At 38.7% G+C, this 68,745-nt stretch overlaps 2 protein-coding genes across 3 annotated transcripts in view; one reads left to right on the top strand and one right to left on the bottom strand.

Moving 5' to 3' along the window:
- The first annotated feature begins 13,242 nt into the window (after positions 1-13,242).
- On the top strand, positions 13,243-50,082 carry SLC44A5 (solute carrier family 44 member 5). Its single transcript, XM_062497364.1, has 22 exons — positions 13,243-13,279; positions 17,568-17,616; positions 19,014-19,087; positions 20,942-21,026; positions 24,964-25,048; positions 27,403-27,531; positions 28,295-28,355; positions 30,007-30,130; positions 31,027-31,110; positions 33,794-33,906; positions 34,341-34,472; positions 37,233-37,332; positions 39,091-39,183; positions 40,106-40,193; positions 41,419-41,681; positions 42,726-42,820; positions 43,197-43,300; positions 44,555-44,628; positions 46,237-46,307; positions 47,220-47,308; positions 47,954-48,038; positions 49,970-50,082. The coding sequence occupies exons 1-22, from the start codon at positions 13,243-13,245 to the stop codon at positions 50,080-50,082; spliced, it is 2,148 nt and encodes a 715-aa protein (XP_062353348.1).
- Positions 50,083-64,281: 14,199 nt separating this feature from the next.
- The window catches only part of LHX8 (LIM homeobox 8), a 10,140-nt gene continuing 5,676 nt past the window's right edge, over positions 64,282-68,745 (bottom strand). For both annotated transcript variants that reach the window (XM_062497443.1, XM_062497444.1), the window contains exons 6-8: positions 66,303-66,398; positions 65,080-65,263; positions 64,282-64,358 (exon numbers count right to left, since the gene is read on the bottom strand). In XM_062497443.1, coding sequence (XP_062353427.1) covers positions 64,282-64,358; positions 65,080-65,263; positions 66,303-66,398 — 357 coding nt within the window. The remainder of the gene's footprint in view (positions 64,359-65,079; positions 65,264-66,302; positions 66,399-68,745) is intronic.

Below are 68,745 nucleotides of genomic sequence, written 5' to 3'. Positions count from 1 at the left end.
TTGTTTGTGGTTTTTGTGGTTTTTTTGGGGTTTTTTTGGTTTTTTTTTTTGGTTTTTTTTTTTTTTTTTGGTTTTTGGTTTTTTTTCTGAGAGCTCTTTAACACAAAATCAGTACTCTGAGATTGGAAACTAAGCCTCTCCCACCAGGCAAGTGTATCTGTCAACCAGTCCTGTTTTCCTCTTGGCTTACTGTCAGTGATCTCAACTTTTAAATTACTGTCCGTGTGGTCTGCTTGTATCAGGATCCCTAAAGTCTGCTTATTTATATTGTTTTATGCCCCTAGTTGAGTTTATAGATCTGTCTCTTCATCTTAGGTGAGTCTAAACTGGGTTACTAGAATAGAGAAAACCTTCCAGAAAATAGTAAAAGGGCAGTCAAAAAACTTCTGATACTTATCTTTGGCATCAGTTTCTCTATCATAAGGTCTGCTGCTTAAAACATGAGAGAAATTCAAGATTTCTTGCTATTTTCAGTGCATATGTTTGCAGCTTTTCTTGGAATTTCTGTAGTAACTGCCACATAAATTTAGGTCGCTCTTTAAGATCTCCATCTGTCCCATAGAAAACAAATGAGAAGATACAATTTAGAAGCAGTTGAGAAAGATGAAGTTTCTGAACCACTATTTCAGACTAGTTCAAGTCTCATTCGACTTACAGGAAAGAATTAACCTGGGCCCTTTCCTGTGGAATCCATAGAGATACCTGTCGTTTTAATTGAGCAAGTTAAAAAAGATTTGCAAGATTTAGAATCTCAACTTCCAAATTCATAATGCTGAATTACACCGAGAAAAGGAATGTATATCAAAATGAATATTTTTCTTCTTATAAACAGTCCTTTTTATGATATTTCTTTTATTAATCTCTCTGTCAACACTGGGTTGTTTCTACATAACATCTCTCTTTTTTCAAATTAGTTTCTGGTTACCTGACATAATTTACAATATTGTTGGAATGTTGATTTCACTCTTTTCAGTTATTTTCTGTGATAGGCTTCCAAACAGATTGACTCTTGATGGGCGAAATGTTTTAGGGGACATGAAGAGCTAATTTTGTTTCAATGGGTGATGGTGCAGTGTAAATGACACTATTTCAGAGGAGACTAGAGAAATGCTACTGCTGACCGAGATATTTATTTAGTGCTATGCATTCCAAGGTATAGAAAGCAGATTTAATGTGCAGTTGTCCCTTTATGTAATTGGTCTTTATGTACCTTCTTAGGTAGCCTTTTGATTTTGGATGAGCTCTCCACATTAAAAATGTATAAAACATTTTTATCTCTAAGGGTGAACAGAATGGAAACCTGTCATTGAGGAGCACTCTCATTTCATACATGGCAGCAGAATGGTAATAAAAATGTGGTTAGGAAGAGAAGGGAGAACAATTTGGGATTCAGGATGGAGAATTACTTAAGAATGTGAATTAGGAAATGAGAGTTGAAGGACATTGACAGAACAGAAGGAAACATATTTCAGGACCTGGAACGTTGAAGGTCACAGATGATGGAAATAGCACTTATGAATCCTTGAACATGTTCTACTTATTTTTTAGCCAGAAGAATTCCATGAAGATCTCCCTATTACAAAAGGATTGCTCTCTTAGCAGAACTGTCTGCTCAATTGCAAAGGAAGTATATAGTGTGCTAGCTAAATAAAGGTGACAAAAAGTGTTATTATGCAGTAACATGTGGACACACATCACCCTGGAGTGTTAAAATCTTGCATTTTAGAATCACAATGAAGAAAATCCTTCCAATTAAAATTTAAAATACATGTGTATACTCACAGACCACACATGGCGAGAAACAGTAGGTAAAATACAATTGTTGCAAAAGTGCTAGTTAATAGTTTGGGATGTTTTAGCTTCTCCAAAGGTTTGGGATATTTAGTGAATGTTGATAATAAATTCACATATTTCACATTTATACATAATATAGTACAGATACAATGTCTTTCTTCTCACTTTCCACTCTTTAAAGAGATAAGTAGATTAACAGAATGTAGGAAAAAGTAGGGTACAAGCATGCACTGTGCAATCTTCGCTCTACACACTGACACTTCAGTTTTGCAATGCCTTCTGTTTGCATCAACCAGAGAATGAATACTATGTTGTGGTGGCTCACCGGAGAAGGTAAATTCAGACTGCACACGATAACATTTCTGTTGATGTGCAATTCTCTCAAGGTCTCGAGATGATGTTAGGTGTCCTGTGGTAATGCTTTCTGTAGGTTCAGTCATAGTTTAAGCACAGCATCTGAAGGCCATAAAATAGCGCTGGCTCCAAGTACATGTGTCCTGAGGGCATTTGCTTAGCATACCATTTGGAAAGACAGAGTAGAATTCTTCATGGTACCAGTAGCAGAGTTGCTAGCCACAGAAACCTTACTGCTATAAATTCCATGTAGCAAAGCATGTTAGCAGCACCTTCATAGCTGAATGTTAAGTTTATGTATTTTGAGTCCACCTCTGGTATCTGTGTACTAGCAACTGGTTCCATACATTGCAGAGAAAAGTGTCAGTAACTTGGATGTTAATGTGTAACACTAAAAAATGCAGTTTTTATGGGGACATGCAGCAACAATAACAGCAATAATAACAATGTATTAGTTGTTTATTAATAGTATAAGATTTCTTGACTGTTCAATGCCAGACAACTCTTAAGAAAAAAGCACTGGAGTTGATTCAGCAATAAAACAGTAATGCTAAAGGCTCAATTTTCAAAATTTATTTGCTTCCAGTTGCTAGGATTTCCCAGTTTTCACAGGATATTACAACCTTGTCACATATAGGAGCAGAAACTAATTTCCTGGTATAATTTATGTGAATATTAATATTTATCAAATATAAGATCAATTTCTAGGAGTGAGTTGGAGATTAAACAAGAGATGAACTTTTAGGCACCTATGCCTAATATTAAGCGCTTTTAGCTGAGAAAATAGTACCAGAACTTCCAGTCAGCAAATTCTTATATACATTATGATTTTATTGTTTACTGTTATTCTCAGAATATTAAGGTACATCTGCAGTGCATAAAGTTGACTGTAGGACTGTAAAATGCTTGGGTTTTGTGATTTTATATAAGGAGGTGAGACTTGGTTCTATTTCTGAGACTGGGAAGGAATTTTCTGATTTTTCATCAGAGTAAACCAAATTCTTATTCATACAGCTTCCATAGTCTCATATTTTTCACAGTTCTCTTATAAGCTTTCTCAGTGTTGCTAAGATTATTACCTATTCTGAGAAATCTCCCCAAATCATCTTTTGCCTTCTGTATTGGTCTGGTTTTGATTTGTCTTTGAGATATTTCTTCTACACAAGTTACTTGTCAGTCTGTTAAATATTCATGTTTTAAACATTCATATTAAATGTTCACATCTACAGTGGGCTGTGATTCTCTCCTTACTTCCTTCCTCTCCCTCCAGCAGCTGTAATACACTTTTCATGTTGTTTATGTATAAGGAGTGTGTTGTATTCTGGAGCTGCTGCAATGTCTGCAAGAATATCTCCTCCCTCTTAGAAAACAGTGAGGGTCTGATCCAGCATCTGTATTTAACCAAATGCCCAGCTTTTGGATCCTGAACACTTGTTAAGATGCTAGGAAGGCCCACGCCCCATTCCTATAATGAAGCAGATACTGGGCTGGGTTATCACTGGCTACCCTTTCTTTTGAACAACAAGAAACATTGTAGAAATATTCCCAGAGGATTTAATCTTTTGTTATCACGTTTTCATTAATTCCACATATAGTTGATACATACCTAATGATTCATATATATGTGTTTTAGTCCTATAATAATTTCAGTCTAGACTGAGCATTCAGGACTGTTATTTATGCCACCCTGTCTGTGGATTTACATCTAGGATTATACTTTTCAGTTGTTCTAAATTGATACACCAACAACAATAGAAGACAAGTTCCAAATTAGGGTTGGGTTCCTATCACAAACTGGAAAATCTTCAAACTAGTTATAATAAACCTAGTCTTATTCAATGAGCATATAGTGTATTTTTCTGTTGAAATTGAGGGGGAATCTGAGCCAGTTCTGTGCTTTAGACACTAACTTGACACCTGCTTCTGCAGAAACAGGTTGTTTCCTAGAAACAACCTTTTCTCATATTGCACAGCGCCTGGGATAGTAGCATTGCAAGTCACTCTGTGTACAGGTTTAGGAGTTGCTGTGTATCAGTTTTTACAGCTATATAGCTAACATTAAATTTTCCAAACTTAGTCTTCTTACATCCAAAATTATTCAAACGGTTTTCAGATCACCATTCAAATCATAATTTCTTTATTGTTACACCTAATAATGAAATGTATGGAGACATTGTTTTCTGCGTTAGTGTGTAGCAATCTCTGATTAATTGTGTGTCTTGGAAATGCCAACAAGTTCCTTTGAGGAATAAAAACCTGTAACTAATATTGGATTATTTATTTGCTAACAGTCCTAGGAATCGAACCTGGCTCAAAGGATACAGACCAGTTTAGCATATGTTGTTCCTTTAGAAGCCTATAGAAACAGAATACATCAGTAGTCACAGTCTTCTTTTGTCTAAGAACTAATTTGGCTTTGTGTAAAGCAAACTTTTGATTCCAGAGTATTTTTTTAATGAAGACAAAATAGAGAATACAGTGGAAGTCTGTCTTTTATTAATAAGTGAAATAACTTGGAATAAAGGGTGACTTCTGACCCTTTCTAAGCAACTGTAGTTGCTCAAACAAATTGTTAAATTACATCTGCCTGTATTATAATTTTGAGAATATATTCACTGTTCCAGACACAGAGCCATTGTTAACACTGCTAAGACTACAGTAAGTGGCAGAAATGAAGGCAAAATAAATGAAAATGTGCCTGCCTGTTAAAATACTGGATCTAACTGATATAGCCTTACAAACTCTTAATTGTCACTGCATGTCTAATGGTTCAGAAGCATCCAGGGAGAGCTGGTGCTTTGTTCATTATACCAGAAAGTATGCTGTACAAAGATTGTTCAGAAAGGCATTCATAATAATGTATCTTATGTATAATGTTAAATAAACATAAATTTTAATCTCTGTTAAAGCAGCAATAGTCATGACTCACCAAATCCCCATCTGAATGGTTTTATTTTTGTTTTCTAATATCGTACTGAATACAAGTAATCATGTGCAGAAATCGGTCACATATTTGGGCAGCAGGACTTTCAGTGAAACTCTGGGTACTTGGTTCAAACAACACCCTTTGTAAAGACAAAATAAGACATTTTCTAGCTTTGGAAATGCCTTGAACTGTCAACGTGTCATATGTTAAATTGTCCAGCTTTATGTAGTGTTATTCAGCAGACAGTGCTCTGCAGACATCATCTATTGGTGTTCAGCGATGTTTGGGTGAACCTACCCTTCAGCTCTTTTGGAGGGTATTCTTTTGAGAGAAAATGTTTTACTAATGTTAAATATGCTTGAACTTCTGTTACGTTGTTCTTTAAGGAAAATTAATTAGTCACTTTCCATGTAACTAACCACCCTGCTGCCAGAAGAAGGGTTCCCGTGGGAGCTGGGCCACGAGTGCCGGGATCGGGCTTGCCGGCAGGGCCTGTTGCACGGCGCTCCGCAAGGCCAGGAGGTCCGAGCGAGCCCGGGGATGGCAGAGCTGGCGCCGTGCCGGTGCTGCGGGCAGGGCAGAGCACCACAGGGCCCGCGTGGGCTCGGGCAGGAGCGCCGAGCGCCCCGGGCTGTGGCGGGCGAGGGCACGGCCGAGCTGCGGCTCAGGCGGGGCTCCCGAAGGGGTGCGGCCCTGCCTGAGGCCTCCTGGCGGCTACTCCGGAGCCTCTCCGGGGACGGCTGGCGGAGCCGGGCCCGGGCCTGCGGCGGAGCCGAGAGCTCGCAGGGTTTGGCACTAGCACTTCTTTCGCTCAGGTGTGCACCAAAAGGGGCTGCCTGAGCCGTAGACCTCGACTAGGGCAGAAAATATCTTGCTCTGCTTTCAGTATTTCATTCTCTCTAAGCAAAAGGATGGTTTTATTTCGGATATGAAGTGCAAGGAGAATGGTGACGACGCCCACAGAAAACATGTTGCAACAGCTTGTCATGCAATAAAGACATCCAAGGACTTTGCTAAAGAAACTGATTAAAATTTTACTAATTCTTCAAGCTATGCAGGGATATTTTCTGGATAGTTTTCTGTCTTCTCTAGTAATCAGCCATCGTAGCTCAGTGCAATTCCCTTTCTGGATTCTCGTAGAGGTAGGGCTAAGAGTTTCTGAAAGCTGTGCATTTAATTACTAGAGACAGTTTTTCCAGAGACTTTGTGCTACTTTGTAAGACCATACTTCACAGATTTGTGTCCCTTTTCCCCTCAGAATAAAGGACTGTGGGAGTGGATATTTCTATATTCTATTGAAAAACTAAAAGTGAGAGACAGGTGTTTGTCTTGAGTGAATCAGGATGTCTGGCTTACAATTAAAAAAAGAAAGTGTAATTTATTTTTTTTTAAGTGGTGCTTTATGTGTATACTTATTTTACAGAATACTCTCATGTAATTTCTCTGGTTTTAAACTGACCTATGCGACAAGGTTCTTATTCAAATGCTTCTACTTCAATAGAAGGAAAAACAAAATTTTTAATGCCACTTCCAGCATTCCGTTTGTATCTAAAATAAATTTTTAATTTCCTACGTAAGTTTTAAATGGAAGGTTCTAAATAGGTTGTAATAGTTGTTTTCTAGTGGGTACTTGTTGGTACAAAAATTAATAGGGAAAAAAGACAATTTAAAATTATTATTTATTTTTAGTTCTTAATGGAAAATTGTGACAAATCTATGAATTGTCTACATTTTGGATTAATTAATCATGTAGGGCCAAGAGTCCATCTTACAGAAAATTATAGTAATTATCAAAGGTCAGACTCCATGAGACATAAATATGTTGTGGAATTTGAACCTTGTGCTAAAGGTTCAGTGGTATAAATTTTGTTAGTCCCAAGACTTATTTGTGAAAGGCTATCACCAACCATATGAAGTTCGACAAGGGGAAGTGCCAGACTGTGCACCTGGGATGGGCAACCCTGGATGCATGGACAGACTGGGGAATGAGATGCTGGAAAGCAGTGCTGTGGAAAGTGTCCTGAGATCCTGGTTAACAGAAAGTTGAAGTATGAGGCAGCAGTGCCCTGGAGCTAGGGGGATCAACTGTGCCTGGGACCACAGCATCAGGCCCAGCATCACCAGCTGGGTAAGGGAAGGGATTGTACCACTCTGCTCTGAACCAGGTTGGCCTCACCTGACCACACCGAGTAAAGTGTGTTTGGTCACCACAATATGAGAAAGATACTAAGCTCTTAGAGAGCATCCAAAGAAGGTCATCAATGATGGTGAAGGGCCTTGAGGGGAAGCTGAGTGAAGGGTGACTGAGGTCGCTTGGTCTGGTCAGCCTGCAGAAGAGGAGACTTGAGGGGAGATTCCATTGCAGTTTTCAACTTCCTCATGAGGGCAAGAGGAGGGGCAGAAGCTGATCTTGTCTCTGGTGTCCAGTGACAGGACCCAGGGGAATGGTCTGAAGTTGTGTTAGGGGAGGTTTAGGGTGGGTATTAGGAAAAGGTGCTTCCCAGAGAGTGGTTGAGTGCTGGAGCAGCTTCCCCAAGGAAGTGGTCACAGCACTAAGCCAGAAAGAGTTGAAGAAACATTTGGACAATACTCTTGGGCATGTGATAGGACTCTTGGGGATGGTGCTATGCAAGGCTGAGTGTGGGACTTGATAATCCTTGAGGGTCCCTTCCAACTCATTACATTCTGTAATTGTGTAAAGACTGTGTTCAAATTACTGTGTTTACCTGCAGGAGCAAAGTTCCTCTTAAAAGTGGGGTCCTAACTGTAGTACAAGTGAACTTGCCAGTTTCTGAATGTGCTCATCAGGCACTTCCTGCTGAAGTGGAAGTGTTGTACATGTGTACTACCTCAGGAACAAGGTAGTGCACACCAGGCATAGAGTCTCCAAGACGTGAAGAGCCATAAGGGGAGATAAAACAGAGGTAATTAATTGTCTTTAAAATTTGGATGCCTGATTCATTGTCTTCAAGACACAAGCTGCATTTTTAAATGTTTAAGAAGGCTATGCAGGGAGAGAAAGGATAGAACCTTATCTTAGTATTCTGAGAATTGTGTAAGTAATACTGACTGAAAAATTTTAGAATTATGGAACAACTTGAGACATGTTACAGCTATGCTCATTTTATATTGGACATTGTACAAACGTGTTACGTTAGGATTTCTGATGTCTAGCTTTCAAAAAAAGAGCTTATTAAACAAATACAGGCAATTATTGGCCATTCTTGGTTTAATATGCAGCTATTAGAAAAAGCCTTGTAAGCAGAGAAAGACAGGTCTTCAGAATTATGCATTGCGGTCAAGGCTCTGATTACTGCAGTTTCAACTTGGCTTTTGTGAACTAGACACTAGTTTATTTATAAGGTTGTGAGTCTGACTGTTCTCTTGCTTCCAAAATAATTGAATGCATTTGTACAAATAAAATAGTGGCATATAGATGATGTACACAAAACCCAGTATAATCCAACTCTTGTTTCATCCACCTGGCATTTTTGTATCTAAAAAATGTGTACAATTGCAATTTTTTCCCCAGTAGCAACAGTGCTAAATTGTGATTATTAATGGTAGACGCTGAAGATAACCCTCCCTGTGAGATTATGAAAGTGCTATTTTAATGATTTATAGAAAGAGTCTTGGTATGGTATCTGCATGAAGCATTTTACTGCACAAGAATAACTAGAAAAGGTTGCAATGATATGTAATGGTATAAAGCATTTGGGGTTAGAGACTCTGCTATGGAAAAAAAATCAGTAGCTGCCATCTGTCATTCTAGATCAGCTGGAATAATGCAGCATAGAAACAGAAAACTGGCATTTTCTGATCTTGGATAGAGGAAGCATCTGATTATTTCAGAACATTTCCTTTTTCTGGGTAAAGCATCGTCAAAGTTAGATTTTAGATGCTGTGTTTTCTAAAGCATGAGAGTGTCTTCCAAGACCAAGAGCCCTTTCTAGTTGGATTAGTACATCAAAATGTTAGGAAGAAGAAATACTTAACAAAACAGTTACATCAGACATAACTAACAAACAAAACTTGCTTCGTTCTAGAGTTCACCTAGTCTCCTGGGCCCAGACTCACTTTGAAAAAAATGTCTTGCAGGATAGTTGAGTTTGCAGAGTACTCTTCACACACATATCATTTCAGAAGTATCTTGGTAGCTGTGTCTTTGCTTGGATATCTCATGAAATTTGTTGCTGCATTAGTCCCAGAACAAGAATAAGATATGGAGGCTGGGAAAAAAAAGAACAGACAATTTCAGATCCAAAGAAGAATTTAGGGGAATAGCTAATAAGCACATTGAAATGGAAACTGTAATGAAGCTCTGTATGCAACCCAAACTGCTGGGAACATTTTGTTTGTTGTTCAGAGAACTGTAAAACTTCCACTAGCTATTGGTGTTTTTGATCACGTGGCAGAATTGCAGTTCAGTGATAATTTGCATATAATACATTAACTGTATACATTTTCAGTCCCCCTTCTGAGAGTAATTGTTTGACGACTGATGTATTTCAATACCTGCCTAATAGCCTGTGCTGTCACTGGTATTAGGGGAATGTTACATGTGGACCTTTGACATGTGATTATGTCACGCTGGTGATATTTTGTCTAATGTTAAGTGAACATGGACAGCATGTTAATTGTACAGTCACCATCAGGAAAAATATTGCATGATCTTTGGACTGGTAGTCATCTGGGAATATGTGTGTTGTCTGCGTGTGTGCTGCTTTGTCTTGTGGCTGTGACATGGAGTACATCATACTTTTTCAGCTACATGACTAATTAGGAGACTGCAATAATAATAATTTCATTATTAGAGTTTGATTTAGTGCTTGTTTTTTTTAACCGCACTAGAAAAATAGTCAGCCTTCTCCACTGAACTGTCAACTGATCTCAGGATTCCTGGGCAATTCTCTCTGTAGTGCACGTGCCCTGGACTTCTTGAGAAGCAAAGTAGTCTGAATGATGGGTAAAACTAAATAGTACATAGTAGTTTGATCAGATTGAAGTCTTAAACCCTTGCCTTTCACTGTGTTGTGTTTTTTACCCCCCTCTTCCTTTATTGTGTCCTGTGGTAAGACTTTCAGCAGTGGCACTTGGTTTGTGACAGCGCTGAATGCCCTCAGCTTGACTGTAAGTCAGCTACAATCACTTTTGAAACTTGGACTAAGTGTGGGTGGAAACTGATTAACACGTTGAGATTTCTGTCTTTGCACCTTTATAAAGAAAACAACACTTAAGTGATGAGGTGACTTGTTTGTCTTATCTACCACTCCTCTTCCCTCTTTACCCTTCAATTTTTTTTCATGTTATGAGCCAGTATCAGTAGTATAGTGGTAGTCCAGAAACTTATATTGGCACATAAAAGGTATTTCAAAGGCAAGTACCATTTAGTATGATTTATCACACAGGAGAGGAATCGTGTGTTTTTATTATAATTGCAATTTATGTGTGCATGATTGTACTAAGCAAAGCCACGCAGAGTCCCCAGGCAGCTGCAAAGAGAGTCACTTAATTGCAAAAACCAGTCCCTTTTAAGCAGTTAGCCCATTATCAGTTACATAGTTTTAGAATATAACAAACATAATCCGACCAACCACTATAAACCACGATGTGAACATGTAATGGTTATTTAACTTGTTCTTCCACTTCCAATTCATCTGAGTCACTTTCCCATAGTCGTCTTTTGCTTAGCTGAAGTAGCAGGTCTGAGCCATGGTTTTACAAGGGTAATAAGGCCCTTATTTTTTATATGGTTTTACCTCTATGCAACACATGATCTTCTAAGAAATAAGTTATGCCTGAATCTTTCAAAGAGGAAAAAAAAAACCCAGTATGCTGGTAAACCAGGTACAAGACTTACCGAAAGAGTTGTTTTTGTATTAATGTTAACCTTTTGACTTAACAGACTGCTTCAACACTGTTTGTCTTACTGGAATAATGTATTATTTTACATTACCAGGATTATTAGGCTGTATCTGCATAAGGAATACTGAATGTGGCTTAAAATGTACCCAAAGTTTGCCTAAAAATCTTCTAAGTAAAATTAAATTGACTACCAGTGAACAGCAGTACATTTCAAACCTTCATTTGGATTCTTTGCAAAATTGAGTCTGTAAACCTGGAAAAGTTTAGCCTTTTATATATGTTCAAGAAGTTTCTGCTTCTGAAAAGGATAGATCAGTTGTGCCAGAACTTGTGTTGGGATTTTTTTATAATTCTACTGAGAAAAGATGGGCAGAAGCATCAAAATCTTAATGTGATTTTTTTAAAGAGAAACATAACTGGGATGAATGTCTTTCAATCCTACTACACCCCGTGCATTTGTTAGCAGCCTAATTCGTTGTCTTGTGCTCTTGCATCTTTGAGCATTCAATTAGCAGCTTAAATACATGGAGGCCTTACTGTTGCTGAAGCCTTTTCTAGCAATACTTTGAATTACTTGAACTGACTGATGTGCTCCAGTAGAGGGGAGCAGCACCTACACATGCAGATCCAACAGCTTGCTAATAAAAACACTATTCTCTTAAAAAGCCTGCCTTGGTTTGAAAGATGGGTCCCAAGACAAAGGACCTATGTCCTTTGACTCTTGACTGCGTATTGACTACCTGTGTAGTCACTGGCACATGTAATTGTTGACCAAACACCAGGGAAGAAACCTGAAGAAACTTAATAGTTATCAAACTAGAAATAGAATTTTATTAGAGTTGAGTAATGCATTGCTGACCAAATACATGTTAGTTCGCATACATTTTTGCTTAGCACTGTCTGTTCAGTGCCTTCTGTTCCTTTACTATATTGATATTTAGTGAAGGAGCCTTTCACAGAAGTGCAAACTTGAGTGGGAGCACAGTAAAATCAGTCATTTGGCCTCACTGCATTTTTTTTTTTTTCTGTCTGCCTAAGAATGACAGGAGGTCTTGGGAAGTAGTTAAGTACGAGGGTTCAGTCAACAGTTAATATTTTGCAGCAGATCAGTCTACATCTTCAATACGTTACGTTTACCTTGGTTGCCTGACACCGGTTATATTAAATATCTAATTTGGTAAACAGTAGAGCATTGCTGCTAAGTTCTGTAATAGCAAAATGGGCTTTGACTTCATATCACAGGCATCATTGTTTAAATGTCATAAGAGAGTATTCTTCTTTGTCATTGCGAACTATGCAGTGACAGTGCTGACTTTAAAATGTTGGTTTTGGCGTTCCAGCATGTAGTTCACCCTTGCCTTGTACATTATTGTAGGAGTGCGTATACAAGTGTACGCATTTCTCATTGCAGAATTCTACAATTAGTGTTTTAATCATATTCCACAGAGAATGGAAATTTCGTTCTGGTCAGGATCATCACATGTAGATTCTGTTCCTATGTGGCTTTGAAGGAGAGATTGCCACAGGCTTTCAGATTCACTTATTGAATATAATACCTTGTACTTCATTTCACTATAAAAACATTACAGTATAAATGTAACAGTGCTGAGATCTTCTAGCACTACATCTTCTGTTCTCCACTTTTGTGCTGTGCGGAAATACAAAAAGTACATTCTAGTAAGAAATAATGTAGTAGATTATTACTACTTCTACAGATAGGTTTCCATTTGACAAGATTGGAATTTCGGTATACAGAAGGCAGTTTACACTTTAAACTTGCATGACTTGAATTTTGGGGTGCTAGTCATATATATGGAGGAGGAAAGATGTGGCCACCTGTTGCATGTAAAGACTATTTACTGTCATAGTAGCACAGGCTACAGAAATGTAGCTAACAATGTTATACCTTCTTTTCAGTTAGCAAATCATCAGGATTTTTTTTTTCGGTTGTATTCACTTCCATGTATTTGTTTTACAAATGGTAGTCAGGTGCAGCTGTTTCCCTTTCTGCATGTACAGTGTAAATTAATACAACCTGATAAGAGTCTTTCCTCTTTGTACAGACTGGCTTGGGTAGGTGGACAAGGCACAGATAACTTTCTATTCACAGAAAGGCCTGCCTACTTTGTGAATTTTTGTTCTGGTTGGAGAAGTCCCTGACAATCAGCTTTATTTTAAAATCTATTTGAATAGTATTTTTGTGTATCTCTGCTTGCTGGGGAAAGTGTGCTAGCTAGCAGCACAGAAGTACACAGTCAGTATCTTACACAGACAGCTTGCTCAACTGATCCAGGTACAGTTACATGGATAGAAATGAAGAAAACTACTATGGAAAACATGGTAATTTACTTGCTTTCTTAGAACAATTCAAAACACCTGATCTAAATCTCATGTATTTCAACTATGTTATCTCAATTGACTTAAATGGGCTTGGATACAGACTCAAATAATTTTCTGTAACTTCTTCAATTGTCAGGAATATTGTATTTTTTTCCCTGCATTTCATTTGCTAGCTTATTTAAATTGCACTCAAAGGTAAATTTAACATGTGTGTATAGTTGATTTATATTTTAGGAAAGTAATTTAGAGTTGCTTTTTCAAATTATTACAATGATAAAATGTAACAACTTCATATGCTGTTTGGAGTCAGATTTCATAAATATCTTGTGAGTTATTTTTTGTAATAGTATTTTACTTCAACTTACACAAGTTTCATATTATAAGACAGACTGTAAAATAGATCTGTCTCATCTGCAAAGAACAAATATAATCCCAGTCTTTAATTGTAGCGAAAGGTGTCAGTCCCCCCGTATCACTGCTTTCTTCCTTATGCCTGCTGGACTCCTAAAGCTTGGAATTTGCTTTCTAAATACATTTGGGCTTTTGTAGCTGGGGAAGTGGTTGCTTTTACCAGGAGCTATCTAGATACTAGAAACATAAGTAATTCCCACCTCACCCCCAAAAAAATCTTCAGAATTTTAAAAGAATAGTAGTAATTAAGTAGGGAATTTGAATTTAATTTAGAACTAAGTTAGAAAAATTAAATAAATGGCATTTTCCTTTTTTTCCTGTTGTTCCATGAAACTGATCACAGTTGTGATGAGCTGTAAGGAGTGTTCCAGGGATCCAGACTACTTCTGACAGTGAATTCTAGTGTACTTTGAACTTAGAATGTTGTTACTATTTCTTACCATATTCTGTAATGAATTCATACCAAGAGCTCAGTGACAGAGGAGGCAGCTTGAGCCATGTTGCCCTACATCATGCCACCATAAGCATAGACCTCACACCATAAGCTGGTGTGAGGGAACAGTTCTCAGAAGGAGTTTGCAGTATTGCAATAACTTTACGGCTGCTAGTGGCTGGTACTATTTCACAGCTTCTGTCTTGCTTGTTGAAGATGAGAGTCTCCATTTGAATTAGACCTCCCTTTCTGTAGTGCTTTGTTTTTATCCTCTTATTAGATCCATTTGAATGTCTTTGTGCTGAGATGTTACATTTTCCTGTTCTCTTCCCAAGTGGTATTTGTGTAATCCTTTCTTAAAAAGTTAGGGTGATGAAAATTCCAGTGTATAGTTGTTTCCTGAAAGATTGCCTAATGTCTAATCGAAACCATCCTTGCAGCAAATGAGATTATCTTATCTAACTGGTAGAAGAAGCAGAACTACTGATCGTTGTCAGTTTTGTAGGTTGATTGAAGACCGGTATTTTGTGCTCATTTGCTTAATCACAGGCATTGAAGTTGCATTCATTTACTGCTTTCTGTAAACCTAGTATCTCCTTTTTAATAAGTCCCTCTACTCTCTCAAATTTATTTGTACCTTCTAAAATTCTAGTCCCACGATCTAGACATAGTTTTTCATCTGAGGCTTCACATGTCCCCAAGCACAAGGAATGGTGTCTTTCAATCATGCTCATACATCTTGAAAGAGTGGTGCTTTTTTACAGACATTGCTTGATTGACTCATTGTCTCTTTGTAGTGTGCTGTAATCCTTTAGGATTTTTCTCAACAGTGTTTTTGAAATCAATTGTTCTGTATGGATTTCTGAATAGAGTTTGTCTCTATAACTTTTATTACTTTACAAAAATCACTTTGAAATGTTGTTTATAAAAATCCTTTTTGATAAATGCTTCTGTCTCCAGAAGTATTTTAACATTTGTCACCTGCACAGTTTCAAAGTGTTCATTTACTTCCTTGTTCTAATTTTTAAGGAAAACACTGAATAGCTTTGGAGAATAGGCTCCTTCAGTAGTGGGATTGAGCTAAGTACTAGAATTCAAGAGTGGGAACTTGGAGGCTTAATGGGTGACTCAGTAAAAATGTTGGCCCATAGAAGCAAGTAGACTGTTAGAGAGAATTGTTGGGAATGGACTGAAGTCAAATAGAAAAAGTCATAGGATTATATATATCACATCCAATATTTGTGGTGAATATCCTGTGCCATTCTGGCCCCTCCTTTTCTAGTGATCTGTAGTAGCATTATCAAAGGTAAGAAAAGGAATATAAGCATGACTGAAGCTATGAAATGGCTTATGTACAAAAGACATTAGAGCAGACCAGGACATTTGAGTATAATAATTTGTGACATTTTTGATAGCATAACATGCTGCTATGTTACACAATACAGTTATAAACTGATTGATTGCAAGCTTAAAACAGATAAAAGGAGGTAGTACTTGAAAGCTTAACTTGTAGTTAACTTGTGATTAACTTGTAGTACTCTGTGATGTAGGGCACTGCAGATTGTTAAAATATATGCAAGGTAAATAGAGATTCCTTGAATCTCAGTTCTTGAAATTAATGACAAAGAAATTCACTCACAGCTATTAAATGCAAAGTCAGTACTTTAGGAAAAATACAGTTGCAATTCTCTGTAATATCAGTGTTGGGGAAATACTACAGTGTTTGCCTTAGTGTTGCTATTCCTCCTCAGATATGGCCTCTTGTAAGATTCAGGGTGTGGGTTTGGTGGATTTTTTTGGTGTGGTCTGGTGTGTCTGTTCTTATGTGCTCAACAGGTCCTGTATGAGCAGTGAACAGAGGTTCAACTTCAGTGTGCCTTAAGGCCAGAACTTGTCAGTAGGGCATGATGTTACATACGGGTTTGTTCTGACGGTAAATTATTTCATAGTAGAAATTTTTGTAGAATTTTCCATTCAAAAAGATTCATTCAATATAAAGGTGTTGGCCCAGCATTAGATAATTGTTATGCTTTCCTGACTATGTATCACAGCATAGCTTCTTCCACTCCCTAGCATTGCTATCATACATCACTTCTCCAAAGTTTTAATTTTTTGGTCTCCTCTGTATTAGGATATTTTTGTTGCCGAAGCTTGCTAAGGTGGTTCTGAATACCTCAGATGAAGGACAAATAGGATTTTATTAACTGCTGTGTTTATTGTACTGACTGGTGTGTATGTATTTTGATAAGGTTTTCCTGATACAAACGAGGAACAAAGTCTGGCATTTAGTTAATAAGCAAATTCTGCTTTTGAGAAGTTGCTGAATTGTTCTCTAATTGACAAAACTAAGTATTTTCCTTTGAGGCCCAGGGGAGGAAATTTAGGATGGTAGCAGCATGTAATACCAAGGATGTTCAGAAGACGAGGTCCTAAAGAAAGCAATGACAAAGCACTCTGAAGCAGCAATTTGTATTGCTGCTTTAACATTTGAATGAAGAAATAATTTTTCATTGCACAGAGTTTTGTTCAGTAAATCTTCATAATTACTGAAATTTGTAAAGAAAAAGTCTCATAAAACTGGATAGCTGGCTTCAAAATGAAAAATCCAGATTCTGGTCTGCTGAATGGAAAACTGCTTGTTTGTCTTCATACAGTAGCTCAAAACTTAAAAATTTTAGTTTGACCATAAGTTTTTGTTACTCTTTACCAAATGAGATCATACTTTAATTTCTCTTACTGAGGTCCACATTGGAAGCACAGGTTGGTGAGTTGATATTTGGCAGGTTTTTAATATATTTTTTTTTGTGTGTAGGGTAAATCAGTTCAAACTGTGCTAATCAGGATAGCCACATGAAAAACAGGTTGCTGATGGAGGCTGTAGATGCCCCAACCCTTGCACTGTTCATGGGCAGGTTGGATGGGGCTCTGAGCAACCTGGTCTAGGAGATGTCCCTGCCCATGGCAGGAGGTGATTATATTGAAGGTCCCTTGTCACCCTTTCACATTCTGATTCTAGAGAAAAATCAGAAGTGCATAGTCTGTAACTGCAGAGGTAGGTTCATTAACTCTCTGTCAGACACACTTAGCTTGTGACTGGGAGACATAATCCTTGTCTCTCAAATACATTGTGAACCTGAGCATAGGCACAGTCATAGGATAATTTATAATTTTATAATTTATAAAAGGTAATTTATCATGTGGTTAATGTGAAGCCTTCAATGTTTTAAAGTTAGAAGTAAAAAAAAAGCCTTCATCTCATATACAAAATCTAGGTAATTTTATTGGTGAGTTACTGGTATTGCCCCTATGAAATGATTTTTAAAAAAACTGATTAAATAGAAATATGTGGAAGATGCTCTTCAAAGGCTGGTGTTAATACCCCCCTCTGGACAGAATTTATTTTAAGCAAGGACATGTTTTCATACTGTTTTATTTTAAATTCAGGTGAACCAAGGAAATTTGACCCGAAGTTCAGAGGACCTATTCATAACAGGTAAATATCATAACACATTGTGTTAAATTCTTTTGGTGAACAGGGGTTAAAAATGTTTGTTAGCAAAACTTTTTTGATTCTGAATTTGATTCTGCAAGTCTTCTAAATCCAGCCACCATCTTTACTACCCTTGAGGATGGATGACTACTGGAGAGTATTGAGTTATGTTCTCTTAAATCCTTTTAGTTTGAGTGCCAGTTCTGTGTGCCTTGCATTGATTAGTATCTGCTGTCCAACATGTGTAGTAGTTCTGATACACCTCCCTGTGACAGAGCCTCTTACCAGAGCAATCTGGCGCGACTTCACTTAGTCTTATGAAATGCAGAGTAGAGCAGAGTGAAATTGCTCAGAAAGCATCTAAGGAAATCATAAAATATCTCCCAAGATCATCAAGTCCAACTTTTAATCATGGTTAATTTTTCAGTGTTTTTCCAGATGCAGAGAGCTAAGTTCTAAACTAGCATTTACTGTCCTTACTGAGAAGAATAAATTAGAGAAGCACAAGTTATTTCAGTTTTATCATTCTCAGGAGAAAATTTTTGACAGAAAAGAGCACTGCAGACTTGTCATACTGTCGTTTGAAAACACACACTGTTCTTGTCTATGAAGGCTGTATTTTTTCTTTTCTGAAAGCTAATAATTTTAGAAATAATTAGAAATACTTGTTTAGGGAGTTTGTCCTAATTTATGAAGTATTTTTATGATACTCCTGGTGTATCAAGCCAAGTTTGAGTGGTGTCAGAATTGCATCTGAACGGAGGCTGGGAAAATGAGAAGCATTGTTTTAGCATTGCTTCCTCAATTTTGAGTAGTTGTCCTATCTTGGGTTACTGTCATATTGAGTCTGAATCCTGTACCACCTCGGCCTCACCAAAAGTTTATTTCAGTGAGATGATAAAGCTGTTCCTCTCTGCAAAGGGAGAAGTGTCCACACTTTGTAATATATTTCAAGTTCTACAGCTGCTTAAAAAAATCTGCTCTCTTTATCTCTTTTATGTTAAAAATGTTTCTCTGTAAGAGGAAGCATAGATTGGAAAACAGAAAGAATGGCAGATGCTAAAAATGAATTCTGAAGCAGATGTCCTGTAGTATGTCTTGCCACTTATATGATCACTTATAGGATAAGCAATCTCATGGGTTCACTTGTTTCAACAATATTTAAATCTGTTCCTCAATATGCTCTCATTGTCTGCAGTGAAAAAAGCATACACATTTGTTTGCTGGTCTTTTTGCAAAAACAGGACCTTACACCTTGAATGGGAGTTTATTACTAAAACTTCTGCAAAGTGCTGGTCCAGATATCTTACTCAGATGTTAAAATACCATATGACAATCAGTGGTTTTGAAGGGTCATATTAAACACCTTATTTTAAAAAAGTGTTTCTTCTTGCCCCTAGACGCTGCACAGACATTATTTGCTGTGTGATCTTCATAGTTGTCATTCTGGGTTACATTGCATTAGGTGTTGTGGGTAAGTAAATAGAGGTATAGTAATGCCTTTTCATATAGAGGGGAGGCAGCTTTGTGAATGTTAGAATTTTTAATTGAAATGTCCCTTTTTGCTTATATTTATGAAAAGCTTTCCAGTCAATAAGTAATGCCTCTTGTAGCAGCAAATAATGAATTAACAGTAAGTATCTGTTGTAATTCACAGAATCACAAACTGGATAAGGCTGGAAGGGACCACAGTGGGTCATCTGGTCCAACATCCTTGTTCAGAAGGATCATCTCAGAGCATATGGCACAGGATTGCATCCAGATGGTTCTGGAATATCCCCTGTGAGGGAGACTCCACACCCTCTCTGGGCAATCTGTTCAAGTGCACAATCACTGCACTGGAAAGAAGTTCTTCCTCGTAATCAGGTGGAACTTCCTGGGCTCAGTCCCTGCCTGTTCCTCTGGTGCCATTGCTGGGCTCCCAAAGCAGATCTGGCTCATGCTCTGCCCCCCTCACTGCACCCAGGGACACACAGGGACACTCAGGGACAGCCAGTGATAGCCAGGGACAGACAGGGACACCCAGGGACGCCCAGGGCTCAGCCCCTCTCAGCTGGGGCTCCTCTCCAGGCTGAGCAGCACAAGCTCCCTCAGCCTTTCCTGGGCATAGAGATGCTCCAGGCCCTTGCTCAGCTCCAGGAGCTCCTGTCCCTGCTGTGCTGAGGATCCAGAGCTGGACACAGCACTCCAGAGGTGCTTCCAGTGCTGGGCACAGGGCAGGATCACTCCTGGACCTGCTGGGAATGCTCTGCCTGGAGCATCCCAGGATCCTACTGGCCTCTTGGTCTCCAGGACAAACTGCTGGCTCAGGGAAAGCTTGTTGTCCTTCAGGACCCCAAGGTCTTTCTCCGAAGACCTGCTTCCCTGAAGGTAATTCAGAAGTTTACAGCCATGTGTTTACTGATAAAAAAAAACCCTCAAAATTAAGTGTGTTCAAAAAAATTACATGGATTGATAAGTTTTGCTGTCATAAAGTAACTGTTGGAAAGTTTCAGGCAGCAGAAGCTAGAGAAAAACAATTTGGGTTGAGAGCAGCCCTGAGGAGGAGGAATTGGCAATGCTGATTGATGAGGTTCGGCCATGAGCCAGCCATGTACACTTGCAGCCCAGAATGCCAATTGTATCGTGGGGTTGTGTTGGAAGAAGTGTGGTCAGCAGGTCCATTCTACCCCTCTGCTCTGCTCTTGTCAGACCTTAGCTGTACTCCTCCTGCTCCCAGCTCTGGGGCCCCTGCACAGGAAGGACATTGACATTCTGGAGCAAGTCTAGAGGAGAAGTGCTCTTAGGACTGGGGCACCTCTGCTACAGAGGCAGGCTGACAAGTTGGGGTTGTTCATTGTAGAGAAGGGAAGGCTCTGGGAGACCTTAGAGCCCCTTCCAATGCCTAAATGGTCTCTAAGAGAGCTGAAGAGGGACTTTGCACAAGGACGTGGAGTGACAGGATAAGGGGAAATGGCTTCTAAACTGACAGAGGGCAGAGTTAGGTTGGAAATTAGGAAGAAATTCTTCCCTGTGAGGGTGATGAGGCCCTGGCACAAGTTGCCCAGAGAAGCTGTGGCTGCACCATACCTGGAAGTGTTCAAGGTCAGGCTCAAAGGGACTTGGAGCATTGGATTACTTTCTTACAGTTTAATCCATACCTTAGTACAGCTTACTGTGCTTTGCATGTTAGTTTTTCATTAGGAAATCTACTAATCAGAACTCTTCTGTGTTGATCAGTAAAGTATAAAATGGTACTTTAGAAGTGATGCATTTTCATGCTAGCTAGTTTTAATAACTAACTGTGAGCACTTGACTAAAATCTTAAGAAGTATTGTATATTTTACAGCTTGGGTGCACGGGGACCCCAGGAAAGTGATTTATCCAACTGACAGCTATGGGCAGTTCTGTGGTCAGAGAGATACCCTCAATGAGTGAGTATACTAAATCTGTTTGCATACTTTTATTACTCATGCACTGTGAATACAATGTGAGGTTTCAAATCTCTCTGTCAAAGAGACAGTAACACTCTTACTGTATTTATTCCAGATAAAGCTCTGAAATACGTTAGTTGCCCAGTGCAAATCCAGATCCAGATTATTACTGCAATGCAGTTGTTTATGTCATTTAGAGAATATTTTTTTGTAAGGTATCAGTATAACTTAAAGATTGCATCAGCAGTTGCATAGAAAGTGACTAGCTGGCACAGCTTCTAAATGCCAAAGTTTGGGTAATTCATAACCTATTGAGCAATTCTTCATACACTTTGGGATAAGAATAGTCTTAAGGCATTGTAGTACATGTAGCCTGATCTGTAGTTTTGTCAACATGCACCAGATAACAGAAAAGTCTGTAGTGAAAGGCTCTTGTTTTGTTTTTTTTCTGGTGCTTATCTGGTGCTGGTAGAGAGGAGACTGAGCAGTCTGGGAGATGGGCAACTGTAACCGTATCCTCCTTGGATAAACAGGAGGTAAATACAGCTAAATGGCTATATTAACTTATCTCTGGTTTTCAGTCATTTAAAATTTTGAATTGTAGGAGTTAAATTACTTAGTCGATACCAATAGAGTACTTACACATGAAGATAGCTTCTGCTCAGGGAAGAAAGGTGTTGCATCAATTTTTTCTCTGAAAATCTAAGTGGTTTAAGAAACAATTTTATAAAAAGGTTTGCTTTTTCACTCACTGTCTTCCTTTTTAAAGGTAAATTTTAGGCATGCTTTATGCCCTTGTCACTGTCAAGAAGCTGGATGCTATGCTAGTGTTTGATAACAACTCTTTTCTGCTTCTTTCTTTTCCCATTTAGCTTTTTGTGGAACAAAATGAGGAAGCCACTATCAAAAGGGCAGTTTAGACAGGGAGAGGCAGGAGATAGAGACTGGAACAAAAGTAGAGCTAGGGCTATATATACTCTCAAGTTTTTTTACAGGGGAAACAGGCTAGTGAAAGAAAACTTGTTCTCTGATTATTCTTCACAGCAACTGTTGGAGAGTCCTGAAGAGTAAAAAAAAAAAAAGTAGAAAAAGTTGTAGTGGTGTGTCTGTTCCCCGCACCGCACCCTTTCTCTCCTCCCCACCTTGTTGCCAATTGTCCATGTCCCCTCTGTTGCCAGTGGGAAGTAGTGGACAAATGGCTTTGGGAGTCTCAGACACACAGCTTCCGTATCCTGTGTGATGTGGAGCCAGGTGTTTCTCTCTGGTTCTTACCATTCACTCCCATTCTCTCTTTTGTTTTGTTATTTGAGTCTTCCCTTTAGTTATTTCTTACACTGTAGTTTTGGTTTCTTTTTTCAAATGACCCTCACTATATGGGATTGCTGGAGAATAATACAGCTACTGAGACTGCATTTTGGAATTTATTTGGTACATTGAGGAGATTGTTATAAAAATATAAATCAGAAGACACATAATACAACCTACCAGAAAAGCAAGAGTGTTTATGGTAGTAGGCCTGAACACCCATCTGAATGAATCCCTCTAGTCCCTGGAGTGGGGCTGTGGATATGCTTGTGAGCATGGTCAATACCATTGTTTTTCAGATTCCCTGAAAGTAAGCAGTGTGAAAGGCTTAGCCAGAGCTGTGTCTCTCCGAAGTCCCCAAGGGTTTAGTCTTCAGACATTTTTCTTGGGAAGTAAGCACAGTCTTCATGTTTTGAATCTTGTCCTTCTAACAAGTATTTTCAACAATCTCACTGAGGAGTAGAAAAGACAAGTTGGAAACAAAGCCGGCACTCACAACTTGTGCAAAAACCCATTTGAACTCCAGTGAATGCCATGCAGTCAAATAAATTGTTTGTATCATCATTAAAGTCTCTGTTAGACCTCCTCATGTCTCCTTGTAATCTATCTCCATTAGTTGCTGTGTAATCTCTGAACTTGTTTTGCATTCTACAGAGCATAATGTACTAATGGAATACAACACAGTGTCATTATACAGGATACAGACCTAATTCTCAGTGGGTGTTTTCACGTGTTATATATATGTTTAAACTTTCTTTTCTGCTGTCAATACCAGCAAGTGGGCTAAGAAAAAAAAAAAAAAAAGAAAAAAGAATTCATAAATGGTTTTGAGCAACTCACAGATCATAAATACCATCAAGAAACTATTGAAGAATGATGACATTTCAGTCCAAAATTGTATTCTACTAATTTAAAGAAATAGCAACTAATGGCAGTGAATTAGTTTTGCCAGGACATGTCTTTTCTTAAACAGTGCATAGCAGAATATACCTCAATGAAAACAAGTTAACTTTGTAAAATGTCAGGCAATTGAGTTAATCCCAGTCTTAAATGGAGCTTGAATGTGCAGTGGTGCTATATAATGGCTTTGAAGGCATAGCCCTATTCAGCAGTTGGTGGGATTCACATGCTGCTGGGAGAGCAGAGGATATGTCCTGGACTGGGGGATACAATGAGATGTAGAAGCAGGACTCGTGATGAAGCAGGACAGATAGAAGCGGGGCAGCTTTGTTAGCTCAAGCACCCTTCATTGTTAATACTGCCATCCTGCTCACAAGACAGAGCTCCCACTGTGCTGTATTGCCATGGTGAAGGTCAGTGAGGGCTCAAACACTGCTTTGTGGGGTCTGTTGTACATCACAGAAGCATGGAATAGCCTGAGTTGGAAGGGACCTTAAAGCTCATCTCATTCCAACCCTCATTCCGTGGCCAGTGGCACCCTCCACTAGATCAGGTTGCCCTGTTCAGCCTGGCCTCAAACACTTCCAGGCATGGGGCAGCCACAGGTGCTCTGGGCAACCTGTGCCAGGGCCTCACCACCCTCACAGCCAAGAATTTCTTCCCAATAGCCCATGTAAACCTGCTCTCTGTCAGTGGGAAGCTATTCCCTGTTGTCACTCCAGGCCCTTGTAAATAACCTTTCAATATTTTTGTAGGCTTCCTTCAGGTATTGGAAAGCCACAGTTAGGACATCCCTGAGGCCTTCTCTTCTCCAGGCTGAACAATCCCAATTCTGTCAGCTATTTCTCATGGGAGAGGTGCTCCATCTCTCTGATCAACTTGGTAGCCCTTCATAGTCCATAGGGGGGCATATCCACCATTTCTCTCAGGGACGCCGCATACCCCTGAGTAGAAGTCTTGTATAAAAAGGGCAGATCTACTGCCATATTATCTTCACTAGAGCTATCTAATAATTTCCTGACATAGCAAAGACTAACAGCACATTTTGCTGTCTTCAAAACCCAAGTCTTTAAATCAAGAGATTTTGAAGTCCTCAGTTTCCAACAAATCCAGACTTCAGTGACAGCTCCCACAAGACTTTTAAGTTCCAGTAGATGTGAAATAAGTGGGACTAACAGACTGACCCTTGCTTACATCAAGGGGCGTCTTGTCAGTGTTATTAGTAGATGCTATTGTATTCTGTTTTCTGGACAACTGCTTTTGGTTTCCAACCATAAAAAGCTTCTGATTGATTTTGGTGCCACCTTCTGATCAACAAGAATTAGGCAGCTTTTACAGTGAAGCAAGTGCTGATGGTGAGTTTGCATGCAGTGCATACACAGGGTGTTGGTGGGACAGAGACTATGATGTTTTTGCAGGGTTATTTTACAAACCTCACCCTCTCGAGGCAGGACTACAGAGACATGGATTGTTTCAGCTTAAAGTCTTGCTGTGGAGAAAAGCTTGTCAAAATTAGAATTTTTTAGAGCAAATACTTCTGGTTTCATAGATGTCCTGATGTGAAACATTCAAGGTCTGCTTGGGATTTTTTATTTGTCTTGTGTTTGAAAGGATTGTATGGGTATTCAGAATAATAGAATTTAAATATCAATATATGTTACAAATTTTTGAGTGGTAGGATGTATAAGCACCTATATTTATGATGATAATTATCTTATATCCATTTCCATAGGAACAAGACCATTTTGTTTTACTTCAACCTTCTGAAATGTGCCAGCCCCGTAGTGTTAATAAACCTACAGTGCCCTACAACACAGGTGAGTGAAAATATTTTCCCTGCATCTTAGTCATGGTGTTTATAAATGAGACATGTATTTGTTTAGATTTAAAAATTGTTGTTCATATACTTCAAAATATAACATGATTGTTTTATAAATTACTTGTAGCACATACTCTCTGTAGCGTGTGATGGTCAGAAAAATGAAATGGAAATGCACGAGGCTGTGTATTTTGGATAAGAATAGACAAAAAATCTGATGACTTGAATACAGCAATTTGCTACTTACGAATTCATCACTGGCAACTATCCAGTAGTATTCAGTGCGTGCAGAAAATATTTATACCTAAGGTTTTTAAAGCTAGACATGTTTAAGAAACTGTGCGTATTACCAGTGATAGGAGTATCTGGATGTGGCTGGAGCCTATGGTTCCTTCAAAAGCAAAGATTTTGAAAGCTTGTTCTTGCCTTATGCCACAATTTGTACTCTGTTGTGCTGTGACTCCTCATGAAGTTGTGAAATAAACCCACTGCATTTGTGTGGTTTAAGATTAACCTCCCAATCTTTCTTACAAGACCATTTTCCTGACCACAAAACATGGAAATCTGCAACAAGAAAGAGCAAAAACCCTCTTAACATTGCTGTCAGAATGAAAACTTGCTCCATCAGCTGCAGATCTTCAGCAATCCCCGTCTGTCCACATGCAGGCACTGACACTGTTACCCTGCAGTCTTTAGATTCCTTAACTAGAACAGTGGAGTCTGTTGAGAAATATGAGGTCATTGCGTGGGATTTCACTGGTGCTGAGGTCAAGTTGGCAATGGCCATAAATCAAATAGGGTGAAATACTTTTTGAAGAAGAGTTTTTGGGAACAGAGTTGTTACTGTGTTCATTTTCAGATATGCAACATCTCCAAAACTAAGAATGCTGTGTTTGAATGCTGTTTGTTACTGTGGATGGTTAGATTACTGGTCTTTTTGGAAAATGGAGAAGATTTTTTTGATCATTCTTCTTTTGAACTGCAAACAGAGTCCTTCATTCCTGACCTATACATATAAATTGCAGGAGTAAAAAAAACCCAAGAACTAACATGAGAAGACCTTCAGTTCATGAATAAGACTGGATTTGGGAACTGTTATTACAGTCCATTGGATCCATAGACAGCACATTTCACTGCCTGTTTAATAGATGGCAAACAGTTTACAGCAAAGTGTGTACTTGTTAGTACCTGTTGTCCCAGCAAGGACAAAACTCTTCTTTCTTTGTTCCTTGGCCTGTGGGTAGTCTGTAGGACTGAAATACTCATTTAGAAAGATCCTGCAGCATCTGCCTTGCTCTAAGGGTTAGTACAAGACCTTTTCCCAAAATTCTTTGAGTTGAATTACTTATGATGGAATGCCCTTGACATGAAAAACAGTTTTTGTGCATGATGTCTCTCTGGTACTTGGACAGCAGAGATTTGCAAAGGGTGTTTGGATAGCACAGCTTTGGAAACAAACTGCCTTCTAGAAAAGGCTGAAACTTGCTGTACAGATGGAATTCAAACCACCTCACGGTCTTAGCTCTGAGGAGTCAGAATGTCTGTCAACTTGTGTGATTCCAGGGACCAGCAGAACCTTCAGAGTCTGTTTGTCAGGGCAGCCACTTCTCCATATCTTAAATCTAAATCACTTCTCAGTAGATGCATTCAATAAACCCCAGTCCTCATCTGATTTCTCACATAAATCCAGCTTATAATGACTGTACCTTGATTCATGTGAAGTGAACTTGTGCATCCCCTGGCTTTGTAACTAGGGGAGATCCATTCTTAGTCTGCAGTTAAAATTCACTTTTGAGTGATTTACACATAACTTGACAGTATTTGTAGAGATGTAATTGACTGAAGAGATTTTGTAGAAGGTTGAAACAACAGTACCTGAGGCTTTTGATTTTAGTGAGACTTTCTTTAAATAAAGTTCTCCTTATACATGTAGTAGAAAGAAAGTGCATGTATCCTGTGAAAGTAGCTGTCACATCAACCTTGCTCATGTATACTGCTGCTGGTAGATGTAGAGGAGGACCTGACAGGTCTTTTCTTGCTGTCCAAAAAAATAAGTAATACTCTTCAACAGACTGAAAACTCTTCTTACCTATCAGAATGTGTAGAGCCTAAGAAGACAGAGAGAAGGGCTTGATATGCCAGATATGAGGAAAACACACTTTGAAAGTGTTTTCTATCAAAGAATTCTAGAAGTATTCATTTTGGGAATCAAAATGACAACACAGCCTTTCTAAATCCTGCAGTAAACATTACTGAAGGTAGTGGCATTTTTCTTGCTTTTTCATTGCACTGACTTTCCTTACCCTTCTCTACCCAGAGTGTATCTTTACTTACTTTTTTCTTTTCTTGCAGCTTTGTGTCTCAAAGTGCCCAGACAGGTTTGCAACCTACGCTGATGTTCAGGCTTCCTACAGATATAGACCAGATCAGTGGAATTACTTCAGGCAGTTCTGCAAACCTGGTTTTAACAATCCTCGCAAGGTGTGTATGTATCTCTAGCTGATAAAGTGCCTTTTTTTTCAAGCAGTATGTAATGTGCATGATTTTACTGAGCTGCATCAAAGATTTGAATTATTCTGATTTCAGCATAGAAGATGTCCCATTTGTGTGATTTGACAGTTGTTTAATCCAGGCCAAAAATCTTGAATGCACACCAAATCCCCCATTGTTCAAATGATTGCTGTTTGCTTAAAAGACTACCTGCAGCTACTCATGTAGTTGCAGTATTGTGGCAAGCAGTGTCCTTTAGTACTTAGGTACCCCACAGCAGTAGAGTGGAGTGTCTCAAACCAATTCTTAAGGCTCCTAAGTCACCTATAGCTACTTGGAAAGTTAGCTAAGAAAATCAGTCTATCCTTCATATAACTGATTTTGCACTCAGATGTACTGCATTACTTCTCCCATCTTTCAAACATCTTGCAATTCAGCTATATTAATTGGGTTAAATTCTAATTTTACTTTAAGATTAAAGGTGAGGGGTAGGCAAGGAACAATTGCCGAGTCAGTTCTGGCTTAGATGCTGATCCAAAGGTCTTTAATGTCGCTAGAAGAGAATAGTCTTTTTCCAAATCTCACTGACAGTTTGGATTCTCACTTAGATACAAATATATCTTGCAGCTCCACAGGGAAATCTGGGGAGGCGGCTACAAAGCCCATTTGGGGGCATTCTCTAGGACTGGGTGAGAAACTAACAACACTAGCTATACTGCTATGTATTCAGCGTTCCTATTTTTCCCCTTTATAGTCTGTTGCTCAAGTCCTACGTGATGAAGATTGTCCTTCGATGATTGTTCCAAGCAGGCCTTGTGAGTGGTTCTACTTCTTATACGCATCTTAGCAGATTGTGAGCATTCACATTAAAGCACAACTCCAGTCTGAAGTGTATTTTGTGGCAGCATCACTGTCTGTTATCTGACATTGACGTCCATTCAGTTTTAAAGTATAAGTCAATTCAATTTGAAAATACAAATGTTTATTAATATTTTTTATATCAGTCATCTGGGAACATTCAGCATGTGATCGGGTCAAGCTGAGCTCTTTTTTGCTCTTGAATCATCACTGATAGCAAAAGCTCTTCAACTCAAATTGTGCCTTCCAAAACAAGAGCAAGCAAAGCCACTGGTATAAAGAAAACGCTACAAATGTTGGAAGGATCATATCATAGTTGCTGAAGTTCAAATGATACTTCAGCCCAGTTACAATGGAGCTCTCTTTTCAGTGCACTGCTGGCTATATTGGGCATACAGAAGAATTCAGGGGCAAAAAATGTCACTATGGTCAGCAAGTGTTTCTGAGTAGATAGCCACTGATCTCAGAGCTCATCTCAGCTGCACAAGTGTAGTACTGACCCAGAGTCTTATGGAAATTAGAAATTTCTGTTTATTTTTGCCATACTTCTATAAACTAGGGATCATGTAAACCAGGAAGAGGTCATTAAAAGGAGAAAATGTGTACAAAATGTTTAAAACATAGTATGATTATGTATGAAAACTGAAGTACTGACCCAAAAGACCAAATAATTTACAAAGAAGTTTTTATATTCTTTTAGACTACATCAAGGGCAAAGATTATAGCGGGGGGGGGGGGGGGGGAAATATGTGCTAAGGTATGTTACTTAATCATTTAGTCAGAGTAATTGCTGGGGGAGATACACCAGGCTGAATATTGAGCCCTGGCATCGGTATTTGTTGGAATTTGGTAAGGAAAGCGCTGAACGATTATGTGAAGTACAGCTCTGAAGAAGGACTTACCTGCTCCTTTCTTTGGAATGAAACCAAGGACATTTTGCAGCAAAGAACAGGGCAGCATAAATGAGTATGCAAACATCTCTCCTTTTCTCACTTTTTTTATAATCTTCTCTTCTGTTTCTCTAACCAGTTATCTCTGTCTTTTTTCCATTGCTTCATCTCCAACAATATCTAGTGATAGTGGCTGGTACTGGAGCTTATCTGACATATAAGGAAGCTGACACTTGCTGTTATATATTGTTTTGGGGGCTAATATGATTAATGACCAGTCAAGTTGAATCTGTCCCTGGGGGGTGGTCTAATTATTACCATAAAATGGTGTATTTGAGAAGCTGCCAAGATACTGGCAGAAATTAAGTTCCACATTTATTACAAATCCTTAAATTCCTACATTCAGTGCTGTTGTTATTTGGTAGGACTTAGAATCTCCGGTTTAAATATATGATCCCACCCTGCCTGAGCTTAGGCAAAATGCCCCAGAGCATAAAATTCATAATCTTGAATGTAATGGCTCTTCCAAGATTTGACAAAGTCAACATATTGTTAGGTAATCAGTTGAAAAACAATTGACTGTGAATCTGAAATTATTTAAATATAAATATTTAAATAATACAAATACAAATACAATGTGTGTTACAAAACACACATTACAAAAGCAGAGCTTGACATGAAATGTAATATGCAGAGCTTGTTTTCATATTTTGAATAGTTCTGAAGAGATGCTTCCCAGACTTCTCCACGAAGAATGGTGTGTTGACCGTGGCAAATCAGACTACATTCAAAGATGGAAGAGGGAAAACAAGAAATGTAACTGATCTCAGGGAAGCTGCAAAGTAGGTTTTTACCCTTCTTCAGTTATTTTTGGATTCTAAGGTTGTGCAATAATTCAGTAATTGGAAAAAAAATCAGAATCTGTTGTAGCAAATGACTGAGGATACCCAAGCAAGTCTTGGTAGTAAATGATCTCTCTATGCCTGAATACTTCCAAAGTTCCATTAAGGAAATCCAGCACTGTGGTGTGCAGAAGGGAGCAAAAAGAGCAAAATAGTTTTAGTCTGATGGTCTCAGCTGTTTGTTGAAATCATTCGTGTTTTTCCTAGCAAAAATAAGTTTTGTGAAGAAAGTTAAATGAGGTTCAAAATGCAATCCTCACACTGCAGGACTCAGGCCAGTCAGAAATGACCTTGGCTATCCTGTTCTGTGGTGAATTTTCCACTACTGTGGTGGAAGGTGCTTCAGGCATCTCACCTCTTCAGAGTGCTCCTGCTTCTGGTAAAAAGTCAGAAAACTTAGTCAAAAATCTATTGGGATATTCTTCAGAAAACAATTATATGGGCAAGCATTCTGCAGGATAGTAAAACAGTTCCATTAAGTTGCTTCACTGACCTGTTTTCTGGTTCTGTGCTATTAGAAGTTCTAGAGTCACAACTGTCTGTTCCTTGGTACATTGCAGATATTGATAGTATAGACTTGTCTTGTGACTTAATAAGCAATTCTGACAATAAAGCCTTTTTAATGAATTTTTTTCAGGACTTGTAGAGACATTCTTACACAGTTTGTTTCTTTCCTGTAACTGATTGATGTGGCTTGGTGACAGAACTGGAGGTGAAAAATTTTAATATACCACTGCCAAAGATATCTCAAATTCTTTCACTGATTCTATTAATTGTTTAAATATATTCTCATTTTCTACCTGAAGTAACCTTTTCTTTGTTTTTTCTTTTCTCAGTGGCATCAATATTGTCCTGGATGCAAGATCAGTTGGAATGAAAATTTTTGAAGACTACGCCATTTCTTGGTATTGGATTCTAATGTAAGGGTTTGGTTTTTTTTATTTTTAGTGTTTCAAAACTCATTTTGGAGTGTTCAGGGAATAAAAAAAAAAATAGGTCATGTATGTATTTGATACAAATCCTACTTTAAAACTCAAGGAGCAATTGCAATTTCCTTTCATCACACATGATAAAAAGGTTGTTATGGTTCTGTGGGTGAGGTAAGGATAGTACAGCATACATACATAGACTGTCAGTTGGTCTGGAATAGCTTTTTAATGTCCTGCCAGAGAGAAAATCAGGAGGAGCAGTGTTCTGTTGCTGCACCCATGTGTGTGGCAATTCCAAAACTGAAAAATCTTAATTGACTTTCAATCCAGTTGCAGTTGCCAGGTGTCACGAGTACATATATAAAATAGAGAGTTTCTGAATTCATGTAAGCAATATACAGTTAATTCCATTATAATACCTAAGTTCAATATAAGCCCATAAATCCAATGGAGCAGACAAAGCAATATCAAGAACAAAATTTATTGACCAGTATTAACTTTTTCTTATTAACTTTTTCATTAGTCACCAATTAATTAAAATGCAGCACTGAAACAAGAGAAGTAGCTACTTTGCTGAAGCAAATATGTAAGTATTTGTGGTTTCCTAGCCCATTAATATTGGTTTTGATGATCAACACAACCATTGTGTTGATCTATTTGAACAGGAACAGAAGTTGTCACCAGGTGAGAACCTATAATGTGCACGTGTTAAGCATTCATTAGTCAATCCTGAATGCAAATCCACGGCAATGAATACATGCTTTAGAAGATAATGTGGAGATTTAATCAGTTCAGAAGCACGAGTTGTCAGCTTTTAAAGGTGTTCAGTCACTGCTTTCTCATAGTCTGATACTCTGCTCACAATATTTAGCAGCAGGAAACTCACAGATATTCAGCAAGCTTGGGTCTCTCTATCTATCAGGCTTACGGTACAGATTCTTTCAAAGGAGATACCACTGAACACACTGGACAGAGAACTGGCCATATTTTAAAACAGAAGTTCTAAATATTGAAGTAAATTTCCACATTTCAAATATGGTAATTTATTTTTTTGTAAGGAAGTATTGCCACTTTAAAGTAGTTGGATAGAATTTTCTTCACACTTCTCACCAAATGATAGCAGAGATCAAACGATTTCTGGACAAATATATTTAAGTGTCAGAGTTTGGGTGATGACAATGAAGGCTTGACAGTGAAGGGAGGCTGGATTAAAATTTAAATATGGAATTGCTTTAGTCATTTTAACATACCCCAAAAGAACTACTGCTTCAAGCCTCAGTTTAAGGGAACTAGTGTGTTGAAGACAGTTGCTATTGTGTACTTAGTTTTGGTGTTACGAGGACTTATATATAGCTAAATATAGCATATATATACCTAAAGATAACTTTAGATAAAGGTAGTTTACTACTTTCAAGATGGAGCTCCAAAACTACAATTTTTCTTGAAGAATACATTCTGAATGTCAATTAATCATTCAGAAAGAGAAAGTACATCAGGCTAGGAAGCCTTTAAAGGGGTAGGAACAATGGCAAGCTTACAAAGGTTTAACTGAATAAGCTGATGTGATTTTTTTATTATCAGGCTGCCCCATTTTCTAGCTTTGACTATTAGCTAAATGAGCTGGGAACATTCAGATGAAAAGTTACTGAACACAGGCAGAAAGGGGGTTTAAAGTTTTTTGAGTCTGTACAAATAAAAAATTCTGATGTAACACCTACTAAAAATAATGAGTCATGAAATGTTCTCTGAAGCACCCGCGCTGGATATTTGTTTGATGGGATTAATATTCATATTGTTTTCTTCAGAAATTTTTAGAAAATCTGATGGAGTAAAAAAGTCTTTTGCAATAAATTTTTCCTTTCTGACTTACTTTCTAGGAGTGAAATGAAAACATACGTTACGTTACGTTACGTTACGTTACGTTACGTTACGTTACGTTACGTTACGTTACGTTATATTAATTATCCTATATTATGTTAATTGCCTTGATGAAGAGAAGGCACTGTAGATGTCTCTCCTAGGGCCTCCACAGAAATGTGCTTTAACAATTTCTTTCTATGCATCATAGTGCCCTGATCATTTCCTCTTCTGATTAACAGAGGCTGTGATGAGTAGAAATTATGTCCTCCTATCTTCCTGATGGTTTTCCTCCTAAATTTAATTATTTTTTTCTCCTAAGAAGCTCTTAGAATGTTGTTTACTAACATTGTTTCTTTGCAATCAGGGATTTTCTGTGGAGGACATAAATCAGCAACTTCCCCACACATAGGTATTCCTCCGGTTTAACTTTCTGCACTGTAGATTAGACAGTAGCCTGAAAAGGGCAGTGAGTTTTTCAGCTGGTGTAAGTGACAAAAAAGTCATTATATTAATCCCATTCAACCAGCCTGAGAACCTAGTGCACATAAACATTTCAGGCCCTGTGAGATCATCATATATAAGCCATTTATTTGTAATGGTAGCTAATAGCCATAACAATGTATTTCATAACAAAGATTTTGAAATACATTTTTTACAAACCATGCTATTATGTGAGATGAAGTGACCCTCAGAGTCACTGGAGTAACTTGTGTAACAGGAAGTTACAGGAGTAACTTGGAAGTAACAGGAAGGCAAGAAAGTGAGTAGATTCTCATACTCATTTTCCCTCTGTTTCTATTTCTTCACTTTCTAGTGGACTGTTCATTGCAATGATGCTGAGTCTGCTGTTCCTTGTGTTATTGAGGTTCACAGCTGGGGTTCTCTTCTGGATTTTCATCTTTGGTGTGATTGGAATTATAGGATATGGTAGGTTTAATTTTCTAGCCTCTGAGACTATTTTTTCTTACTGCTTAAGTCTGGGCATGGAAAATCAGTAGTTAGTTTAATTAAATGGTACAGTTGGGTGAATTAATGCCTAATTTTAGACACAATTAAGTGAGAAGGACATAAATGGCAGCAAAATGTAGCAAGAATCCAGCTGTGCTTATACTTAGCAGCAGATGTAGTAACTTGCATTACCCATGCACAATATTGTTACAGCTTATTGTAATCACTTGTACTGATATTTCTTTCCTATATATGTGTTACCATAATTGGCTAGTCTCATAGTGATGCATTTTTGGGTTTTGCTTACCTGACAGGCTTATACAAAAGCAAAACATTTGGCTTGTAAGATTTTTTTAAAATTTGTCTTTGCACTCTTCAGACACAGTCCTATTATATTGATTGTTTTTTAAAAGGCATCTGGCATTGTTACTGGGAGTACGATCATCTTAAAGGAATACCTGGATCTGACCTCACTGTTTATGACATTGGATTCCAGACAGACTTCAAAGTGTACCTGCAACTGAGGCAAACATGGTTAGCATTTAGTAAGTGCCCTTTAAATTTGGTGTCTGTTAATGGATATTCGGGAAAATCAATCAGTGTCTTGATACACTTTCTGGCTTGTTAAATGTCCTCCTTTACACATGATACTCAGAAAAGAAAGCAGAATTCCCTTTCTCTCTACTTTGTAAAAATGTGGTTTTTTTCAAGGAGACTAGTATATCTGTAAGAGGAGATAATGCAATCACACTAGTGATAAGAGTGAAAAAATCTAGTGTTATTAGCATTCTACTTCCTGTGTGTTCAGTCTTCATCATGGGGAAAGCGGAAGGCAATAATTAAGTTCATCATGACGAAGTTGCATGAGGAGGGGTACCTTTCTCATATTATTTTTTCTCACTCTTTGAGAGCCCGAGAAATGAGATTAATAAGTCACATTAATAACTACGCTTCTTTGTGTCTTAGAATCATAAAATATGCTGAGTTGGACGGGGCCTGTCAAGATCAAGTCCAGCTCCCGGCTCTGCACAGGACACTACAGCAGTCCCACCCTGTGCCTGAGAGTATTGTCCAAATATTTCTTGAGCTCTGGCAGCCTTGGGGCCATGACAATTCTTTGGGGAGCCTGTTCAGTGCCCAACTCTGGGGAAAAGAGCCTTTTCCTGATCTCTCACCTAAATCCCCCTGACCCAGCTCCAGCTGTTCCCTCGAGTCCTGTCACTGGTCATGAGAATGAAGAGATCAGTACCTGCCCTTCTACTTGCCCTTGTGAGGATGTTGAAGACCACAGTGAGGTCTCCTGTCAGTTTACACTTACAATACTGAATCTTCTTGGAGTCTGATCTAAGACTGTGGAATGAACTATTTTAAACAAAGTCTTCTTGAATAAGAAAACCTGCAGCATACACATTCCTCTCTAAGAAAGGAGGGGCAGAAGAGAGAAGAAATAACTGTTGAATATTACTTGCAGTCCTGTAGAAGACACACAGACTTTTTACTGATGATGAATGCGTCATAGCCAAAAATACTGCCTCTCCCTATTAGTAGCTAAGTTAATAGAAAAGTAGTTTAGTGCTTGAATCTCCTTTATCTTCTTTATGTCTTTATTTACTTCTGTATTGGATCTTTGCACTTATGAGGCATCTTGTGTATATGTTGTTGAGGCAGAGCTTTTTAGTGTGCTCTCCCTAGGGAATATTAGGACTTTATTATGTGTTTTTTTTCTTGTAATTCTTCAAGCTCTTCCCCTGCCTGATTCTTAGCAGCCAGTGTATAGTTTATCACTTTCACAAGAGTGAATTGAGGTACTCAGGAATTAAATTGTTTTTCCAAAATCACCCAGCAAAGTAAAAAGTTACATATCTTTGAAGAAAATATAGTCAGAGTACTAGTCTAGAACTCATAATGTACTAACATTGCTGGCCTTTTTTACAATGTTTCAGACAAATACTTTAATCTGACAGATCCAAACTGGAATGTGACTGACTTTAAATAAACCTGTTTATATATTCCTTCTTGGGAAAGTGGCGTTGGAATGTATTTAACAAGAACTTTGTTCTGAACAAGGCCTGTGGCTCTGAGAACCACAGCAGTCACTTTGCCACCTGCAGTTCTGTTGCTGGGGTAATACTTGGGATTGCAATTCAACATCATCTGTGACTATTAGGCCTGATATTCTGAGACTATGTCTAAGCTGTGGGACCTGAAGCCAAATCTTGTCTTCCTTTTCAAACCTTCATATAAGTTTTGGGATACTTAAGGGTACTTTCCCTTCTGTCTTCCTCTCCCTCCATTGGACTTCTTGATTTCAGCTGGAGGACACAGGTCCTGCTGCATACAACAACCTGCCCCCACTAGGCTGGTGTAAGTGTTTAACCATCTGAAACACCAAAGATAAATGGATATATCTCAGAGTCAGAGGATGTGTGTTTCAGGTGAAGCAGAGACAATATACAGACACATCCACCAGTCTTCTCTAGGTGAAGTTCACAGAGTTTTCTTACTTTCTGTTGCAGAAGTAGGTTTTGAACCAACACGAATAGAAGTCAGAAAGAAGCAGACTACTGAAATCAGAGTTATGATTCAAATACTGTTTATATCTAAGAGCTCTCAGCTCTCTAATATCAGAGCATGATTCCAGCAACACAACTGGAAGGCGAAAGTAATTTGTCCAGAATGGTCCTATCTTAGTCTCTTCTTCCTTTTTTTTTTGTTTTTAAACTCAAGTGAGGTAAAAGGAGCTCATGCCAGGTTAATGCTCAAATAAACCTAGTGATTTTAGTACATCTACATTTTAGAACAATGTAGATCAGAAAAATGCTCTCTCTATTAAAAACTTGACTCTTCATCTCCTGTTCTTTATTGTCTAAATACTACAAATGAGCAACAGTACAGTACGAACAAATGCTTTTATTATGAGCAAAATTCCTGTTTATGGAAAGGAGAATTTGTAAAGGATAAACTCTATCTGAGGCTAGATACTGTAGTCACACTGAAGTAAATTTTTACCTTTTTCTGAGTATTACATGTGTTTTCTGAGAATTATATATGTTCAGTTTTTCTGTTAAAAAATATCAGGGTCATATACATTCTAGCTCTCTGCATATACAATTTTTTTACAATGGGACTTAGAAACCTATGAAATGGGATTGAAGTTTGGCAGATGCAGTTAGAGAAAGAACTGCTCAAGCAGAGAATTTTGCACAATTCATGAATAATAGTTAAAATTATGAGAAAAAAATTACAGAGGCAACATACTGGTTTGGTTCCTGATAAACCTAACTTCTTTATTTGCTTGTTTACAGTGATAATACTTTGTGGTGTTGAGGTCATAATCATACTGATGCTGATCTTCCTAAGAAATCGGATCCGAATTGCTATTGCACTGTTGGAGGAAGGTAGTAGGTATGTTAGTGTGATTTTAATATAAGTTGAATTTTATTAAATGATCTCTAGAGTACACTCTTCTTTAACTCCATTTTGCATTACCAAGGGCAGAAAATTGGGCTTTAAAATACAACACTGCATTTGTTGAACCAAAAAGATTCAACAAGGAATTCAAGAGAGGCATTCAAGGGATGCCAGTTATCTTTTAATGAGGTTGTGCTTAATAGAGCTTTCTCTTTTAAAGTAAGGTATTTCTTATCTTTCTGCTTCTTGCCTTAAGAATACATATACTATGTTACCACATATCCTTAGTGCAAAGAAGCTGTCTCAGCAGAAAAGCTAGGGGTGGCATACTGTTCATAGGAGCCTGGAACCTATAAAGGCCTAGTTAGCTCTGTCATTGGTTTGTCTCTGGAATCATAAACTAGTGGTTGAGGATTGGTGGTGTTTTGGCTGCAGCTTCTGTTTAGGAAAGACTAGGAGATTTTACTGGCTCCAGTCAAATTTCTGTGTGGACAGGCATAAATCTGCAGAGAGAAAAGGAGACTTCTGTGACGAGACATTGTAAGAGGGTGCAGTCTAAGATATTTATTTTTAGCTCTGAGTAAAGAAGAAGACAGAGCAGCATATGAGAGTTTAGGGACTAAGGGTCGTCTTCATTGTGTGTCGTGAAATCTGCACAGGCTTTGTTCACAGTGCTTCCTGTTTTACACAGTGTGAGCACTTAGTGTTTGTTTTTTTTGTTTTTTTTGTTTTTTGTTTTTTTTTTTTTTTAATGGGAATATTACTAAGTATAAATGGACTTAAAACTGACTGACTTAAAACATCAGGCCCTTGGGTTTCATTGCAAATAGACTATGGTGTCATAGGCCCTGAAAGCAAGGCTGTGTTCTCAGAGCACATAGAATTAGCTCTCAGTTCTATGTGCACTGGCTTGTGTTTTTCTGCCATCTCTATTACCACTGTGGTTCCCAGGAATCAGGATTTCAGATTTATGTAATGGGATTAAGAAATACTAAAGTTCTGCATTTAGTCAGGTATCTGTTTCTTATCTTACGCTGCTGTGCAATTAGAGCATAGCAATTAATTTAGGCAGCACTAATTAAATTATACTTTAATTCCTGTTCATTAAAATCCAGGAACACTTTTAACATTCTTCAAAACCTTTGTTCACAACCTTGACAGGTGGAGGGATTTTAGAAAGTTCATAAACTTCTTGCTGACTAGTAATAACATTCTGCAGTTTTCCAGCAGCATGGAAAGGTCATTTGAAGGTGAACTTTTTTCTCTTGTACATAATGGATGAGATGAAACACTGTATTTAATTACTGTAAACCTAACAGACCATGTCCTGTATTTAGGAAGATAAAAAGTAAGGTGCTAATGACTGGAAATCAAATTATGTTTTTCAATACCTTTTAGCTACATTTTCAAAAATGTTACAGTTAAAATGCCAACAATTGACTTGAAATCCATAGTTGGAAACAACAGTTGTTAATCGGTGTTTTGGAGTAATAGGCCATGGTCCTAATGGCAACTAAGAGGCCTACCAATAACTGCTGAATACAGCTAATTTGTTGTGATTATTTCTCAGACAGCATGAGGCTGTGTTCTCCTGTGTGACTCATAATGGACTTTTTTGTCTCTGGACTCAGACAACAATTGATATTTTGCTCATTACCTCTGGATTGCACATGACAGTTTCCTTGCATTCCTGATAAAAAGCTTGTTTCTGGAATTGTTACAGCTTACTGATGTATTTTGTTTCTTTTATAGGGCAATTGGCTATATAATGTCTACACTATTCTACCCAGTTGTCACGTTCTTACTCATTGCAATTTGTATTTCCTACTGGGCTGTGACAGCTGTGTATCCTTCTGTCTGTGTACCTATCTGGAGCAAGTCTTCTGGTCTGCAAGACTAGATAATTTTCTGCTATTTCACATTAATTAAACCAGTATTAAGAGGGCTATTTGGTTACTTAGCACTTACTCTTCTGAGGCAGTCTTCCACACTGCCCATCTGCATGTGATGTACAAGCCAGACAGTGATTTTATTTGAATTTTAAAAAACTGGACTAAAATTCAGGCTGAGGCAGAGGGATCATACAAAGCCCTGTGTACTGCATAAGGTTGACTCCAGGGGTTGAAAAGGGCCCTCAGCAAAGAGTGAGTATTATCCTTAATGAGCTGTGTGCTCCACGTTAATGGTTTCTTAGTTAACTGTAGGTGGAGTGGGTTTTCTGTGTGTTTTCTTCAGAAAAATATGAGAAAGGAGTGAGAGAATATACAGTGCACTGTCTTCTCTGAATAGCCTAACAGCAACCACTGTTTGTTCCTGAACAGCAAGGGTTTGGTAAGGATTAAAAAAGGGGAAAACTGCAATTTTAAAACCAGCTGTTATTTTATATGCAAAAGGGTCAGTTGTTGCTGTTCAGGGCAGTGTTAATTCATCCTTATGTTCTGTATCTACTTCTGCCAAAATATAAGAACTACTGCATAGCCTTCCTTGTCAAAGATGTGGAGGAGAGATGGGGACAATTTTCAAGGTTATGCCCCCTGCCCATTCTGGTCAGGGGTTATTACAGCTCCAGTTATGAGTTTGCCTTAGGTCTCTAAGTAATGAGACTACTTGGTCTTTTCTGTCAACCCTTCAGATACATCTCTGCAGAGCAAGAGAAGTTTTTCTGTTATCTACACAACTTCTTTAGAGCTAGTGGTTACCCAGTGCAGAATCCTAAGTTGCTTAAAAACCACAGTTCTGTGATTTCTCCTTAAAATGTTTCCTTCAGTTTTCTGGCCACATCAGGAGAACCTGTGTATAAAGTAATGGCTAATCAAACACTGTGCAAGTATGCAAACCTGACTTGTGACCCAGAGGTAAGTGTAATAAATATTAACCTATAGTGAGAGCTATACTAATTGCATTTCTTAATCACTATTAAATGCACTGCTGGTAAAAAATGTGCATATTTTAAGTAACGAGTCCCCATGTTAAATCTGAAAATATTACCTAATATTCAGGTAACACTTTTTTATTTTACAGACATAAACTAGGTTTTCTGCTAAACTGTCCTGTAAATGTTAACATTCTAATTTGCAGGGTGAGAAAGGAAGAAACTAAAAAAAAATTTTTTTGAAAGATCTTATTGAATTTATGAGGAGTCTGGTTTTTTTTTGTTTTCCAAAGGCAGTGGCAAACTTTAAACAAGTTTGCACCTCAAACTTGCTCAGGGAGTAGCCATGATTTAAAACAGAAGCCTAGATTCTTCTGGCACAGTAATTACCTTTATGAAGCTCCAAAAATGTTGGTCTTGATTTTTTTTTTTATTTAGCCTTCAGTCAATTTTTTTTTACTTTTGGGTTTGAATTCAAGGATTCTTTAAAAACTAGAAATATATATCAAATGTTATGCACCAGGGGAAAAATAACCCTATGAACCGGCACAGGCTGCAGGTGTCCTGCTTGGAGGCAGCTCTGTGGAGAAGGACCTGGGGATCCTGGTGGACAGCAGGCTGTCCCTTAGCCAGCAGTTTGCTCCAGGGGCCAAGAGGTGCTCCAGGCAGAGCATTCCTAGCAGGTCAGGGATCCTGCCCTGTGCCCAGCCCTGGAGGCGCCTCTGGAGTGCTGTGTCCAGCTCTGGATCCTCAGCACAGCAGGGACAGGAGCTCCTGGAGCTGAGCAAGGGCTGGAGCATCTCCATGCGCAGGAATGGCTGAGGGAGCTGGGGCTGCTCAGCCTGGAGAGGAGCCCCAGCTGAGAGGGGCTGAGCCCTGGGCGTCCCTGGGTGTCCCTGGGTGTCCCTGGGTGCAGGGAAGGACAGAGCAGGGTCCAGGCTCTGTTCTGGGGGTCCAGCAGTGGCATCAGAGACAATGAGCAGAAATTGATGCATTAAATTTCATTGTATTGCAGAGGTGATGCACACCCTGCTGATGTCTAAACACTACAAAAGAAAGGAATTAGAATTGATCTGGTTTCGTTTCATGTCCAAACCAGGAAAATACTTGAAATGAACACTAGAAATAGGGAAAATTGTTCAATGTAAAGATTACTCCTTTTTTTTAATAGTCTTATAATAGTGTTGTTTATTTTTCTTTCTATTTAGACGTTTAACACAACCAATGTGACTAAACTGTGCCCAGGTGCTCAGTGTACTTTTGCTTTTTATGGAGGGGAAAGCCTGTACCATAAGTACATCTTCATCTTCCAGTTAGCCAATGCCTTTGTCTTTCTCTGGCTGGTGAACTTTGCAATTGCACTGGGTCAGTGTACCCTTGCTGGTGCCTTTGCCTCTTATTACTGGGCCTATCGAAAACCAGCTGATATTCCACTGTGGCCACTCTTCTCTTCATTTGGACGAGCAATACGGTAAGACTGTGGAGCTCTAAGTGAGCCTTGTCATGGGTCTGACAAGTGCCCTTTCTACATCTAGGGAAGCCAGTCTTAGAATATCATACGAAAATGATCAGTCAGCATTATGTTTTAATCTCAGTGGCAGTCAAGCCCCCCACAGCTGCCTGCTTGTTTACCCACAGTGGGATGGAGGAGACAATCTGAAAATGCAAAAAACACATGGGCTGAGATGAAGACAGTTTAATAGATAAAAGAAAACTGTATGCACAAGCAAGTAAAGCAAGGAATTAATTCCCCACTTCCCAGAGGCACGCATGTGTTCAGCCATCCCCAGTACAGCAGGGCTTCTTCATGTATAGCAGTGTCTTGGAAAGACAAACTTTGTAACTCCAAATGCTCCCCTCCTACCCCTCCTTCCATCAACTCTTACTGCTGAACACAACACAGTATGGTGGGAGGTATCCCTGGGGTTATTTGGCATCAGCTATACTGGCCATGCACCCTCAACCTGCTTACCAGTGGGGCAGGGTGAGAAGCAGAACAGTCCTTGGTGCTGTGCAAGTGCTGCTCAACAGTGGATGTGTTATCATAACATGGATGTGTTATCATAACTGTCCTGGTCAAAAATCCAAAACATAGCATAGCACAAGCTACTATGAAAAGAACTAACTAGTCCATCCAACCAGCACAACTGGGAGGATGTGGTTATTCAGGGAAGGCTGAATCTTGTCGTCCTCCCTGCAGCTCCCTGCCCCTAGGTCCAACCAATTGTAATGCTGAGCAGGTGCTCCCAGTAGACAGACACACAAAATACATGTATACAACACATGTGTACACAGATTGAGAGACAGACACAGCACTCACAAACACCAACAGCACCAATGGCTTCATCCTGTTCCTCTGTGGTGGATTGGGATGAAGGTCCATTAATTTTATATAATTCCCACTAATGGACCTTCCTTCACTTCTGATTTTATTTGTATATACATAACATATGCATACATATATCCATGTACATAGGCACACGTGTGATATAACAGTCAAATATTTTTTTTTTAGATACCATACAGGTTCACTGGCATTTGGAGCCTTAATTATTGCAATTGTCCAGCTTATTAGAGTAATACTGGAGTACCTGGATCACAAACTGAAAGGTGAGATTTATGAATCTGCCCCAAGTTGTTAGGACCTTCTTTGCTAAATTACTTCCTTAGTTTCCTAAGACGTTCTTTAGCAAGGAGAAGAGACTTAATTCCATGTTATCCATTGTAGTTTCTTCTGAAGCCAGAAAATTTGCATTCATTTACTCAAATTGAGTCTGTGTTCTTGGGAACCTAATGCAAAGTTCAGATGGGATATGAGTCTGATCTAATTGAAAGCTAGTGAGTTAAATTTGGTTGAGAGAGAGAGTCCATACCTAGAAATAAAGAAATAATATCACCATTTATGATCTTCTTCTGAATAGCTTTCTATATACTGAAGACTGTTCATGAGCTCTATGTATGATGTACTCTCTCCTGCTCTTTTCAGGTACTCAGAACTCCTTCACTAGATTCCTACTTGGCTGCCTCAAGTGCTGTTTCTGGTTACTGGAAAAAGTCTTAAAATTTGTAAACAGAAATGCCTACATCATGGTATGTGCCGTGTCTGCATGTTGCCTCCCCTATCTAGGACACTAAAATACCCTAGACACTACTAGTTGATCAGAAGCCAGCAGTACTTGAATCTGCTGAATAAATAGGATTTATGGGAGTTTTCTGTACATGCATGTGGTTCTACCATGAAAAAGTAAGATGATATTTTTCCTTATAATTCCAACCTCTTTTTTCCCTGTCTTTGTCCATTACCCTCACTCCCAAAATAAGTGGAAAGGGATGGAATAACTGGTTAGCTCCCCTTGTAATTCAATAATTGATATTCTGATTTCAACAGGAATATTAGCTTATTTCATATTGCATATTGATGATATTTCTGGTTGGAGGCGATATTTGAATAAGGAGATCAGAAGGCATGTGATAATTGTATTTCCACCTGGAAGTTAAAAGCACAAATTCTACTAGCAGCATCAGTGATCTTTCTCTCAAATAAGCCTTCTTAGCTTCCAGATAAGAGAAGTTTGAAGTCTTCACATAAATTAACATATACAGATTTCAGCCTAGGATGTTCTGGCTTGAAGCAATTTCAATGATTGCATGGTACAGTCATAGACTTCTTGTCTCAAAGGAGGTGGCTGTAGTGGGTCTTTCATTACAACCGGTGTTGATGCAATTGATGTTTCAAATTTTTGCCATCTTGAGGAGGAAGTGTTGTTTTTTACAATCTTTCTTTTCTTCTTTCAGTTCATAAACTGTCTGAGCTGGGAGTTGTTCTAATATATTTTACCATGGTGGGCAGTATTCCAAGAAGAAGTGGTTTTGTTCCTGAATAACTTTAGTTGCTTTACTTTGTGCTGATTTCTTCTTCAGGGAAAGCAGCATCAGATCCAAGGAGATAACTAGAGGGGTCAGCTCACCTCAGCTCTACGAGTGCCTATTCTTTTCCACTGACTATAAATATAGTGTAGGTAATTAGCAAAGGGAGAAGAATCCCTCAACAATACCTTTTTTTGCTCTGCTTGGCAAACTCAACACTGAGTCTACTACCTGTGAGATCACTAGGGGTGGCATGCTTATCACCAGGCGATTTGAAGGGGAAGGATGGATAATATTCTGTCCCAGCCTGATGGGAATCATTGAGAAGTAGCAGGTGACTGAGGAAAGTGTTTTATGTCCATCTGAGTTTCAAGGCCACGTATTAGGGAGAACTGTGCATTACATGCAGATAGATCCTGGCATACAAGAAGCTACCCTAATTATTGAAAATACTTAACAGCTCCTATTATTTTGCAGATTGCCATATATGGTAAAAACTTCTGCACCTCGGCAAAGGAAGCATTCTATTTGCTCATGCGGAATGTGGTGAGGTAAGGGCCCATCTCCCAGTCCTTGGAAATGTCAGGAGTTCCTGCTGTTGCACTCTGTGAGAACACTTCTTTCCCCTGTCCTCCAAGCAGAGTGCTGCTTCTGTCCTCAGACATGGCCCTACTTCTTACACTCAGTGTGTAACAACAAGCTGTCCAATGCAGTAATCTATGCCGAGTTGATGTAATCACAAGGTTTTCTTGTGATTGGTCCTTTAAATTCCTCAGTACCCAGTACATTGTAAGAATGCCTCCAAGAAACAAGTGGAGCCCCTGAGAGCAGATCTGCAGATACATGGGAGTGGGTTGCTCATCATCTGCCATGTGTTTGGTTTTTGAGCTTTGGTCCACTTGGTCTGAGAAAGGGAAAGCAGAAGAATCTAAGTCTTGAGATTCATTCAGAAATCTTATGAGGTGTCAGAGAGTGGAAGTGAAGAAGACCAAATACTTTCCTTTCAAAAAGATTGTCTTTAACATAACGAGATCTCCTCTGATGCTTGGAAATTTCCTGTCCCTTTTCTCCACTACCAAGCGTGTTGCCAAACTCCCTGTTCTCATCAGTACTTTCCTTCATTGCTTCTGGCTCCTCCTTTGCTACTGTAAGATCAAAAATTAATGGGAGAATAACTTAGGAGCAGGCCATATTGATTCAGTAGCTCACAATCTAGTTACCAAGCAAGAGACTCAGTAAAATTGGTTAGGTGATAAAGCATTAAGTGAAGGACTGGGAGGAGGAGAGAAATGGAGGGGAAGGCTGAAAGAGGAAAATGGAAATGACGCTTAAGAAAGAAGAGGAAAGGACTGGAGTTGGAAGATGGAATACATTCACTGTGTTACCCTGCACTAGTGTCAGGACAGTGATGTCCATACTGAGTAATGCCTGTGCAATAGAAAAGAGAAGCTACCTTTATTTCCTTACAGAATATCACCTCTCTGCCCTTTATGATTTTCCTCCTAATCAGGAAGAACAATAGTTAAAAGCTAGACATATAATTCTGTTGTTTCAAAAAAAGGTGTTTTTATCTTGTGTATTTTGCTAAATCCGAATTCTGACAGGTTAATGATGATTTGTCTCTTTAGTAGTTCTTGATGTTTATTTTTCGCAGTAGTCAGTACTGTGTGTTATCATATCCATAATGGTGATATGGCCCTCAGTGCTGTCAAGAGGTTCATGATACAGAGTTCATCTTTCATCCCATTATTTATCTGCAGTTTCTGATTAGACAGGCTGGACATTGAGCAGAAATTCCCTGCTGTGCTTCAATGAGAGCTGCAGATTTATTGTCAGCTTTATTGTGTACCTTCTTTCATCTGTGATTATCTTCCTGCTTTGAGGTCTCCTGCCTTCTGTGTTGTACCATGATAACTTAAAATAGTAGATGTGGCATGTTATGGGTGGGGTCATGAGAAATGGCCAGATAAGACCAAGTGAAAAAGAGGCCTACCAGCAATCTACATAAATATTGCTTTTTGTTATGATGTGTTGTCAGCCTGTAAAAACAGCAGAAGACAGCTTCTGATCATGTTTTGCAATTATCCATGGATTTAAGGAGAAAGAATACAAATGTTGGGTTTGTGATGATTATGTATCATTTGTCCTTTGCTAAACAGGGTTGCAGTTCTAGACAAAGTTACAGACTTCCTTCTGTTTCTGGGGAAAATCCTTGTTGCTGGTGGTGTAGGTAAGATGGTTAGTTTTTTGGGTTTTTTTCTAAATTGTATGCTCTATTTTCTGGTACCCACAAGCATGCCTGCCATATTCATATATGCTTAGTTAGCAGCTGGAGGTTCTCATTTGTCTGACTATTTGGAAATCTGTTTGTGTGTTTCTAGGATTTGCTAGATTGAACTAAAACCTTTATTCTTTTTTTTCTTTCCCCCCCCCCCCCCCCTTTTCTCCCCCCTGCCCAGCACCTGGTTTGCCTTGACAGTATCTTTTCCTTAATTGCTTTTACAGCTCTTGAATGTGTGACTGATACAAGGACTTGTACAGCCACAGCATAATAGTTGAGTCAGACTAAATTCATGTCCAGTAAGTCAGCCACAGTCAGTTCTCCTTTTGTAAGAACTGAACAAAATTGCAGATGAGGTTTTCTGTGGCAGAAAAATGTTTTTCTATTTTTTTAAATGAAGCACTTTCAGAAATTTAGGTTGGCAGTGTTCTGTTGTGTTTTTTCAAAATTGTCACAGCAGTTTCAAAAAACGATTTTACAAGTAACTGTATGTTGCATTCTGTATACTTTCAAAGTTAACTAATTAATTATATTTTAATCAAAAGTAAAACTAGTATCAAGAGCTGATCTAAAGTATTTTGTCATCACTGTAGAATTGCATTATTTATTAATTTTGCTGTTAAATTCAGTAGAATGGTGAAACAAAACAACTCATTATAAGTCTTTCCAGGCCCATTTATATCTTTATGGTAACTGATTAATTTACATACCTCTTCTGTTAGATAATTAGTACAGAAGAATGTATTGTTTACAAACTTTTATTGATACCAGCTTTGGATCTGTTGTCTGTCTTATCCACTCTCTACATCCTTGGAAATCAGAGCTAGCATGGAAATTACTAATTGCCTGTGCTTCTTGCAGGTGTTCTTGCATTCTTTTTCTTCACACAGAGAATACCAGTTTTTGCACAGGAAGTGCCAATGCTAAATTACTACTGGGTACCATTGTTGGTAAGGCAACCATTTAATTTCCTGAATGCTTGGGGCAGTTTGAAGTGCTCAGACTACTCAGGGCACGGTCTGGCAACAGATTCTTTGGTCAGCATCTCAGTGGCACAGTATCCACTCAAGTGAGGACTGAGCTGCTGCACTCCAGCCCTTGGGATCCTTCAGGCAGAAGTGGCACTGCAGTGACTCTGAATACTCAGAAAAATTAGGTTTCACATCTCCTCAGACTTCCAAGACAGCAGGACACTGATGACAGTATGGCTTCTAAGGGAAGGGAGGGAGAGACTTGCAATGCATCTCTTTCTCCTTTTGTAGCCCCCCCTCAACCCCTTAAGCTTCAGAACATCTCTAGGCTGAGTGGTTCTTGAAGGAGTTCAGAATATTCTTGGCATATATTCTCCTCTGAGGTTGGAATAGTTCCAGTTTGGAGCTATTTCCAGCTGGAAAACTAGAAGCTAGTAGATGTTAGAATGCAGTGCCTTGAACCTGTGATCCCTGTTCACAGCAGTAGTAACCTTTGGTAGAAATACAGAGCTAACATTAAATTCTTCTAAATCTGCTTAGCAGACCAGGCTTCTGACCTGTGTTAATTCTACCACAGTGGTGCTGAAGGAAATGTGGAGGTTTATTGTAGTTCTTTTTTTGTAGACGGTCATCATTGGCTCCTACCTAGTTGCACACGGGTTCTTCAGCGTCTATGCAATGTGTGTTGACACGCTTTTCCTATGCTTTTGTAAGTACTAATTACTTTCAGTAATACCTGCAAGTCATGAAAAGAGGACTAGAAAATCACCTTATCTGTTCCTTACAGACGTCTGGTCGCATACTAGCAAACTTTATGAAAAATCAGCAGCTTCTTCTTTTCATATTGGCTCTATGATACAGTCTTCCTTGCTTTAGTATTCAAATTTAATTACTTTAAGAAGTGTAAAGTAGCTTTATGGTTTGTGGAAATATCTGGCTTTTGTTTTTCAGATGTTCCTTAAATTTCATTAAGTTTGCTTCTGGGTGCTTTGTGAAGAGCCCTGTATAATGCTGATTTGCTTCAGTGTCTTGACAATAACAAGCATATTCTTTGGTATATAGGTGGTACTTTGTTTTCAGTTTAATAACCCTGAACAAAGTATTATGCTGAATTATCCCAGAGATTCTGTAAAATACCACTTGAAACTAACTGTCCCTTGGACTCCCAATGGCAAACAACCATGGGCCCTGTCAAAAGGACTACTGTTCAGGCTGTCCAGTCAGAGAATACTAAAATCACAAAATAAATTTGTTGGTCATGAATTAGGATATCCTTATAAGAAGCAGATGTCCTTAGCATGTAGTACCTTCCATATGCTGTATTTTTCTATAATGAAAGCCATTCTGGTAGGTCCAAGTAGAAGTTACATGGTAGTGATTGTTCTTGCAATTTGCAAATTATTTGATAATACTAAGGGAAATAGTCATAGGCTTGATCTTTCACAAACATGCACCATGGATTACTGAAGTGAGGTAAACATGGTAATACTGATTCTTCAACACTCGCTTTAACCTCACTACCCTAGAAACTAAGGTTAGCAGGGATTCTGAAAAACTTGGTTGCCAGAGGATCACAGGAAGATCAGTTAGAAAACTCAGAATTGGTATCTAGTTGAGAGCTACATCCTATTTATCTCATGTTATGGACTTGCTTACGGTTCTAAGCAAACATGAGCACAGGCAGACATAGCACTAATAACACTTAAAGAAATAAGCTAAACCACAAATAAATAAATAAATAAATAAATAAATACTATTATTTATTTATTTACTTACTTACTTATTTTGTTATTTAGAGTGAAATGGACTGTAGCAAGTTTGTTGATGCACTCAAAACCCAAAATATTTTCTCATTAGTTTATTCCAGAGACATATGGTATATGTTGCCATGGAGATACATTAAGATTTGCCTCCTCTAGCTTCTTTGGCTACTCCTTACAGCTGAGACTCTCGTTTTGGCTCTGCACATCCAGCTGTCTGCCTCTGCAGGGTTGCAGTCACAATGACTGTGCTTCAGTGACTCTCCTTCCCAATTGCCCACTGGTGTGTAGTTGTTCACTGGTCTGTCACTGCTGCATGGCAACAACTGGGCTGAACACTACCTTCTGTAGGGAAAGAAGTAATGTCTGCCGTGTTGTTTTAAATTGATATTGTGTTCTGCTTCCCATGTTTCCATTAAGTAATGAACAATAGATCAAATAGAATATTATTAATTCACAGCAACAGGTTTTCAAATTATCTTAGGCAGTGAAAAATGGTCCGGTTTTAGAAAGTGGCTGTCTTTCTGACACATTTTCTAGCAAGAGGTTTCTAAAATACCAGGGTTCAGTGGATGAATAACAGTTTCTGAAAATTTCCACCTGTACTGCCAAACCAAAGATCTGGAGAATAAAAATAATATATTGCTATCAGTAAAAATGGCAAGATACTTGTGTCTCTGCATCATGTGAAAACTCTTGTGGTCTAAGAAAATAGAAATTTTATTATGTCCTTCATCAGCTTAATAATAAAGCTGAATTACCTTGATTGAGTTTCTTCTACCATTGGGTCTTTTGCTCTCTCCTTTTTTCACTTCTCTTTGTGACTCTGTGTATGGTTGTACTGTTTCTTTTTCTGACTGGTTTTGCTGTGTAAATTCAGGTGAAGACCTGGAAAGAAATGATGGATCTACAGCAAAACCCTACTTCATGTCAGCTAGCCTCCACCGAATTCTAGGGAAGAAGAAACTAAGCCCTAAGAAGGCAGTGGGATAATGAACACTAAACCTCAACATCAAAAAGTGTCACTTTTAAGCAAGATGTGTATAAAGTAGGCAAAAGTAAAAACTGTAAATTACGCTTCTGGTTAATGGGTGATTTTTTTTTCCTTTTGCTTATATATATATATATATATATATATATATATATATATATATATATATTAAAAAAGAGCAACATTGGTAATGTTTATCTAGTTTAAATGCTTAAACTAGCAGCTGTGAAAACAAGGCCACATTTTAGTTTATAGAGTGCCTATGAAAAGGAAAATGTAAATTTGAAACTTTTTTAAGTGTATAATGACGTTTTAATAACTTTTGTAATACAATTTGCTGCCTTAGATGACAGCAGTTTTGATATAATATTTCTTCTTATAAGTGTATATTTGTAAAAGAAATTCAGGCAATTTTTTGAAAGCACTAACATATAATCTAATTAGCCATAAAAAAATAGTTTGAGACTCTAGCTAACGAGGAGATGGTACTAAATTTGTAAATATGGTGCTATGATTGTATTTTTTGTACAAGCTGGTTCACAGCTATTTAAACTGTGATTATACATGCATTAATGATTCCCTACACTGAAAAATGTAGTGATATTTTAATCACATCCACAAATGCATCTTTTAAGACATGATGGTGTGCTTCAGGTCCTAAAGAAGTTAATCAGAAGAGACTTTAGTTGATACTGCTTAAAGTGAAGTTTTCTGGGAGTGGTGCCTAAAACATGATATAACTGAGAGAAGGTCCCACTGCAGCTGGAGAGATTTGTGGTTCACACAAATGAGGTTTCATCTGGTACAATATGGTGAATGTGTAATTTTTAGCTGATGTCTAAGAGAGATGCTCATGTATTAATATCCCCCTATCTCTGACAAGTCTCTGATTGCATTCTGTGTTCCAGAAAAGTTGAGCTTCACTGAAAGGAAAACTAAATGCAGTCTCTCTTTTTTTCATTGAAAGAAAGTCTTTGCTCTGTGTGTGCACAAGGAGTTCCATTGTCTCTGCCTAGCTTAGAAGGGCTCCTACCAAGCCATTGGAATGACTGTGCAGGTGCCAAGGGCCAGGGCTGCGCTTCCTGCACGTCTCCGTGCACCAGTGGCTTCCACAGTGAGGTACTAAGACGCTGAGCTCAAGTCTTCTCATGGTACAGGATGAAGTATTAAACTACTGAGAGATGCTCCAAAAGATTTAGTTTGCTTTTTGATTGTTAAATTTGCCCAGTCAGTACAAGGTCATTAATTCACCTGTTGGTAGAAAGCACATTAACATTCGGTGTGGTTTATGACCCTCCGAGTAGTGGAACTGTCACTGCCATTAAGTAACAGCTTTGCTGATGGAAAAAGTCTTAACACTGCAGAGTTTCTCAAGCCTGTTACTGCCAAGACTGAGCTAAAAAGATTTTAATTTAGCAGTCTCCTGGGTGAGCCAAGGACCCAGGCATACTGAGGCCTGCCCCTAGTTTTCATGGATTCCAGTACACTGAAAAGTTATTCCACTACTCTCCACTTTCCAGGAGTGGCATGTGCCATACATTTGCCAGTTCTGTGACAGGAGGCCAGCACCTGGAAATACTTTACTAACCCTAGAAGTCCACTGCTGTCACAAAAAGAAATACAAATTCTTTTCCTAATGATTCGGAGGCAAGTTTATTGACCATTCACATCCCAATGGGATTTTGCTTTCTAACTTACAGCTCTGTTTTGTGGTGACTGTGATCACTGCAAAGGCAGTAACATTGTCCTTCATGCCAAGGGTCTGGGGTCATGTTGACACACAGGTGACCACAATCCACATGCTTGCAGTTGTGAGCATGGCAAGATCTTGAAATTCAGTGACCTGAGGTGCAAGTGGGAGTGTCCTTTCAAGCTTTCTCTGTGGTCCAGTGGGTGGCAGAGCCCTTTTCCCTGAAGCAAAAATGAGGGGTTCAGTTTAGGACTTTAATAATGTAAAATAAAGGCATTCAGTTTCAAACGTAGCTATTGATTATAGGCACCTTTAGATTCTAGTATCCCCTCCTGAGATACCCTAGAGTAAACTTGACTTTTGGAAAGCACTGAGAATCCCACCTTTGGGAAAAAAAAGGACTTGTGAGGGATGAAGTTTTTCATCATCATCATCATCATCATTCCTTTCTCATTATGTGCATGGCATGGATTACACAACCCCCCCATAATTCTAATATTTTCTGAGAATTAAGTCAGTAACTTTTGGGGGTATGTGTAACCATTCTGTGATTAAAGAAGCTGTTGGTCTCATTACAATCCATATTCAAAAGCTTTTTTTTTTTTTTTTAATGCTACTGACTAATTTTCAGCTAAAGAAACTGCATTACATAATCTATATTTCTACTGGACTTGAGTGTCTTACTGGGAGCTCAACTAAAAAAGCATATTTCTGAATATAGCTTGCTTTTTTATGATATGAATGTAACCAGAGTTTACTAGTAATAAAACATAATAGAAATAGTATACAGTTATTTGATTAGAAAACTTTTGTAACAAACCTATGCATTTACTAAAGGAATTTCTAAAAGTGAAAGTTTTAAATTGTATTATTATTTATATACAGTAAAAAATATATATGTGTAAATTTGCTCCTCACTATTTTGTGAAAGTATTTAGAATGTAACTGATCATCGTTTCTGAGAAGAAAATTTAAAAGCCATTTTCTTATGATGTAATTATGAGAACTGTGAAAATACAAAGCAATACCATGTAGATTTTGTAATCAATAAATTCAGTAAGTAAGTAGTAATTATTTAATATTAAAATTGGCTTTATTAAAATAAATTGCTAATAATTACTAAGTCAAAATTAATGCAAATATTTACTTGGGAAGGATTCACCTAAGATGTTTCAAAACTATCTTATTATAATGGTTACTTATTAATCCTGTGGGCTGGAGTGTGCAGATGTGCACCACAGAGGAGGTACTATTATTGACATTTATGGATTTGGACTTTTACTATGTTGCTTGGTTCAGTATAAAATTCAGAATTCCATTTTTTACTTCAGGTCAACACAGTGAAATAAGCCATGTGCTTTGCTGCTGAGCCCCCGGGGTGGTCGGTGCCCCAGCTGTGCTGGCTCTGTGCTCGCCGTGCTCCTGAGCTGCCTGGGCATGCCAGGGGCAGGGGCGTGAGGCAGGGTCATGCCAGGCACCTTCGCCCTGGCAGGAGCTGTGGAAAAGCCGGTGGATCTGAAGAAAGACCCTTTTGCATGAGTAGAAAAAAAGAACATTCTCAAGATCACAAACAAGCAGAATGTAGAAACCAAGACAGTAGAATACACCTGCTATCACATCCATGCAATCATGTTTGTTTAGTTTGGTTTGGATCCATTGTATCTCCGTAGAGCAGATTACTGAATGGCTTTCATTTACATGTTTTATACCAAAGTTTTAATGTCAAGCCTTCAAATTTTATAAAAAAGAAACCAAAAAACCAAAAAAAACCCACAAACCCAGCAAAACAAACAAACAAACCAACCAACCAACCCATGGAAACAAAACACAGAAACAAGAATAATTTCTTCTGCTGAGGTTTTTTTTTTTTTTTTTTCCAGACAGTGTTCAATAGATGTGATCCAAGGATGCTGAGTATTCTTTTAAATGTTGGAATTTAATGAAATATTTTATTATTGCATGTTCTGCTGTAGAACAGGACAAATATTTTGGTGGATGCAATGTCAGGCTGATTCTGGAATAGTCAGGAAGTGTTCTTCCACAAATGGGCTGTCAGAGAAGTGATCATGAAGAATAAATAGACTGTTTTTTGGGTAACCCATAATGTCTCCCTTTGACGAGTTGCTCGAGTTGCTCAGCCTGGATATCTGTGTCCTTGCAGACAAAGTGCCTTACTGGCTATTACTTTACCTGGCTTACATTTTGAAATTAATTGATACCATGTAGATTACAAAACAGAAAATACTAGAGAGGCAAAAAAACACTTTATTTCAAACAGACTAACAAAAAATGAACTGTAGTAAGGATGTCGGATGTGTTTGCTCTGTGTGATGCAGCACCCATCATTTCTGTGTTGCTATTGTCAGATTATGAAAATTTATGGTGTAGTCTGGGAGAAAACATGGCAGTAGTGTTGCAAATAAGTGAAAACAATGCAAGACTGTTCCATTTTTATACAGATTTTTAAAATAGCTTTAATTTGTGGTATAGTGGACTTCTGAGTAGGGCCTATTCTGCTTTCTGTTTACAATGATCATGTGTGTTGTACCTGTGTAACTGTGGGTAGAACCGGGCTCTTGCTACTTACAACAAAAGGAGTAAAGCTAAAAATTGCATATGTATTACTGTAATATATCTATCTGCCTGTTTATAAGCATTAAGTTCTTTCTCCATTTCAAGACTGATGATTTCCTATTCTGGAACTATTTTATAAATTGTTCTAAATTTTTTTAACTTTTGATACAGGCAATGATTTTTGGGGTAGTATGTAATTTGTACTTCACTGTAAACAATTAGAAAATCACTGTTTCTTCATGTTCAAGTAACACTAGTGCTACTAATATTAAAATTGTCTGTTACTCTATGCTACAAAATGTCCACATGCATGTGTCCCAAATAATGAGTTTTAAAACCATAAAAATGGCTCTTTGAGGTTTAAGAAATGAAAGGTAGGTTACTGTTTCATTAATATGATTCTTAAGATTGTATTGTTTTGCCAAAACCTAATTAACACGAGCACAATGATTTGAGCTCTAAACCCCGTTGCTTCTGCTATGCAGAAATATAATCCCGTTGTTTAAAATTCTTTGATAACGGAAGATCTTAATTTTGTTGTTACTTCGCCATTTTACACTTCTTGGGGATTGTTCTAATAAAGATTTCGATATAAGCCGGAGTGCGTCTACACTGCGCCGGGCTGTGCGGGGCGGGACCTGGGGCGGAGCGGGCACGGCGCGGTTCGGTACCGGCGGGGCACAGTTCGGTGCCGGCACAGTTCGGAACCGGCACAGTTCGGTACCGGCGGGACACAGTTCGGTGCCGGCACAGTTCGGAACCGGCACAGTTCGGTACCGGCGGGGCACAGTTCGGGACCGGCGCAGTTCGGTACCGGCGGGACACAGTTCGGTACCGGCACAGTTCGGAACCGGCACAGTTCGGTACCGGCGGGACACAGTTCGGGACCGGCGGGGCGCGGTTCGGTACCCGCGGGGTGCGAGGCGCTGCTCGGTGCTGAGGGCGTGCGGGGCGGCCGCTGCCGCGTAGGAGCGGAGCTGAGGAGGCGCCGGGAGTGGGCGCTGCCCCTGCTCCTGGTTGGAGAGGAATTCTGGGGCTTGTTTATGAAAGGGTCAGGGATTGTTTGTTTCATTTTTTCATTTCAATTTAGAATTTTTCAACCTTGCAATAATAAACCACAGTGCTTTTTGTCTGGACCTGAATTGAGATATTATATAGAGCAAGGTGTATGGCTGAAATGATACCATAAAACCCAGTAGAAATGGGTTTTTTTTAAGTTTAGGAGGCTCACAGTCATATTTTCCCGTGTCTTTGTGAGAAGTGAAGAAACCTTTATTGTACGCCATGAGTTGGCAGAGCATCACAGGCAGATTACCTGTGGCAGGTGACTCCCCACCTGGCCAGGGGCCTGTTTTCCTGGAGGAGAAATTTATGTTTTTCTGGAGGACAGGAAAGGAAAAAGGCCACCACCAAACCCTTTGCAAAATCCTTTTGGGGATGGGGGTAGATTTCAGCAGAGGTAGCAGTGGAGCAGTTATTTGGAGTCAGGACAAAGGAAGATTTTGGACTAGGATTAAGGTATGCCTTGTAAATTGTTCCATATGTGGGGAGCCTTGTCTGAAGTTGCTTCTGGCGTTCAGCATTCCCTGCAATGAGACCTTAAGTTAGCAAAGCAAGTATTTGAATTAGCAAAGCAAGCTGGTATGGCTGTGTGTTTGGAATTCAGTGGCTGAACAGCGAATAGATGCAGGCACAGAATCTGTACATGCATAGCTGCAGCATACATCATTTAAGGGAAAATGAGTGTGTGTGAGGCTTATATCATAGGATGCTATTTTTTAGTAAGGGTTAAATGATATCAGTGCTGGAGAGACTGGTTGGTTTGTGTTGTTCAGTCACTGGCAGTGAGTAGCAGTATTTGTTCAGCCCAGATCTGTGCCACAAGGGGTGGTAGACTTCTGCTGGAAAAGGGAACTTGTGGCAAAGTTGTGGGTTTCATCCGGGTAATGGGCTCTTCACCTAAGAGCCGGACTCAGTGGTCTTGGAAGATCCCTTCCAACTCAGAATATTCTGTGATTCTGTGAAAGCAAATGCTTATGGAGAGGAGAATCACACAACCTAGGAGATTTAGATGTGGGCCAGTTCAGTCCAAACTGGACAGTGAAAGGTGAACAAGCAAGACTGGTCTTCAGAGGAATATATTGGTGTTTGCTGAGCCCAGGTTAGCTGCTAGACTGACTGAGGCCATGCCACATGCGACAAGGTACATTACAGTTGCTTAGAAGAGATAAAAGACACTACTATTCTATGGTAAATCTCCATGAAAACATATTTACTTTTGTTTCCCTTTTATTTGTTTTTTTTTTCTTTTTAACATTTAATCAGATGCGAACAAGGCCTGCATGCTTTTTGTACTGTGAAGCATTGCTGTAAAACTCTTTTTTTTTTCATGCCAGAAGGTAACAACAGCATTGTTATGTGTCTCATATGTATGTTGTTATTTTGATTAAAATCTGGATCTTCCTATTTTTTAACTAACATCAGTATCTCCTGTTAACACATGCAGCCTGTTGGAACCAACTCCAGCTATTAGTTATGTTGTCCTCCTGTGGGTTACTTCTCCGGTGCTTGGGGCACAATTTGTCAGGTTGTGTTGTTTTCTTTAAAGAGCCAAGCAGTTATTAGTTGCTATAAAGTTGTTTATTGCAAAGGCACATCAGTCTCAAAAGGCAAAGAGTCACAAGCGTTAAAGTCCATGCTAAAGTTTTGGTTTAGAGTCCCAAACAGAAGCAGAAGCTGCTCTCGTAGGTCCCGGCAGGGACCTGCTGCAAGGAGCTCCAGTCTTCTTCAGGTGATGGTGATGGCAGGGAGAGAGCAGGAACAAAAGCAAAAGGCAACAGCAAAAAGCAAAGGTGATGCTCTCTCCGATGCATCAATGTGTATATACAACATCCCAACAAGCTAAAGACACCAACTCCAGCCAGTACTTCTTACCCTATTAGAATTCTAGTTTCTTAGCACGCCAGGTCACGTATAAACTATGCATATGGTCTGTCTTGTTCTATCTGAAAAATGTAAGCAATATTCTTACTGTAGTTTTATTATGTCTAAAACTATGTACCTGGAGCCTCCATGGAAACACTAGTATCTAGGACTATGTTTTCAATCTTCACTAGAACTCTCACTTTTACTCTGGTATCTGAGACCTTTACTCAGTAAAAGCAGTTAAAGCTTATGCTTGCTTACTTGCTTGCTTGATTATTCTAAAACTTAAACTTACACCTCTACTTTATGCGTGAGTGGCTTAACACACTTCAATCCATCCAAAGGTTTTAATTCAATCCCTGCACTCTGATTTCTCTCTGAAAAACTCAGAGAGACTCTTGACTTACAGACTCCAACATCTTCCCCTCCTCTTTAAGCCATGAAGATTTTCTTAACAGACTCATTAATCATCTGTCTAATGCATTGGAGGAAGTAAAGCACCATGATTAGTACCACTATTATGATGACTAAAATATATAAACCTATTTTCAAAAAACTTTTTAGCCATGATGCTAAATTTCATCCATCAAATAAGCCATTCAACTTCAACTGTCCTGTGACTTGTATCATCTGCAGGTTGCTTGGCCTATTTTTTCCTCCTGGATGGCCCTCTGGTAGCAGAGAAGGCCATCCTTCTCATCAAGGTCTGGCATGGCATGTGTCCCCACTGCTCAGTGCCTATTGGGTTGCATCCAGCAGCAGAGCCAAAGATCTTCCTGGTGGCAAACACAGAGGCCAACCTAGTTTTGCCCTTGACTATTTTAGGAGGGTCTTGGCCAACCTTGCTCTTTTTGCCTGCCTATAAAAGCAAAACTGCACCTACTTCATTCAGTAACAAGTGGCTATCATGGCAAAGTACACACAGATTTCCATTAACAATGTAACTACAAGGATATCTGAACAAGTGAAAAGGAGTTTTTCTGGGGTTGTGTTGGACAGATATATGGTGTTTAAACTTAATACATTAATTAAAGTTACTTAATCATTTACTTTGTTGGGTAATTGGCAAATTTGTACTACTAAAAACAAACAAAGCAAAAGCATAAGCAAAACGTATTTTCCTTAAGTTATTATCTAACAAAAAAATTCTACAATACTACTGATTTCCACACTTAAAATCTAAAGTTCACAATCTTCTGTAGGTAAAACACTGGACATCAGATACAAGTTGGAGTCCCTGTGCAATTCACATCTGTATGTCTGCAATTCATTTGTAAAAATAAAAACAAACTCCTAGTTCCAAGTGATTAGAGGAAATGGACCTTCAACAATATATGTGGAGTAAAACTAGAAACTTATAATCAGGGATAATTTAGATACAACAATTAATATTTTAAATTGTAGACATACATTTATAAAATTAGGTAATTATCAATTCTTAAAACACTACGTCATCACCCCAGAGTCTGCAAACAGCTGACAAGCCTTGATTTAATGAGGAATTAGATGATCATTTCTGGATAATGAGCACTGAATTCACCCTAAAATTAGCTTCAGCTGTCATATTGATAGGGTCACATTGCCAAGTCAAAATGACTGGAATATTATTTTGACGCAGAAAACACTTGGGTTTACACAATTTCCCTTCCAGGTAGAATTAAGGCCTGGCCGCTACCTAAATGCTAATTGGAAGAGAACTCCTTCACTCGTTTTTAAAAAACAAGACTCTTAAGAACAAAAGCTGCAATTACACATTTCAGGGTGAAAAAGAAATCAAACTTCTTCAGCAGCTTGTACTCTCTGAAGTTTTTCCTCAGGACAGAGAAGCTTTGAACATGACAGACTGCTGGAGTTTTTCTATAATAATAACTGGGGAAAACTGTAAGACTGGCAACTCAGCAGAGACTTTCAATGAAGCTCGTAACATTTTCTTGGAACTCTGAAAAATACTTACAATTATGAGGTAGCACAGGGTCAGGCCAGAGGAGACCTGCCGAAATAAGAGAGAGAATTAATTAAAAATTAAAACAAAGGAATATTAAATTTACAACTTAACTGATTATTTTCGTACATTTTATTCAGAGGCATGTCTGGAGGTTTTCTAAAATTTACTTAGAATATTGAAAAAGTTCAGGTTAAACAATAAAATATAAATAAAAATTATTCTGTAATACAGAATTCATACTCAATGCAACGGTTTTGAGCTAAAACTAAATTTGAGCCTTAAAAATTTAGCTTATTGAGAAATCCTTTTTTTTCTCCCAATATATATAAAGTAAATTTTGGCTTGAATTAAATTTTACAGTATAAATGATGGTCTTAGAATGGTCCTGATCTGTGTTCACAAAGCACCTCATTGATAATTTGAGAAATGTAAATTAGAAATTTATTACAATTTGGTTTGAAAGGAAAGCTAAAATATTGGTAATAAATGAGGCATAAATTTGCAAGTTTCTTCTTTAAAGAAATTTAAAACTTATTAATTCGTAATGAGGGCAATACAAACAGCTTAGAAGCTGTTTTTTTTAATAATTAGGAAAATTAAAACTTAATGTTGATATTTGAGTGTGTCCACTAATATTTGAGTCATTAAAAATTGCTAAATATAGGTTGTATTTATTCAAATCAAATATATAATGCTTTATACCTTCATTATCTTTAGAATTTCAGCACCAAATGGATCTTTTTGACAACAATGCAGAAGACAAACACCTTTAGTTTTACATACAAGAACTGTGAAAATGGAGTTGAATCTGATGTCATGTTCATGTCCCCTTGCTCCATTTGCCCCCAACAACGTGGTTAAAAGTAGTTCTCGAGGTCCCCCCACCCCCTTTTCCCCTCCTTTTTCAGAAAATACCAGGTTTACTAAACAAATTGCTTTCTTGCTTGTTTTATATTTGTTTTCGGGCTGATGGGTTTCTTCTCTCACATGGTTTTCTTGCTAGTCACATTACACTTAAATCTGAATGTTGGCCGCAGGCCATAGAAACTTTAATCCACAACCAGATAAATTCAAAGCCTACCTGGATCTTTTTCTCATGCACCAGCAGTCTGCCCTCCAATCTTTTCTACGGATCCTGCTTTTGCACAGTTTTTTCTTTTTGGTTAGCCAGGTGGAATGCATACAGTGCAAGTCTCCCCAGCAGCCCTGGGACGTGAAGCAGTGACCCGTGTCACCACCTGATGAACGCAGCGTGGCACTGCTCGTGTTCAGTCAGCAGGTTTGTTTTGGGAAGCACCGGTGTTCTGAGCACCTTGCTCATGGAGGTGCCCTCTCTGGCACTGGTGCCAACTGCTCAAAGAGAGGGACAAAGAGCTTCTGCTCTGGCACCACGGGTGGTCATTGTGCTGGGGTTACTCTGGGCCACAGTAACAGTGCAGCAGTGGCGTGGTCTGACTAAAATTTCTGCTAAAGAAGGAAATGGTAACAGAACTGACCTGTTACAGTCAAACAGACCTTGGTTGTAAACACGGGATGAAAATATTTCTGGTTTTGTGTACCATCTTTGCGGTTAGACTCTGCAGATGAATGTTGCTTTTGGTGCATTTTCTGCAAAAACCTGGCACATTCATTTGCAAATCCAGACATATGCAGATGGCTTGGAGAAGGAAAGGATTGTTTTATACAGATCTTCATAATGGAATTTCTGGTTGCCAGCATTTTCAACACATCTGACCAAGTCAATTTCCTGTCTTGAATCGACTTTCATTTCATTAAGTCCCAGGTTCTCATTTCTGTTGGTTTGGCTGGGCTCTGCAGGCAATCTGTTTTAATTATAGAGTCTGAAAGAGGCGAGATTTGGAAAAGAATGACAGTCCTCCCAGGAGAAGGGTCTGTACTTATTTTGCTCCAAATGATAATGTCAAAAGAGTTTTGTAGTTTTTATTTTACTTTTAGTTTTAGTTTACAAAGTTCTACTTTCTTACAGAAATACTGACAATTTGAACAGTCATGACATTGGTATGTTTAAATTCACATGTGGGTTGCTTTTTTGAGAATGCTAACAATGGTCCAAAACAGATTAACAAGTCATAGTACAATAGTCAGCTGTAATGGTTCTGGGTTGCCAGAGCTTATAAAAATAGTTAAACTCTTTGTGAGCTTTATGTTAGTGGCTCTTGTACTGCAGCTGCAACTCTTTCTGAACTGATGTTGTGATAAACCTGCACTGGCATATTGGAATGTATCATTGGAGCGTGTCTGAGCATCCCACCCAACTACCCAGTCACCTGTTCAAATTCCTGCAGAGACACTGAAGATCAAAGTGCACACATTGAAAGGTAACATTTTTATGCGTTTAACTGTGCATAACATAGATACACACTTCTTTGGTCTTAAAATCCTGTTTTGGCTAAGCACTTGTATCCACATTATAGGAATGTTAGCATTTCTGCTGATTGTTTCTGAAAATAGTAAAAAAAAGGTGTCTGCTAGCAATTCCTGCATTCAGCATATTACAGTTTACATAGTATTTAAATTATATTTTTATGATTAACTTTATTGGAGGACCTGCTAACTTATATTAAAAAACTCAAACACTTTCCAGTATGATTTTTTAAATGGAGTAATGCAACGGCCTAATTTTAAAATAAGAAAATGTATAAATTTCTTCTATACTGTATACTGGTTTTTTGTCCTAAGTTTCCCCTGTTTTGGTAATAACCTTTGCTTTTGGGAGTCTTGGAGCAGGAGACATCTTTCTCCCGTGAGACTAACTCAGGAAATAATATTGGTGCAGTTTGTGATGGCAGCTTTTATATCATTCAGGAGGGGGATTGGTTTCTGTTGCAGTATGGCAGAGTTTTAAAAAACTCTCTCAGCCCAACACCAGCTGCAGGCAGCTCTGGCAAAGGAAGACTCAAAGCCCAGATACTCTGCTGCAGTCTCCCATTTTCAATGTAGTCTTCATTTTCCCAGCCCCACCCACAACTATCAGCTCATGCACTCAACAGTAGCAAAAGATGAATACTCCTGCTTCTTATGTTCATAGGGAAATAGGAAAATTGCTCCCCCTATACTTTAATCCTGTTCTGACCTTGAAACTGAACAGAAAGAGGTGTTCCATAAAAAAGCTTAAACTTGCTTTTGCTTCAGGCTCCTCAGTTCTTCAAAAAAGAGTAAATAATTGCTTTTCCTTAAAGAGGCTCAGTGCAAACCAAGATGTATTTTAAATTACCAATTTATGTTAGCACCCAAATTAACACTGTTTATCATTTAACTGGTAAAACTTCAGCATATCAAACAAAGGAGTGAAAACTAGTTTATCTACTGCTACACGTGCACATTGGTAGCATGCAGATGTACAGAGCTAGCTTAGGTACTGAAAATGTCATCTGGAATTCAGTATTCCACCCAGGACATTTAGAAGCTACATGTGCTCAAATAAAGTGTAAGAGCACTCAAGTTCCACTACAGCCCCCAGCTTGAGTGTTTTGCAGAAAAAAATAAAAAAAGGCATAAAACAGATTATTAAAAGCCTTGATAAACCACTGTGACAATAAGATTGCTTTGGCTATTCAGATTATCTTAGACATCTATGAGCAGCATTTAAAACAGTGGCAGCATTTAATTTAGGGAACTTAAGTCTTTGGGGCTTGCCCTCAAAGTTCTACTCACAAAAGTAATCAACAGAGTACACTACCAAATTGAAATGGTTTGACCAGCACTATTAAGGAATTTCACAGAGTAGACACTAATGCATAGCTGGGAAAGAAAAAAAAAAAGGGATATGGACACAAACACCCTTGCAGAGTATTGTTTCCTTCTGATGCAAATAAAGTTTAAGTGACCAAGAAGATCTAACTGCCTTAAACAATTGAAGGAAACTAGTCTTCAAAAACAAAAATCAGCTGAATTTACAGTAACCTTTCTATAGTAACCTTTCTCTGTGCTTCAAATTAGTGTATCAAAACATGCCCTACTAGTATGTCTTAGCACATTAGCAGTTCTAAACACAGACTGTAGTGCATTTGACTGAATTCCAGCCATTGTTCATATGCAGTTTGAGATTAGTCAGTTACAATGCCAAACTAGATTTTACTTTTGAAAAGCAGACTGTTTAAGTATTACCTCTTATTTATTGCCCCGCTTAACAAAATAACAAGATAAAAAAAAACACAGAAGAAAACAAAAGCTGAAGTAAGAGAAATTAAAAATGTTAAAGCAGATGTGACTTCAGGTTCCCCACTTGTCAAGTCCAAGTTTAAAATCTGTCCTACACATGACCAGTTTTCCCCCACCCCCCAGGTGTGCACCCTTACAAGCAACACTGCTTTGCAGGTACCCACTTGTATATCAATAGTTGGAGTGTTTCAAGACCCATCTAAGTCCATTAAATGATTTTTACTATCAATGGAAATAGATATGAGCCCTCCTGAAGGACTTCAGTGTAATGTTCCTCAGTATACCAGGGACCTTCTCTTAAAGCTGAAGATTCAAGTTGAGCACCTGACAAATGATTACAGTTCAGCCATGGACACAGCAACATTTTTGCTTGGCATGCTACAGCAGAAACTTTATTCAGTTCTTTTTGAAAATATTTGCAACCAAAATTTATTTTTGTAAACTCACAGAAATAAGCTTAAACATATAAGCTGTAGACAACTCAAATACAGGTAATACTTTTAGCAATAACTTACAGATACAAACTAATGATAAACTACAATTTCACAAAGAAGTGTAAACATTTCGCACAATTGTCAGTCCTTTCTTTTAGGCAAAGTGCTCTTTAGATGACAAATAAATTAACACACACGTAACTAGTAGACTACTTCCAGACAATACAAAAAGGTGTTTAATAAGGCTTGTAAACAATGTAATAGTTACTTATGCAGAATCCATAAAAGTGTCTTGCAGGCTAAATAGATGTACATACCTGGGCAAAAATTATCTTGAAAATGCTTTGGGTGTTAAATAAAAAGTTAACATTAATATATTTCCAATTATATTTTCAATACACTATGACTTAAGGTTACATCTTTAATAGTTTCAATCCCTGATGAAAAGGAATTAGGTGTGACTTAGTGGTAGTTGTGTCATTGAATGGGGTAACAAAGGCTGAAGTCCAAGAGCTGTAGGTGAATGAGCTACAAAAACAGAAACATTTACCAGTCAACTTCATTGACAGTAGCAAAAGATAAGTCAGTAAATTCCACTGGGTAATGACAGTTCACTGTCCCAACCCTGCAGCATGTTGTTTTTCCTACCCCAGCATCTGCCCTCCTCCACCCACAGCCCACCTTAACACCACTGCTCTGGAGGAAAACAAGCTCAGGCCACTATTGTGGTTCAGCCTGGTTCTCCCAAAGCCATCTAAGTCCCTGCCTAACCACAAACAGGACCCAAAGTTACTTACCTGCTGGGTCATAAGACAAACAGACTGGAGCACTTTTGCCCACCAGGCTCTCCCCCTCCCTCCCATTGTGTGTTATTGTGAGGGAAGCTGAAGCTCTCCGAGAATTTGCTGGATTGAGCATACTCACAGTCCATGGGATAAAAGCCAGGGAGAGCAGGTGGCAAACAGTTTACATTAAAAGTATGTATTATTAAAATAGGTGAAGTAGATGTTTAAATAAGTATTTTTTATTCTTGTTTTAATGGTCTAGAAGAAGCACAAATAGTTGTCTTCACATTCAGATCTTCAGCCATGCTATTGCAGTGAAAGGCCACTGCTTTCTTAATAAGGTGTAGATAGCAAGTACAGTAGTGGTATAGCCATTAGGTTTCTTTAATCTGAATTTGGTAAACTGTTCTTGCTACAGCTGATAGTTTTTATGAGGAGAAAAAGAGCAAAGCTGTTATACCTACCATCCATGTAGCTATGCAGAGCAGTGAGCATAGTCCCATCCTGGGGTACATATGCAGAGTATGCCATTTCTTCTAACATGGGTGGAGACAACCTGGAGGGCTGAACTGCTGTGACAGGAGCAGTAGATGAATGATTAGGACTAACATGTTTCTTATGGCGTGCTCTGCAATTCTGAAACCACACCTGAAAGGCAGGAAAACACATCAATCAATCACTAGCACAACAACAACAACCTTGGTGCTTATCTTGAGTTTGCAGAGTGAATTGGGCCCTTTGACACCATGCTGGCAGTCCAAATGGAGAAAAACCCATTCTAAACCTATAAGTGTGGTCAAGTCAGGAATGCATCTTCAGTACCTAGCAGCCCACCAAGGTCAGGGACAGGCACAGTGAGGGGCTGAGCATCTCCCGGGGCCAGTGCCCCCCCAGACTAAGCAGCATCACCTGCAGCCCCACTCAGCACATCCCAGATACAATCTTTGCCCTGCCTGGAACTACTGACAGCAAAGCATGTTTTTCATACGATACCTGCTTGCCTTTTCACACGAAAAAAGACGCAAGAGTCTTTTTTTTTTTTTTTTTTTTTTTTTTTTTTTTTTTTTTTAAGGACTGATTGCAGCAGCCAGATACCTCATTTCTGTAGAAACACTCTGTCAATCTTCCAGGCTAGAATGAGCCGAGGCAACTCAAAATTTATTTTTATTTATATTAACTTATAAATATTTAACTTGTATTATATTTTTAAAAATCACATTTACACATAAGAATACATCCATGTCTTTGCTGAGACATTTTCAAGCAAAGATTCCAAGTTTGTGTTTCAGTTTTGGTTGGCATATGTATACATTTTAACTTTGCTCCATAGAGCAATATCCTAGATATTCACTTGCTCCTAATGTCATACCACAAGACACTTTCAAAAAGAGTGCAAGTCTTAAGAACATACTACTACAGTCAGAAATACATATTTGGAATAACTTAATGCAAATTTCTATACTATTTAGGCTGCGAAGTTTCTTCCTAGAACACTTAATCCTCCACACAAAGTGTAAGAGGACTGCAGCAAGATTTCCAAATTACCATGCTTGTTCTAAGGATGTTGTCTGAAGTTAAAATGGATTAAGATCTTTTTCCATGTTAGAATAACCTCCAAGAAAATTGTGATTGAGCATTTGCAATTGATGAGTACCAGACTATGAGCCAAGTAGCTTCACACTGTTACCTGTATAACACGCCTGCTCAAGCCTGTTCTTTCTGCCAGTTTCTGAAGTGTTTGTGCATCTGGATTGTTGTCCTGAGCAAATTGTGCTTGCATAACCTGAAAAGGCAAGATATGAGATTGCAGGAGCATTTGTGTTGAAAGACAGATTAAACAAACAATCTTCTCAGACTATGGTACTACTCCTTGACTGTCTTCAGGACACTGGGATTTTTGTCATCACTAGTCTCTAGAGTGTACCCAATACATTAAAATAAACAAACAAAACAACAAACAAAACCCCCAAAGCCAAAGCACCAGTCCTTGCTATGCTTGACTGAGCTGTGACGTTTACCAGAAATTGAAGAAACGGATTCAGCTTGGCAGTAGTAAAAACTAGAAGAGGTCCTCTGTAAGATTTCATTAAAAGAACTCCAGAAGAAAATTCACTGCAGAGCAACTCAGATATGCTCAATAAACACCTATAGTAGCAGACCACAGCATAAAAAAGGCATGAGTCATGATACAGCACTGTGAACTTGTCAATCACTATCTGCATCATACATTATATGGAGTAATTGATCTTCTTTTCATCTCCATGGAGGATGCAGGAATGCTCTGTGTTTCCTTCGCCTTTTGCCAACCCAAGAAACAGAAGCTCCACCTTGGCCAACCTGACCTTTTTGATAGTTCAGTTACTCATCTTTGGACAGAAAATCAAAGTCAATACTTGTCTTAAGGATATAAATTACAGCTTTTTTTGAGGAAGCAAATGTCAATTTGGCCTGCATACTGAAGATTTTCACAGGCTTTAAGGATTTGCCCCGTTTATGAAAGTAGGGCTTCATGGATTTCTGCAGGGTATCTTCAGCAGTTTCAAAGCATTATTTTCTCTGTTTTGGATTTTTGACCCATCAGACTTTGCCTGGCTTCATCTTGGAAGATTCAGACTACTACTACTCACCACATTCAGAAACGATTTACTCTTGCAATTTTTCATAGAATCACAGACTGGTTTGGGTTGAGTTAGAAAGGACCGTAAAAGCTCACCTTGTTCCAACGCTATTCCATGGGCACCCTCCCACTGTCCCAGGCTGCTCCAAACCCTGTCCAGCCTGGTCTGGGACACTGCCAGGGATCCAGGGGCAGCCACTGCTGCTCTGGGCACCCTGTGCCAGGGCCTCACCAGCCCCAAAGGGAAGAATTTCTCGCAATATCCCATCCAACCCAGCCCTCTGGCAGTGGGAAACCATTCACCCTTGTCCTGTCACTCCAGGCCCTTGTCCAAACTGCCTCTCCAGCTCTCTTGGAGCCCCCTTTAGGTCCTACAGAACAAAAGCATCCAAAAAAACCACGGACATTCTTCTGCACAAGTACTTTGTAAGGTGAGTAATTACACCATGCCGCTCTGACCCTGCACTTATCCCTACAATGTTTCCTTTGTTTCAAGTCTTACAGCGGCCTCGAGGATAGGTAGAGAGGCACAACAAGCAGATAGAAAGTATCATTAAATAACGAGATTCTGTAAGACCTCAAACTCCTGCTAAAAAGTATGTTACAATCTACTTTCAACAGGAAAAAAAGGGAACCTGGAAGTTTTAATGACAGCGACTGTGAAGAAGCCCTGAACACAGTTCCCATCCTGATGGTTCTAGCCCACTTTCAGCTTCTGCTGGGGAAAAAAGTTCCCTTTTGATGAAGTTCAGGCTCAATGTGCAGGGCTCTTGCCCTGTGCACCTGGTTGGATTATTGCTTGTGTGCTTGTTTTGTGTTAACACCACCTTCTGTCTCCAGTCATGGTTATAATAAGACCCCAAGCTTTGAACAGTCCCATGCCCTTGTGCAGAGCACTACTTAAACACCTCATATTATTACACCTTAAGATGAGTTTCTCAACTGCTTTCACTATGAATAAGATGACAGGCCAACAGAACAGAACTCTCACTGTGACCAGAAATTCCAAGACCTTTTAAACTGAAGGCAAGGATGTACAGCCAGGATTAGGTAGAAAGTCGCATCTTCCTTCTCACTTTAAAACCTCTAAATCTTATCTCCCCACCCCCTCTTTCATTGGAAGCTGGCCCTATCTTCATGTTTTCCCCTAGAAAGCTAATTTAAGTGAAGTAGCTATCGAGAGTTTGAAACAGCTCTGGACTGTTTCAATAGGAGTTAACTCTTGTCAAGGCAGCAAAAAGACAAGAAGCCTGGAAATCAGAGGAGATGCAGGCATTACAACAATTCCAACTTCCATCCTATTTATGTCTTGAAGTCACATACAGTACCCATTTTAAGTACAACTTTTCACATTACGTAATCTGAAAAGTATTTTGTCTTTATTATGTTTAGTGATGCAAATGGCTGATTAAATAGATTTCATCAAGCAATTAAAATAGAACCACCTTTTGGTTTCCACTCTTCAGAATTACAATCTGCCCCAAGGGAAATAAAGAGCTTGAAGAGTACTATT

The sequence above is a fragment of the Cinclus cinclus genome, chromosome 8, assembly GCF_963662255.1.
Source record: "Cinclus cinclus chromosome 8, bCinCin1.1, whole genome shotgun sequence".
Taxonomy (NCBI): Eukaryota; Metazoa; Chordata; class Aves; order Passeriformes; family Cinclidae; genus Cinclus; species Cinclus cinclus.
The sequence above is the reverse complement of the archived record's forward strand: the minus strand, read 5'-3'. Positions and strand labels throughout refer to the sequence as shown.

Coding starts and splice junctions, on each gene's coding strand:
- SLC44A5 (XM_062497364.1), top strand. CDS start 13,243: ATGGATAGAAATGAAGAAAACTACTATGGAAAACATG. Junction 19,088..20,941: donor CATTGCATTAGGTGTTGTGG/GTAAGTAAATAG, acceptor TATATTTTACAG/CTTGGGTGCACGGGGACCCC. Junction 46,308..47,219: donor CCTTGTTGCTGGTGGTGTAG/GTAAGATGGTTA, acceptor TGCTTCTTGCAG/GTGTTCTTGCATTCTTTTTC.